The sequence below is a fragment of the Carlito syrichta genome, unplaced genomic scaffold, assembly GCF_000164805.1.
Source record: "Carlito syrichta isolate Samal-C Ts95f unplaced genomic scaffold, Tarsius_syrichta-2.0.1 Scaffold303373, whole genome shotgun sequence".
Taxonomy (NCBI): Eukaryota; Metazoa; Chordata; class Mammalia; order Primates; family Tarsiidae; genus Carlito; species Carlito syrichta.
In genome coordinates this window covers 274,860-346,948 of record NW_007247469.1, presented here as the reverse complement: position 1 = coordinate 346,948, position 72,089 = coordinate 274,860, and positions in this window count along the sequence as shown.

The following is a 72,089-nucleotide window of genomic DNA, read 5'->3' as shown; positions in this document are numbered from 1 at the left end:
GGCACAGAATTTTTTTTAGTGTATCTGTTGACTGCTTGTATATCTTCTTTTGAGAAGTGTCTATTCATATCCTTTGCCCACTTTGTAATATATTTTTTTCTTTCAGCTCATTTGAGCTCCTTGTACATACTGGATTTAGGTCTCTGTCAGATATATAACTAGCAAATATTTTTTTCCCATTCTGTGGGTTGTCTCCCCATTCTCTTTATGGTTTCTTTTGGTGAGTAAAAGCTTTTCAGTTTGATGAGATCTCACTTGTCTATCTTAGCTTTTACGGCATTCACTTTTGATTTGGTCAAGAATTGGTTGCCTACTCCAATGTGCATAAGACTGTTTCCTGTGTTTTCTTCTAGGATTTTTATAGTTTGAGGTTCTGTGTTTAGGTTTTTGATCCATTAAGAACTAATTTTTGTATATGGTGATATGTAGAGGCTCACTTTCTTTCTTCTGCATGTGATCAGCCAGCTTTACCAGCATCCTTTGCTAAATATGGTCTCCTTTCTCCAGTGATTGTTAATGATGACTTTGCCATAGATGAGTTGGTTGAGAGACCAAGTTTTGCTTCTGGAATTTCTAACCTGTTCCATTGGTCTATGTGCCTGTTCTTGGACCAGTACTAAGTAGTTGCGATTACAGTAGACTTGTAGTAAATTTTAAAGTCTGGAAATGTGATACTTTCTGCTTTGAATAAACTGAAGAAAGTAACTTAGAGCTGTATTTCTTTTGACATATTCAAAAGAAGACTTAGGAGAGTTGGAGAACAAATACTTGTCAATGAACTCACTCTGTCATCTGAAACAAATAGTTTCATTTTTCTGTGACTTTGCTTCTTTGTTTATAAAATTAAGGTATTACTAACAAACATTAGTTTTTTGCATATCCAGCATTAATTTGTGGAACTACTTTCTGTTTCTCGGTTATTTTGGCTTTGTTAAGATTAAACCTCCTGCTATCTACTTGATGTTGAAGTAGATATAGATCTGGTCAATAAGAGTTATATCTTTGTAGTCATAATTATTTCTTCATCAGTGATTGTGAATCAAGCCAGTCCAATCCAAATTGATCCTGGAGACTTTGTCAGAACTGTAGAGAGAGAAGTATCTGCTTTCTGCTATGGGTATCAGAGTAATGAGAAGTCAGAGTTAGTGGACATCTTTGTCAAAATAAGTATACTCAAGAAATAAATAAAGAAATAAAAAGCAATATAGAGAAATACGAAGGACAGGTTGAAAATAATCTCATGACACCTTTAGAATTCTGAATTTAGCAGAACTGGCAGCTGGTTCTTACTCTGGAATCTTCATATGCTAATATCTTCCCCCCTGTATAAACTAATTTGTGATAAGTGCATGTCACATCACATAGAACACAGTGTTCTGATACAAAATATGGTCTTGAAACAGATAAACTTCAGAATTTAGTATTCCAATAATGTTTTTAGATTCTAAAGTCATTTAGTGACAACAAAATAGAACAAGGTTCAAAACTTTTTCACTTATAAAATTTACTTCTCTGAAAGCTAGCATTTCTTTGGACAAATAAATTTTGAATATTTGCTTTACAAAATAAATGACCAAAATTATCTAACTGACATATATAAAATCTTGATTCTGAGGGTCAAAATAAAAATAATATAGCTAAAATTATTTTTTAAAAGACTAATAAAGGACTGACTTATTTGCTTAGTTCAATTATCTGTCCTATTTTACCTGGATTATTATAACAGTTTTCTAACTGGTCTTTCCATTTTCATGTTCGCTAGCAATCCTTTTTTCAATGCATGATATGAAGTCTCTGCTTTAGAATATAAATTACATCACTCTATGTTCAGTACATTCTAATGGATCATTCAAAGGGTCCTTCAAAGGCTCATTTAAAGAAGCTCTAATGGCCTGGGATTATACCTCTCCCAGGTACTTTCATATTTTTTCTGCAAATATATATAAGGCTTCTTTTTTCATCTCCTTTAGCATTTTGCACAAACGTCACTTTCTCAGTGAGGACTTCCCTGAGTACTGACTTTAAAATGGCAAAATCCCAGGATATTTTTGTTCCCTTTCTCTGCTTAATTTTTCTCTGTACCACATAGCTTCAATCAACGTATTTTAAATATATATTTATAGTCTCTCTTTTATCTCCTCCTCTAACCTCTACCAGAATGACACTCTTTGTAACAAGAAGGCTATATTTTTAAAATAATTATTTTATTCATCATTGAACACTCAGTGCTCAGAGGAATGTCTTGGAAATATTTGGAGTTGAAATTTTTGTTGAATTAAAAAAAATTAATATGCTGGTTTATGAACAACTTAATAAATACCATATATTCATTGAGTAATGGCAATTCGTGGAGCTGAAGGATACCTACATTATTAAATAAGCATAAAACAATAAATAAATTTCTGATATACTCTACTATGTTGAACAAAAAGCAGTACATTGGTATGCTACAAAGACTTTATAGTTGAAAAGCAGTATGATAATGCTATCTTCACATAATAACATTTTTTGTAATCTTCAAGGAGAGATGGTTTGCCAGTTTTTAATTTACTCTTCAGTCCAAATTTAATAATCTTTGCACAGCTTTGTGGCACCAGACTTGGATCCTATAGACATTTCTCTCTTGCCAGATGGCATGAGAGTGTGCTTCGCCATTAAAGGGTAGAGAAGGAACATGGAAGGAGAAGAGAGCTTTTCTTACTATTGCAAGTGTGCTCCTCTCTTCCAGCTCCTGCATAATTCAGCAGGCAGGGTGTATGAAGCAACTAGTAGTACCCTTTTCCAGCAGGCAGCATCTCAGACAGTTCCTCTGGCATCACAAGGAGCAGTTTCCTCCTTGCCAGTCTCCGTTTTCAGTACCTCCATAAACTTCTCCACTATTCAGTAGGCATGTTCTCTCCAACAAGTTCTTTAATTTTTGTGTGTTGAGGGTGATCCTTTTCCAAGTTTTTTTCCTTATGCTCCCTGCATTGGCTGTCCTTGTCATTGTTTAAGTTATTTTTACCTCTTATGAATTAATTACTCGCTACTATTTAGAACAGCTTTATATCAATTTTCTCACTTATATTATAGACTGGTTATATTTTCTGACTGTACCCTGACTGATATGAACAGATATCAGAAGTCCCATTTTACCAGTGAAGGGAGTTTAAACTAACATGAGTCTTAAGTTTCTCATCTTAAAAATAAAGTGGAATCATAATCTCTTCTTCTTTTTCAAATTTACTTTGGACACTAAATTATATTCTATTTGTTACAGGCATCTGTAATTGTAATGATTTTTCAATGATATCCTTTAAATATATCACCAATAAACTGTACCCTATTTTAATATTTGGAACATGTGTTTATCTCTGAAATTATCACAGAATTCCATAGACAATTTTACAAATATTTCTTTGGTAATAAAGTGTAGAATTTTAAAAATGTCAGGTCCACCAAAGAGAACATCCTAGCAGGATGGAACTTTTTTCCCTAACAAAGAGGACAATCGTATTTTAGGCTAGCATTCATTTTATCTGGTTTAAAACCACTACAGTTTACTCATCCTTAAATAATTCATACCAGGTAAGGTTTGTTCCTTCATATTTCTCAGGATATACCCTACCTTATTTAATTTTCTATAGTTTATTCTATTCCATAATCTATAGTCTTTAACAACTAGGATTATAAACCTACGACTGTAAATTTTACATTCTAATATTATTCAACATAATGTGTATGCTAATCAAGGCCAAATAATCAAAATATGTAAACTAAAATAATTTCTAAACAGTGTTCTATGATTAACAAGTAGAGATTTGATGTGCTCTATTTATAATAAAAATTCAGCCACAGCACTTGATTCTAGAGAAGTTCTCTGTGCAGCTCAGCAATCACTCAATATCTGTAAATTAAAAAGACTCCTCCTCCCACTTCTGGCTGAAGTACCCTGTGAGGGGTTCAGGGCCACTCTCGCCACTCACAGTCTGCCCTTTGGAGCATTGGAGCTCTGGAGCTCTGGGCCCACCCTGGCTGAGGCACACAGCGTGTGAACCCATGCTTGTGTAAGGGAACAGTATATCTTAAGGAGGTGCTGATTGGAAGCTCTCAGCTCCAGAGGAGGGAACTCCTGACCCCCTCCTCCACCCCAACCTGCTGGTGACACCCCGGATCCAGCACCCAGCTGTGCAGCTGATCCCCAGTGCCTCCCACCACCATAGTCCATCATAGTGGATCACCTAGGGACCCAGACAAACAGAGAGAAAAGATCCATGAAAGTGAAGCTGCCACCTTGGACATTCTACAGGCAGAGATTTGCATTGCCCCACCCACCTATCAGCAGCCTACACCTCAGTTCCTAAGGTAACATAGCTAAATAGGAGACAAAGCCCCTCCCCCATGCCAAATCAGACAAAGGCAACTAAACATCACAGACCTCCCAGGCAGCAGGTTAAAAAAAACAAACCCAAGCTGCCAGTAAATCTAGCTGCCTGCAACAAAAACAAAGGGGAGAGACTGGAGATCAGAGCTGAAGAGACTTTAGACACTCAGGAAAGATTCCAGAGGTAGTCTAATCTCTTATTTTGACTTTTGATTTTATCATTTTGATGGTTTGTTTTGATCACTTTTGTTTGCTTTCTGACTTAAACTATCTGTTTCATGATTTTATTGGTCTGTCTCTGTGTAGTTACCAGTATTCTTTAGGGAATTTTGCTCACGTGTTTTTTTCACTTCTCTCTGGCCTTGTGTCTCTTTTTCACCTGTTAGTTGGTATATATGTCTGTTTTCCCTCTAACTCTCCTCTCTTTCTAACTTCCTATTGTCCCCCCTTCCTCCATTATTTTCCTCTTTTTTACCTCCTTTTGATCCAGGGACCAAACCTACATATCACTGCACAGACAGATTATAAGGCAGTGGGAAATAGGTTCCAGTGTGCTCATACACTGTTGGTGGATGCTGGAATCAGCATATAGATTCTGAATCACAGCATCCCCCTCAATTACACCTCAAAACTGCAAAAAGTACAGTCTGCAGTCCACACACCAACCTCAAAAGTGAACAAAGTCAGAGGACCCCCATAAGGAAGAACAGGATATTGCACAAGCAAAAAAAAGCAACTAAACCTTCCCTAAAAAACAGAATTAAAGAAGGGGAGGGAAAGGGGGAGAGAGAGAAAAATCTACACAAATGCAGAAAATCCAAAAGAAGGATATGGGTCTTCCAGAGCCCTGGAAGGGCAGACACTGAGAAAACTGACTTCAGAATGCAAACAATGAAGAGCCCCCAGAATGACTGGTCCCAAACTACAAACTTAGATATCAAGACATTAATGGAGAGATTAAAAGGATTGAGAAGAGATGAAGAAACTAGGAAGGAACTGATATCTGAGATAACAGTAACAAAGAATACTGTGAATAAAATAAAAAACAAACAGATAAGCATGGAAAGCAGAATTACCCAAGCAGAAGGAAGAATCTCAGAGCTTGAGGACCAAAATATAGATCTAACCAAACTCTTAAAAACACAGAAAACAAGCTAAAAAAGACAGAACAAAACCTTCAAGAGAGCTGGACTCAGTGGCTTAGCCTGTAATCCCATGCCTTTGGGAGGCTGAGGTGAGCAGATTGCCTGAGCCCACGGGTTCGAGACCCACCTGGGCAGCGAGACCTCATCTCTACAATAAATAAAAAAATCAGCCAGGCATGGTAGCGTCTGCCTGTAATTCTGGCTACTTGGAAGGCTGAGGTGGAAGGATTGCCAGAGCCCAGCAGGCGAGGCTGTGGTGGCCGGGAGCGGCCACTGCACTCCAGTCTGGGTGACCGAGTGAGACTCCAACTCAAAAAATAAACAAAAACAACAACAACAAAAAAAAACCTTCAAGAGATGAGTGATTACATCAAGAGACAGAACCTAAGAGTAATTGGCCGTCCTGAGGCAGAAAGAGAGACAGAGACCACACTGGAACAAACTTTCCATGAGATCATTCAAGAATACTTCCCTTATCTTACCAGTGATGCAAAAATTCAAACACAAGAGATTCACAGAACCCCTGCAAGACAACAAATGAGAAGACCAACTCCTAGACACATAATAATTCACCTAAATAAAGTAGGCATAAAAGAAAAAATCCTAAAGTCAGCAAGAGAAAAAGGCCAGATCACCATGTAAGACCAGTCAGAATAGCAGCAGACTTATCTACAGAAACCCTGCAGGCTAGGAGAACTTGGAGCTCTATCTTCAAAGTCCTAAAAGATAAACAATTTCAACTAAGAATAACCTACCCAGCCAAGCTAAACTTCATCAGTGAGAGAGAATTAAAATCTTTGCCAGATATCCAATCCCTAAGAACTTATGCTGGCACCAAATCACTTCTACATGAAACAATTATGAAGTACTAAACACAAAAGAAAAGGAAAAAAGAACAAAGTTCTTCACAAGAGTACAGGAAAAAGAATAAAATACACATGAACCAACCTGAAAACCAAAAGAAGGACAAAAAACCAAGTGGAAGAACAACTCTATAAGAACTATATGATAGGGATGAACTCTCACATTTCAATAATTAGTCTGAATGTGAATGGAGTAAATGCACCACTGAAAAGACATAGAATGGCAAAATGGATAGAATGTCACCAGGAAACAATATATTTCCTTCAAGAGACCCATCTCACTAGAAAGAACATGCACAGACTCAAAGTAAGAGCATGGGAAACAATTTTTCAGACGAATGGAACACAAAAAAAAGGAGGAGTCGTGATCCTAATTTCAGACAAAATACCATTTAAGCTATCAAAAATTTAAAAAGATACAGAGGGCCACTACATAATATTAAAGGTTCACTCCATCAAAAAGAAATATCTATCCTAAACATATATGCACCCAACATAGGTGCGCCAACTTTCATAAAGCAACTTCTAGGAAAACTAAAGAAAGATATTGACTCTAATACCATCATAACTGGGGACTTTATTACCCCACTCACAAACCTAGATAGATCATCAGGACAAAAAATCACCAATGAGATCCAGAACCTCAAAGTGACTCTTGACCAAATAGACTTAATCAATACCTACAGAACACTCCATCCAACAATCACAGAATACACATTCTACTCATCACCACATGGAATATATTCTAAGATCGACCACATATTTGGCCACAAATCAAGCTTAAACAGATTAAAAAGGACTGAAATTTTACCATGGACATTCTCAGACCACAGTGGAATAAAAATAAACATCAACGCCAACAAGGTCCCCCCAAAACCCACAAGGACATGAACACTAAACAACATGATGCTAAACAACACCTGGGTCAATGACAAAATCAAAACAGAGATCAAAAGATACCTGGAAACAAATGAAAATGAAGAAACATCTTACCAAAATATCTGGGATGTCATGAAAGCTGTTGTAAGATGGGAATTCATATCCCTACAAATGCACATGAAGAAAATTGAAGGATCACAAATTAACAGCCTAACAAGCCACCTAAGGAGGCTGGAAAAGCAAGACCACAAAAACCCTAATTTCAGCAGAAGAATCCAGATCAACAAAATAAAAGCCCAAATCCAGGAAACAGAAGACAATAGATAAAACAAAAAAATCAATGAAACAAAAAACTGGTTCTTTGAAAAGATAAACAAGATCGATGGTCCCTAGCTAGACTGACCAAGACAAAGGGAGAAAAAGCCCAAATAAACACAATCAGAAACACAAAAGATGAAGTCACATCTGACCCTGAAGAAATACAAAAGATCATTAGAGACTACTATGTACACTTGTATGGAAACAAACTTGAAAACCTTAAGGAAATGGAGGACTTTCTGTCATCACACAACCTGCCTAGATTGAAAAAAGAAGAAATTGGGACCCTAAATAAACCAATAACAATCAAGGAAATTGTTTATGTAATAAGAAAACTACCTAAAAAAAAAAAAGCCCTGGACCAGATGACATTCCAGGAGAATTCTACAAGACATTTAAGGAGGAGCTGATTCCAATCCTACTGAAGGTATTCCAGGTGATTGAGAAAGATGGAACTCTCCTCAAATCATTTTACGAAGTCAACATCACATTGATACCCAAGCCAGGTAAAGATCCAACAAAGAAAGAGAACTATGGGCCAATATCTTTGATTAACATAGATGCTAAAATTCTCAACAAGATCCTAGCAAACCAGATTTAACAACACATCTCAAAAATCATCCATCATGGCCAAGTAAGCTTCATCCCTGGGATGTAAGGCTGGTTCAGCAATCGTAAAACCATAAATGTAATTAAATACTCAAGAGATGTCAAAACAAAAACCACAAGATTATATCATTAGATGCAGAAAAAGCTTTTGATAAAATCCAACACCCTTTCTTGATAAAAACCCTAGAACATCTACACATACGGGGAACATATCTCAAAATAGTAAAAGCTATCTATGAGAAATCCACAGCCAGCATATCCCTAAATGGACATAAATTTGAACCATTTCCCTTGAAAACTGGAACAAGACAAGGATGCCCACTCTCACCCTTCCTGTTCAATATAGTATTGGAAGTCTTGGCTAGAACAATCAGAGAAGAGAAGACAATCAGGGATATCCAAATAGGAAAAGAGGAAGTCAAGTTATCTCTCTTTGCAGATGACATGATTGTGTACCTTGAAAACCCAAGAGAATCTGTCAAAAACCTCTTTACACTGATAAAGGACTTTGACAATGTCTCAGGATATAAATAAATGTGCAAAAGACAATTGCATTTCTTTACACCAATAATAAACAAACAGAAAGCCACATAAAAAGCACAATTCCATTCACAATAGCCACAAATAAAATGAAATACCTTGGCATCTTCCTAACCAAAAACATGAAATACCTTTACAATGAAAACTACAGAACACTGCTCAAAGAAATCAAAGGTGACACAAAGAAGTGGAAAAATATCCCATGCTCATGGATTGGAAGAATCAACATTGTGAAGATGTCCATCTTATCCAAGGCAATCTACAGATTCGATGCAATATCCATCAAATTACCAGCAACATTCTTCTCAGAGCTAGAAAAAACAACACAGGAATTCATATGGAAACACAAATGACCAAGAATAGCCAGAACAATCCTCAGCAAAAACAAACAAACAACCAAAAAAAAAAAAAACCAAAAAAAACCAAAGCAGGTGGTATCACATTACCAGACTTCAAACTTTACTAAAGGTCAAAATCATCAAAACAGCTCGGCATTGGTATAGGAACAGGCATATAGATCAATGGAATAGAATTCAGATTCCAGAAGAAAAACCTCAATTTCTCAACCAACTAATCTTCAACAAAACCTCCACCACCTACCACTGGGGAGAGGAGAACCTATTCAGTAAATGGTGCTGGGAAAACTGGCTGACCACATGCAGAAGATTGGAACAGGACCCCTATCTATCCCCATACACAAAAATTAACTTCAAATGGATCGGAGGCCTAAATGTAAAACCTCAAACCATAAGAATCTTAGAAAATGAAGGACATACCCTCATGGAAATTGGAACTGGCATTCAATTCCTGAACAAAACTCGAAACCCACAGGCCATAAGAGAGAAGATAGATAAGTGAGGCCTCATTAAGCTGACAAGCTTCTGCAAAGCCAAAGAAACCATCAAGAGAGCAGGGAGACAGCCTACAACTGGGAAAAAGTATTTGCCAACTCCGGATCCAACAAAGGCTTAACATCTTGAATCTACAAGGAACTCAAACGTGCTGAAAAGAAAAAAACAAACAACTCCGTTATAAAATGGGTAAAATATATGAACAGACACTTCCGAAAGGAAGACATCTGAGCAGCCAACAGACACATGAAGAAATGATCAACCTCACTAATCATCAGGGAGATGCAAATAAAACCACATTGAGATACCACCTAACCCCAGTCAGAATGGCAATTATCAATAACTCAAAAAATAACAGTTGCTGGAGAGGGTGTGGTGAAAAGGGAACACTTCTACACTGTTCATGGGAGTGTAAACTAGTGCAACCTCTGTGGAAAGCAGTGTAGCAATTCCTAAAAGCTCTAAATATCAACCTCCCATATGACCCTGCAATCCCCCTACTGGGAATTTACCCTGAAGAACTCAAATCACTCTATCAAAAAGATACCTGCACACGAATGTTTATAGCAGCATTGTTCACTATAGCAAGAACCTGGAACCAACCATGCTGTCCATCAAAAGAGAACTGGATTAAAAAAATGCACTCTAGTCTGGGCGACAGAGTGAGAGTCCAACTCAAAAAAAAAAGTGGTACATATACACGATGGAATACTACGCAGCCATAAAAAAGAAAAAATTCATGAATTTCGCAGCAACCTGGATGGAACTAGAGTCTATAATACTGAGTGACCTCTCACAGAAACAAAGATCTGAGTATCACATGTTCTCACTCATATAGTGGACCTTGATCAACCAAGGTATTACCATAAGAAAATGACTAAGAGTGGTGGGAAATTATGGGGACAGGGAGGGAGATGGGATTAATGGTAGTAAACATCTCTCTGGGGATGGGGAGACACCTCTTATCAAGGGTGCCTGAATGAAGTATATTTGTATACCTAACCCTTAACTGTACCCCACAATATCATAATAAAAAATATTGATTATAAAAAAAGACTTCTCCTCCAAACATGTGCCATCTCAAGAGATAACATTCTCTTTGAAAAAATGAATCAGTTGTTCATAAGGATGGAAGACCTTCTTGAACACATAATGAAATAAATGAACAAATTAAAATTGTGAAAAGTGGGCAACTACATTTTCATGATAGGACAAATATCTTACTTGAGCCACAGTTTCCTTACTTTTAAAATGGGTAGCTATGAGCAACAAATGAGATAATCTGCCATTTTGAAAAGGCTTGTTTGTTACACAAATAAACTTACAAAGTTACTTTACCTCTCAAACCTTTTTTTCCTCATATGTAAATGTGGATAATAAAAGAAATCCTCTTCCTGAGGTTGATATAAGTACTTTGCTGGTGAGTGAGACACAGAAAGCATTCCGTAAAAATTACTATTAGTATTATTAATACTAAAATATTGCTGAGATGGCATTCTCTTCTCCTCAGCATCATGCACAGAAATGTATGAAACAGACTATTTGATGGAAGACACTTTATTCTTCTGCTTTTGTGGGCAGAGTAGAATCTGTCGATAAAAATCAGTCAAAGATTTGTGATAAAAGTCTCCTGGCTGGAAAGTGTCTTCTAGCTGTAAAACTGCATTCAGCTCTGTATAATCTGGGTCAACTGGATATCCCAAACATTTGGGTAAGTGGCAGTACCTTCTGAAAACTTCTTGTCTTTTGCTATCTGTGACTTGGCAATTTATTCTCATTTACCTTCTGAATGATTCTGCCTGTGAGGTAACTAACACAGGTACCTGACTTTTGTAAGCCAAGAAAATAAATGAAGGAACACAACTCACTTAAACAAAATCAATCATTATTATCACTCGTTTGTGAGCACTTTGGCTCAAATAGCATTGGATAATTCCATACAACATGAACAGTGAGTCAAACTGCATATAGGGTACAGATTAGAGATTTGTTTTCAAAGAATGTCTTTTTTTTTCACACTTCAAGTACTGATTTTTACAACTTCTGTTTAAAACTGGAAAAAGTAAGTTCATACCGATCTCATTTTCTCAACTGCAATTTTCAAAACTATTGGTTATATAAAAGTTATTTCAAACAAGTGGCTGTAAATCTTAACACATTTCCCTAAATACAGTTTTTAAAATACAGCTTTAAATCATTGCCTGTCTCTTTATTGACTCACCTCTGAATTGCCATTTATAGCTCTATCTTTTTTATAGCACATCACCAAATTATAAAGTTTCTCCTCTTAAGCAATTTCAGCCTCCTTTGTGTGGAATGAAAGTGATTAAAGACCCTCAATTTGACACGATACTCAAGTTCATTAGTCCCAAGTTCTCTTTCTCAATTTCCAAATCGCTTGGCAAGTAAAATTAAATTAACTTTTAAATAAAATTCCCTCTGATGTATAAAGTTTTATTATGTGCAGGGCTTAAAGAAACAACAGCGGTCATTGCTGCTGATAGGAAACTTTGTATTGTTTCATAACATAATTTGAAATAAGATGTTCAACCTTCAAGTAACTCTTCTGTTATTTGCAAGTGCTATAACTGTTAGGGCCATGAGAAGTTGTTTGCTGTTTCTGCGTTTCAGTTTCATTAATCAACAAAAAGATATCAACATTATAATATATATTATGCAAGGGAATAATTGAACAAATGAAACAGTTTTAGTTAAAAGATATAATGTGTTCCTGGCACATAAATATTTTATATCTATAACATTCATTCATTTATCATGTACTAATAATTTGACTGTCCACTATGAGGCAAATATTTTCTTTAATGTATAAAATATTTTTGATAAATTATTGACATTGCACACTAAGATAATGCCTTACATGCTATCAAAAGTCTTATATGACATAAATCCTAAATTTCTGTTGAAAATAAGGCAAGGGAAGAAACTCTAGTGTCGAGTAGAAATACCTTGCAGAGCAGATACAGATATTTGGCATTCAAGATATAGAAATAATATGAATTTCATGCAAAAAGAAATTTTAAGCTTTGAATGGACTCACTGTGTGGGGTGGAATGTAAGCTACTATTGTTCTTTTGTTGAGTTGAAGGGATTATTGTACTCACTGGAACAATTGATTTTCATTACCTATGAGAAATTGAGTCATGGCATGATATCAGAAAGTGGAGAGAGACAAAGATTGGGGTAATCACTGCTATGTCCTGTCCCTGCCATTTCCTTCTTGATTTACTGTGGGTCTAATAGTATGTGTATATCTAACAAGGGATGGCTTATTTTCCATTATTATTCCTTTTAGCTGAGTTATCTCTAGAACAGTAACTCATGACTTTTTGTCCTATAGGTCTAGAGATGTAGTAATGATGTCTTGATGATGCCTGCTCCATCATTACTTCTCTTGCCCTTAACTACACATAGCACGAGTGTCTGACTTTATCACTTAAGTATTGTTTACACCTCTGAGATCAGTCCTTTCATTAAACTCTCTTCAGAGAACATTGTGTACATGCCGGGTTGTCCACTGGGTACTTGACTACTACGCCAATCAATGAAGTTCCTCCTTGAAAAACATCTTCTTCCTACTAATATTCTCTCCTTTAGCCTTTGTCCTTTTCTATCTTTTCTACCTAAACACACATATTTTTTAAAGGAGAGTTTTGGTTTATAATGTTGATAAGTATTCATCAACACATTTTATTTAAATAATGTCCTGAGTTAATAAAGGATTTACTGAAAATATATGGTTAGATACTTTAGTTTTGAGAAAATGAATCCAATATTTCTGGCAACAGAGACAATAAAGTATAGACAATAGCATGGTTTCAGTATTTCATACTTTTTCTTTCTCAGATAGATTCTTTTTAAAATATTGTTTTTTTAAAAAAATATTTTAAAAAAAAGTTTGCTGAATAGGATTATTAAGTAGCTATGGTCTATCTAAATGCAAAGACTAATGATTAGAGTAGCAAAGAATCTTGGGGATCACTCAAGTCCAGTTGCCTCATTTGGCTGACCCGAAGCCAGGACCGAGAGTGGAGAAGAGATGTGACCAAAATCCCACAGTTTATGAGCTGCAAATCCCGGTGTGGACTTTTTCCTTTAATGAAACGAGGACATCTATTGGAGGCATGGAGTTTTGTCATTATATTGCCATTATAATAATAGTATTTTACAAACTTGAATACATATATTAAATTATATATTTATTATATACTATATGTTAATATATAATGATAAAAAATTCTATATTAGATGCTGATATATTATGAATATTTTATAATTATAATTGTGTATAATAAATAAATGGTTATAAATATACTTATATATAGTATTACTGAATAATGAGAACTATTAATATAATATATAATATTTATTATATATTAATCATATATATATATATATATATACACACACACACATATATACATACATGTGAACATTTAAATTGGGAGCCCATTAGACTGAGACAACTCATTAAGCAGAACAAAGCTAGAGGTAAACAGTAAAACAAAATGTAAGATTAACAGTTATAAACTGCTAAACACCCACTAACTACAGACTTTCCACTCTAGCCAGTCAAGTATATTTTATTTTATTTGTTTGCATAAATACCTTATGAAGGTTTTCTTTCTTGCCTCCCCGTCTCCAGTGTAGCGTTAATCCACTTGCTGTCTCATATTCATGAGTCTTAGAATACTCTATAAAATGTTCAAAATTTTAATTTGCCTAAATTTATCTTTTAGCTATCTATTTTTGTATTAAAAATGTATGTGGTAAGTGGCAATGTTTTTGGATAGATTAATCAGTATAGAGGTAGGAATAGGGATATGCATAAAAAATAGAACCAGAGGTAGGAAGATACACACAGAGGTAGTCCTCTAGAATTAAGAAATGTGCTAGAAAGGGAGGAGTTTATTAAGTTGTATGACTTCTGAAAAGGAAAAAAGATTAGGAGGTCAGGGACAAGTGCTTGTTTCAAATATGTTTAACACATACATGTTATGATTAATATATAGGTAGGCATGAGTCTTTGGATCATAAAATAACCTTTTTCAAAAAAAAAATTATTTTTTGAGTTGGAGTCTCAATATGTCACTCAGGCTGGAGTGCAGTGGCATGCTCACGGCCGCCCCAGCATCGACCTGCTGGGCTCCTGCGATTCTTCCACCTCAGCCTTCCAAGTAGCTGGAGCTACAGGCGCTGGCTAATTTTTTATTTTTTATAGAGATGAGGTCTCGCTGAGTTGCCTGGACTGGTCTCGAACTGACAGGATCAGGCAATCCACTGGCCTCGGCCTCCCAAAGTGCTGGGATTACAGGCTGAGCACAAGGCCTGGTGGCTAAAATAGCTATTTTTTAAAGAAAGAAAAAATTTTTAAAATAGCAATAATGTTATTTACAATAAATGAGATGGATATAGATTAAACTGATATGCTGAATTTCATTCTTAATTGGGGCTTCAAATTTGACTCAGTAGTTCACGATAGTGCTCAAAATCAAGACATATTAGACTTTTTCAAAATAAGCTAATGGTTAAGAGCTTGGTTTCTCAGGTCTGGTGGCCTGTGTTTGAATATTGACTCCATCCAATTTGTATTAACTTTTAGATCTTGGACAAATCATTGCCTGCTGGTGACAGATTGGTACTTAAGTCTCCTTGGGCCACAGTTTCAGCTACTGTAACATGTGACCATAGAACATATATAATTGGACCAATGTGAGGATTAAGTAACTTGATATATGAAAATCACTTAGAACAATACCCGGCTCTTACTGAGTGTTGCATGAGGGTTTGTCCTATAAACTAAAAGCTGATATTTGGTATGCTCATCTCATTAGTTCTCTACGGATAAGATGGTTTTGTCTGAATCTGGCTCTTCAACTTACTAAATTACAAGAGTAAATAAAGAACACTAAATGATTTAATGAGACCAACATGTAGCTGACTTTCTTTTACATAAAACTTATGCTTTCATAAGGTTATAATTAATACTGACTTGAATAAAGTGAGGAAGAATGTTGTGAGAGTCTTCTGAGGAGTGGTAGGAAGATTTGAAGTGCAAAGGCCCTAGACAGAAGAAACTTGAAGCAGACACTAGGTCTGAAGCCAAGTGACTAGAGAGTAGTGTCTGGTAATGACCAAGAAAGACAGGAACTCTTCTCAGTAGTTTGAAAGACTGTATTGTGTTCTAAATTAGATGACAACCCACTGTTTATTATTAGTTACTTTGTTTTTTGCAAACAAAAACAGTGTTCTGGATTTTAGAGAGACACAGTGGTTAAGGGCTCTGAACTGGGAAAGCTTGTGTTCATGTGGATTTACTACTTATTTTTTGTGTCACTTTAAGCAGATTACTTCATTTCTCTGTTTGCTTCCTCTTCTGTAAAAAAGGGCAGTGATATGTCTTATTCTATAGTGTGATTGTAAATTTGAATATATTTTTATACAAATAGAGAAAAAAATCTTAAAATCCAAGTGAAATCACAGAGGACCTCACATAGCGAAAACAATTTTGAGAAAGAAAAACAAAGCTGAAATCTTCACATTTTCTGATTTGAAAATATATTACAAAGTTACAGTAAATATATCAGTACAGCATTAGGATACTTACAAATATACAGTATTGACCAATGAAACAGAATAGAGAGCCAAGAAATAAGCCCACGTATATACAATCAGATGATCTTCAACAAGGGTGTCAATGGGAAAAGAATCGTCACTTAAACAAATGGTGCTGGAAAATTGAATAGACACATGCAAAATAATAACATTGGATTTTTGTTTTACACTATGTACAAATATGAGCTCAAAATGAGTTAAACATTCATATATAAGGCTTGAAACTATAACACTTTTAGAGGAAGACAGAGTGGAAGTACTTTATAACATTGGTCTTGGCAATTATTTTTTGGATATGACAACTTGTAAGTAAAAAAAAAATGTCAAAAATAGACAAGCGGGACTACATGAAAAAGTAAAAGGTAACCATGGAATGAAATAAACTATTTGCAAATCATATATCTAGCAATGTGTTAATATTCAAAATATATAAGAAACTTATAGAAGTTAATAACAATAATAAAGTGAAATAAAATAAAAACAGGTAAAGAAATTGAATAGTCATTTCCTTAAATAAGTCAAAAAAATTGCCAACAGGTATATGAAAACATGCTCAACATCAGTAATCATCATGGAAGTGCAAATCAAAATTTCAACAAGATACTGCTTCATACTTGTTAGAATGACTGTTCTCCCAAAACCCCAGAAAATAATAACTGTTAGAAAGGATATAAGAAATTGGAACTCATGTACAGTGTTCATGGGAATACAACATAATGCAGCTGCTATAGAAAACAGTATGACAGTTTTCTAGAACTACCATATTATTTGACCACCTTACTTCTGGCTATTTATCCATAGAATTAAAATCAGGATCTTATCAAGATATCTTCAGTCCTGTATTCATTGTAGCATTCTGCATGATAGTCAAGGTATGGAACCAACTTAAATATCTATTAATGGAAGAAAATGCAACACATACATATAAGTTGGAAATCTCGCCCCAAAAAACCAGAATTATTTGTAGGAGAGTGGGCTCCTTGTAGTAGCACAGACTTCTTCTGCTAAGTAAGCGTTCTAGGAACCCACCAACATCAGTGTACTAGTCAGTGTTGTAAGAGTCTGTGTTAGGCTTCAGTGCATTGTGTGTGTGTGTGTGTGTGCGTGTGTGTGTGTGTGTGTGTGTGTGTGTGTGCAAATTCTTTCAATAAGTTTGTTCATTTCATAATGGGTAATTTACAAGCACATTTGCCCACACCACCAAAAACAGCATGTCCCCTATGTCCCACCCTCCCTATTCAACTTATCTCTCCCTGAGAGGTTTTTTGTTTGTTTCCCTGGGTGAAGCAGTCTTCAAAGGGAAACATTTTGCCAGTGTGAAAGAGATGAAACTAAAAATGACAGAAGCACTAAAAGATTTCAAAACCCGTGACTTCAATAACTGTTCTGAGTGGTAAAAAAAAAAGCATCTCAATAGGCTAATTGTATCAGATGAGGAGTACTTTGAAGACGACTGAAGTTTAAACATGTAAGAATAAATACACAATTTTTAATAAATAAATTCCAAGTTTTGAGGAATCACCTCTCATATCAGGGAATATCCCTTAGCAACAAAAAGAGGGAAAGAGAATTCTTCTATTTGTGACAACATGGATAAAACTTGAACATTACGTTAAATGAAGTAAGCCAGTTATAGAAAGACACATGCTTCATGGTTTCAACGATATGAAGTGACATAAGCAATGAAGCTCATAGAAACAGAAAGTAGGATGGTGATTTCCAGAAGATGGGGGGTAGGCCATGGAAGGAGCTGCTGTTCAATGGATATTGAGTATCAGTGATGAAAGATGAAAAAAGTTCTTGATTTCTAGAACTTATTATTTTGTACAACTGAAATTGGGTACCCTTTGACTAATATATTGCCTATAGTTAACAATACTGTAGACTTAAACTTTTGAGAAGATGATGGATCTTGTGTTAACCATACCTGTCACAAACAATAATGCTAATAATGAATAGGACAGGAAGAAGCTTTTGGAGGTGACAGATAGGTTTATGGCGTACATTGTGGTCATAGTTCTACAGATATAGACCTATCTTTAAGCTCATCAAGTTTTATCCTTAAATATGTACAGTATTTATAAATTGAATATTGACAAATTATAATTGTATATATTTATGGGGAACAAAGTGATGCATAAGATGTATATGTATAAAATGAAGACTGATTGAGTTAAGCTAAACAACATTTCCATGAACTCAAATGCTTACTACACAGGGGGACCAAATTCCAAAATACCTGGAATTTAGTTATAAAAATTGTGCATTCATTCTTACATCTTTAAACTTCAGTCACCTTCAAAGGAGTCTCCATTTGATGCAATACAGCCACTGAGACATTGTGTCCACTGCTGATAAATTTTGATGCCTGTTAGTGCTTCTGTTGTTTTTTGTTTCACAAATTTCACATTGGAAAAATATTTCCTTTTGAGGACTTTTTAAATCCTGGGAAATAAAAAACACATCTTATGGCAAGATGGGGTGAATAGGGAGGGTGGGGCATGGGATAGTGCCATTTTTGGTCAAAAACTGCTGAACACTCAGTGTGGTGTGGGCAGGTGACCTCGTAAATCACCCACCATGAAATGGACAAACGTTGAAAGAATCTCTAACAAAAAATCACTGAAGCTGAAGGCAGCCTGTCACAATGACAATATTTATACTGATGCTGATGGTTTCCTAAAACACTCACCTCATCTGGGAAACCTGTACTAAGAGGGACTGGCCCTCCCAAAAATGTTTCTAGTTTTTTGAGTTACTCTCTCGTATTTATTCTTCCTGTTTAACTGAAACATTTTACCCTTTGACTTTTTTACTTCAAACATACTTCAATATATTAATTTTAAAAAAGAAAAAACTCCAGAAATGGGTCATAGAACATTGCTCTTATAGTTAAGAATACAGTATTGTATAATTAAAAATTGAAGAGTGTTAAGTATCATGTGTTTTTTTACCACATTAAAAATAAATAAATATGTGGTTCATAGTGGAACTGCTTCATGTAACTAAAAATTCTAAAGAGTAGTTGTGGTAATATTTTAAAAACATGTGACCAGTCACTGTGATAGAAGACTAGTGAGATGAGTGGCAGGAGATGAGATCAGAGAAAAGTCCAGAAGTTAGGTACTGCAGGATGTTATGTAGGCCTTAGGGAGGAGTTTGGATGTTAAGTAGTGGGGAGCTTCTAACAGTTCTAATAACAACAACAAAAAGGATCGTATTTTTCAAATAATTCTATTTAGTTCTACATTGTTTTAATAAAGATTTAAGTCACTGTTGTAAATCAGAGTTGCCCATATAACCGTTCTCTCAGAAAGTAGTCTCTAATGTCCAAATAAGAATCACTTGTGGAAGCTGGATTTTTCTTAAAGAATACAAAATCATTTCTCTTCTGAGTTTTAGCCCAGTTGTACTTAATAATCTATGTAGACACTGAAGAGCTTAAAGCAAACACTATGGTGTACTTAAGAAATCATCCAAATCCAGGTCCCTTAATGATGTAACAAACAGCTGGCTCACTGCAAATTGTCTCTGTATCATCTCTTTTACAACAATCAATACTGGCTCAATTGTTACTTCACAATTCACTCTGAATTAGATGAAGATAAACTTTCTAATCCTGATATCTATTTACTCCTGTCAGGAAAATTATTGTAACTTGAAAATAGAGATTACTGTTGTTTTTTGTTTGTTGGTTGGTTGGTTGCTTTTTCAGTGAGATTCCAGGCTTCCAACTTTGATGGAATTTATATTGATTGGGTTATTTTAAAATTGTATACAACAAACAAAGAGCAATTTAGAGTTTTTTTGATAGGTACAGAATAATTTTTTTTTCTTGTAGAACAGATAACCTCTGAGGTTATAGTTTTTAACCCTGAAGGACATTAACTAGATTTATAAATAAACCATCACTCTTATCCTAACAGTTCTTTGTTAAATTTGGTATATACAATCAGCTTCTTAAGTGCTTGTTGAAATGATAATAACATATTACTGATTATTACTTAAATTGACAATTTTAATAAAATTTTTGACCCACATACATTCTATACTTGTATGGAGTTGTAATCTTACCTTTTGACTATTATACTTTGCCATCTCACAGACCCCCTTTTACATGATCAAATCCTTAGTTTCTTCTCACCTCTTCCAACTACATCCTCAGGTGCCTGAAATTTATCATTATAATACATTTTCAAATTCACAACCCTTTATGTTTAAGTAAAAATGAAATCAAAGCTTGCTATAATCTATAAGAACACAGGAAAAAAAAACAATGAAACCAGTAGACATCAAAAGGGTTGTTGCTATGGAGATCATATCACAGACACCCTGCATGGTGGCTGATTGGTTATGATCATTAGAAGATTATTAGAGTGATTATTATTATTTTCAGTCATCACTTACTATTGTCAATATTATTGTACATTCAGACAAGAAAAGGACATAAAACCCATCAAGTTGCCAATATGAAGACTTGGTGACACAGTCTGGCATACTGTTTGCTACACAAGAACACAAGGGGAAGAATACAGAAGTGAGAAAAGAAGCAGATTTTCTTGAACACAAGCTGATAAAACTATGACAACTTGGGAGTGAATAGACCTTTATTAGGAGCTTGTAATTAATTGCTTTTTCCTTGAAGCAGGAAAAAATTGGATAACAAGGTACAATTCATATAAAGGAAACGTACCTAAAAGAAAATTGATTACACACAGGGAGTATTGCATATATATGGCAGTGAAACTTAAACTTGAGTGTGCATGGGCTCATTGTGAGTATATAATTTAAAAGCAGCTTCCTAGGACTTAGTTCAATGAAATGTCTTATAGAAATTTTAGGATGGGACCCAGAAATCTGTATTTGTATTATTAACTTTTAATTAGTCAGATGCAGGTGTGAGAGTATATTTCAATTTAGACTAGAGAAAGTCGTCTAAATTCTTTGTGTGGATAACAAAATTATGTAGCAATCTTAAATGTGTCTAATATGTCCATATCCATATCCGTCTATTTATATACCTATATATTTACTGACCTATCCCTATTTTAAATCCTTGAATCACTCTGATTAGGGTAATTTTGGCTTCTCTTTCTTTGATTTGAAATGTAGTCAGACTACTTAATCTTGTCCACTTTTATTAATACTTTTGTCTGATATGTTCTGGTGATTTGGAAGGGAACAACAAAGTGTCGAAACTCATGTTCATATAATGTTAATTATCTAATTCAAAATATCACTGGTTTCTGAACACTCCTTCATGCAATGAAACTTAACCATTATTGCTATTGGCATATAACCTTGAGTCTTTAAATATATCTTTAATGGATGTATGATGCAGCTAATCTTTTTTAAAATTTAAAACAAAGTTGTTGGATTAAGCACATACATACGCAAACACAGTAAAGTTTGTCAAGTATAAAACATGATAACATCAACTGTGTCAAAATACATTGTTGATTATACTAGAAAAAAATTCTTGTCCAATTAGACTTAGAAAATTTGGGTTAAAAGAAAAGCCAAAGATGAGTTGTTGATAAATCTCTACCCTGTTTCCTTGGTCTGTATGCCTGTTCTTGTACCAATACCAGGCCATTTTGATGATTGCAGGCTTATAGTAAAGTTTAAAGTCAGGGAATGTGATACCTCCAGCTTTGTTTTTTGCTTTGTTTTGTTTTGTTTCATTTTTGCTGAGGATTGTTTTGGTTATTCGTGGTTGTTTATGTTTTCATATGAATTCCTGTATTATCATTTTCAGTTCTGAAAAGAATGATGTTGGTAATTTAATGGGTATTGCGTAAAATCTGTAGATTGCCTTGGGTAGGCTGGACATCTTAACAATGTTGTTTCTTCCAATGCATGAGCATAGAATATTTTTCCATTTGTTTGTGTCTTCTTTGATTTCTTTGAGCAGCTTTATGTAGTTTTCATTGTAAAGATCTTTCACTTCCCTGATTAGGAAGATGACAAGATATTTCATTTTTTTGGTGGCTACTGTGAATGAGATTCTGCTTTTTATTTGCGTTGCTTGTTTATTGTTGGTGTATAGGAATGCAAATGTCTTTTGCACATTTAATTTATACTCTGAGACTTTGCCAAAGTCCTTTATCAGTCAAAGGAGGTTTTGAAAGATTCTCTTGGGTTTTTAAGGTGTGGAATCATGTCGTCTTCAAAGAGAGATAATTTAACTTCTTCTTTTTCTATTTGGACTCCTCTGATTTTCTTCTCTATCAACCACTGGGGAGAGGAGAACCTATTCAGTAAATGGTGCTGGGAAAACAGGATGACCACATGTGGAAAATTAAAACAAGACCCCTATCTATCACCATACACAAAAATCAACTCTAAATGGCTCACAGACTTAAACATAAAACCTCAAACTATAAGAACCTTAGAAAATGGAGGAGACTCCCTTCTGGAAATTGTAACTGGCAACCAATTCCTGATCAAAACCCAAAGTGCCCATGCCATAAATGAAAGACAAGTGGGGACCTCATCAAACTGATAAGCTTCTACAGAGCCAAAGAAAACAGCAAGAGAGCAAAGAGACACCCCACAGACTGGCAAAAAATATTTGACAACTGTATGTCTAACAAAGACCTAACGTATAGGTTCTACAAGGAACTCAAATGTGCCAAAAAGAAAAATAAAAAGAATAGCTCTATAACAAAGTGGGTAAAAGATGAATAGACACTTCTCAAAAGATATTTGAGCAATCAGCAGATACATGAAATAATGCTCAGCCTCACTAGTCAACAAAGAAATGCAAACTAAAACCACACTGAGATACTACCTAAATCCAGTCAAGATGGTCATCATCAATAACTCAAATGCTGGAGAAGATGTGGGGAAAAGAGAACACTTCTATATACTTCTATATGGTTGGTGGGAGTGTAAACTAGTATTGCCTCTGTTGAAAACGGTTTGGTGAGTCAAAGAAGATCTAAAAATTGACTTCTATACAACCCTGTGATCCCCCTTCTGGGAATATACCCAGAGAAACTCAAGTCAGTCAATGAAAAATATTCCTACACACTCATGTTTATTGCAGCATTATTCACAATAGCAAAAATATGGAATCCACTGTGCAACCCATCGAAAGAGGACTAGATTAAAAGAAAGGCAGTATATATATATGTGATGAAATATCACGCAGCCATTAAAAAGGATAAAATTATGGACTTTACAACAACTTGGATGTACTTAGAGTCTATTATACTGAGTGATCTATCACAGAAACAAAGAACTGAGTACAACATGTTCTCACTAAAAGCGAACCTTGAACAATTAGCATAATATTATAAGAAAGGGATTGGCAGTAGTGGGAAACTGCCAGGGGAAGGGGAGCATGCCTCATTAACAAAGGTACCTGCATAATGAATATTTGCATACGTAACCCTGAATTGTATACGTAACTCATATCTTTAAAATAAAATATTTAAAAATACGAATAAACCAAAAGAAAAAGAAAAAGAAAAGCCATACTCCTAAGAAAATTGTTCAGTGTGTCAATCAACATATCCAAATGAATAAAATGGTAAACTAAATCTAGAACTAAACTAGATTATATATATGCCACAGCTGTATCTATTGTGCCATCAGCCAACTCTTTCAATTTTATCTTTTTAGAACTGTGCTTAGATATTTATAATACATTTTTACCTTTATCTCATTTGGCCCTCATGGCAGTCTTGAGGAAAGGACAACTGATGCTTTTCTCCTTAGTTTACAGACAAAGCTAATTTAATTTCTGAATACTTACCTCAGTTCACAAGGCTAATTAGCCTGCAAAGGGCAGAGATAGGGCTTTGACTGAAAACATTTTAAGCCAATTTCAGAGTGATTCTCACTACAAGGCCAAGACAAAAGAGAAAGTAAACCAGCGAGAAAGTGAGATTTTCATTTATTCATTTCATCATTTTGTACTGAGCCGTTACTTTGTGCCAAAGCCTTAGGGATGTGACCAGGAACAACAGAGATAATGCTTCTGATTTCAAGAAGATTCTATTTTGGACAACCAACAAATCAATATAAAATTTAGTGTCAAGAAGTCATAAATGTTATGAAAACAAAGAATAAATGGCGATAATGATAGAATTGTTTCTACCATTAAATTTGAAGTGTGGTTCTTTTGATCATTTCATTAGTGTTTTAAGAATTTCTTATGTTTTCTATAAAATGACAAAAAAATCTTGTACACTTAAAAATTTTATACCAATATCTAATTAAGAAGTCCTTTCCATTGCTCTCTGAAATTTTATGATAATATACACAAAATAAAATTCAAGAAAATAATGAATAGTTTTATTATTGTTGACTTTGAAGTTTCACATTAAAACTATAAGCATATTAGTACCTTTGGATATCTTTTTTATTTTTAATCAGAATTCCAAAAACGAAAAGTAAAGGATATCTTAACCTTCAAAACATAGAAAGAGAAGTCGCTATTATCGTTATGTTTCTTATTTTTCTGTATAATTTTTTGCTACATTTTACCACAAGTAACACTTACTTGTGGACTTGTGCTTGAGAAACAGACTTCACCTTTTCCTCATTGGGGTAAGTGACACCTATTTTTAATGTTGTTATAACAGCAAAACGTGATGATGTACACAACATAACACAATGGAACAAATGGAATTTGTTCAACAATAAGAATTGATTTCTCACCCCTTTAGAGGTGACACAGAGTAATGGAAAGAGTTATTTTAGTCTAAAATTCCTTTAACACTTGGTTGTACAAACTTCTGAAAGTTATATTATCTTGTTGGAAATCTGATTCCTCAACTACAAAGAAAGAAAAATAAAATTCATTTAAGGTATTGTTAAAATATTTAGATTCATTTAAAAAATGTTGTTTTCTTACATAAAGCATTTTGCATGTAGTAGGTGCTCAATTAAGTCTAGTCTCTTTCCTCCTATCTCTTCCCAGAATTTATTCTTTTACCATCCAAAAAATCTCTTTTTAAATAGTAAATGAATGAATGTGAAGATAGCAGCATTATATTATTTTAAATTGGCAGGGTGCAGCAGCTCAGCCTGTATCCAAGCACTTTGGGAGGCCTAGGCGAGAGGATTGCCTGTGTCCATGGGTTCAAGACCAGTCTAGGCAACTTGGTGAGACCTCATTTCTACAATAAATCAGAAAATTAGCTAGGCAAGTGGCGCATACCTGTAGTTCCAGCTACTTGGAAGACTGAGGTGGAAGGATAGTTGGAGCCCAGCAGGTCGTGGCTGCAGTTGCTGTGTGTGTGCCACTGCACTCCAGCCGGGACAACAGAGTGAGATTCCAATTCAAAAAATATATATATTTTAAATTTCCAATTCCTGATGTCAAAATGAAAATTTGTAATATCTTGATATTACTGAAGTATTTTCCATTCAAATCTATGGCATTTCAATGTTTTTTTTTGTTTTCTTTTTATAATTCAGGACAAAAAAAAGTTTCCTCATTCAAGCACCTTGCCTTTTTGGATCCCTCAGTAGATGATTTTTTTGTTCCAATTCCCCCCTCCTGTTTCTTAGAGTGGTTTTTAACAAGTAAGTATTAACCATTTTGTTTTGTTTAACTATTAATTTTCTATCTCAAAGTAAAAACTAATCATTTTATTTGTTTGTTTGTTTGACTCTCTTTTGGTGTTACCTGTTTTTCTTTTTTTTCATTTATTTATTTATTTAAAAGATGTGGAGTATGATTCAGGGTTAGGTACATAAGTGATCACTGTGCAGGTTAAGTTTGGGCCTCCCTTCGGTCCCCAGTTCTTCTGGTTTGAGATCAGGTACCCCCATTGATATTATGTGCCCACTCCTCCCTCTGTTGGAAGTGTCCTGACACTGCCAATCCCTTTCTTATAATCTTATGAAAATGTTCAGGGTCCGGTCCTCTTATGAGTGAGAACATATGGTACCCAGTTCTTTGTTTCTGTGAAAGATCCCTGAGTATGATAGACTCTATAGTCATCCAAATTGTTGCAAAGTCCATTAATGCATCCTTCTTAATGGCTGCACGATATTACAGATATTTGTTTAGTTTTAATACAAGATGGAGTGATTTATCTTTTTTTGTGTGTGTCAAGGCTTGTTTAAATTTGATTCTATACTCTCCTTCCTTTGCTCTTTTTATGTTTTTGCATTTATTACTTTGCTCTACATTGTAAAAGAGACCAGTATAATTTCCTATGGCATCTATCAAACACATTTAAATAACTCATGATAATCAAGTCAAATATATGATCAAGCAACCAGAAGTTCTAGTATACAGGCAATATATAAGATAGGGAATAATAAAACAAAGCAATTCAGTAACTCCAGTTTTCCTCACTCATTTAACTAGGGATAAGAAAGATGGGAGACAAGAACCACGTTTAGAATTTTCCAAAGGGAAATTAGTAGAAGAGCGGAATATAATACTTGGAAACATGTTTGCATTTTGAGCAAGTTTTTCATTGATACTGCCACCTGTACCAGATGGAATTTGTACATTTAAAGAAGATTATTGGTTTAAGTATTACTCTTCAGGAAAAGTAGAAAATTGGCACACACACACACACACACACACACACACACACAAAAGAGAGAGAGAGAACGAGAAAAAGAAAAAGTACAAACCATAAAATCGAACTAGATGCTTAACTAAACAATGACTGAATCCAGTTGTGAAGCCTATAGCACAAGTGTTAGACTCATGGGCAGTGCAAGACGTGTGGGTTCTGATATAGATTAATCACTCGCCGTCTAGGGAAGCTTATGCAAATCACACACCTTTGAATCTTTATTTCTCATTTTTAAAGGGAGAGAGATAAATGTTTCACAATATACATTGCCATCTGACTTAAAATGATGTAATTATAGTCTACAAATATTATTAAATATATGTTAAAAACAAACATTTATCTCAAACCAGGTGAAGTGAGGGTCAATGTCAGGTCCAAACTTCACCTGTTCTATGACCATTTGCATACCTAATCCTGAATTGTACCCATCTTCAAAATGAATGAATACTTTTTTAAAAGCATTAAAAAAAACTGAGAGATGTTGCATCCAGTTAAAAATAAATAAATAAAAGCAAACATCTTGGTAGGTGAAGAAATTAATACACCAAGGGCATACTAATTAATTATGAACTGGCGATAATCTAATGCAAAAAGATAAGCATTAGAAATGTTTCAAAATGAACCTTATACAAATAGCACATGGACCATAATCCTGGCTCTAATATCAGCATAAATCATGTACTCCCGAGCCACAGAGAAGGGAGCCACCATGATTCTGGTGGTGGGTTTTAGGGCATGAGTAGTCAAAAAGCTAGAGATTAAATTGAGCTTGGTGCTTGAGTTGTGCACAATGGATTTGGCCATCTCCCTACTATAAGTCTTCATATAGTATATATTTTCAATTTTATTTCCACAAATTAATAAATTAACCATCATTGTCTCATTACAATTAGAGTAATATTGTGACACATTCCAGAGTCAGCTGTTATGTGGCAGAGGCCTGATCAGGAAGCAACCAACTGATGTGTAGAACTTGGGTGCTACACAGCAGCGTTGCAGAATCTGAAGGTCAGACTGCTTCCTGAAAAATGCCCATTTTGAGAATGCTGTGTATGAAGCCAACTTGTTCAGATGGCTCCATGAATCGTTGCTCAAAGCAACAATGGTGTGTGATGTATCCAGTTCCCCAAGATGTGAAAAGTCTAGGGAATTTTTTCAATTTAGTTTTTAACCAAATATCTGCCAACAATTCATCCAAGCCTGCACATATCACACAATAAACACAGGGGGGAAAAAAAGCAAGGATTTCACAAATATGCCAAAATTCAGTAAAAAGCTGGTATAAGTTTCTCTGCTCTGAGACTTTTTACTTTCTACACATTCTTTCCTCTCATTGTCCCCAGACAATGTCATTCTTTTGAATCAACTTCCCCTTGTCAGGGATGAGCAAGCAAATGTAACAACAGAAAACTGAGCATGGCTGCCTGTGCTAGGGAAAGCACACGTCATTGTTGCTTTTCATTTTCTTGGTGCATTAAGAATAATTAAGTGATTTTACCTCTGTGAATTGGAGACATTGCAAAAAACCATTTAAACTGAGCATTAAGTCTTAATCTTTAAACTAAAATAAAATGCACAATTTGTTTAATTGTAGATATGCTATTAAACAATATGAGGTACATTTACAAGCTGGAGTAAATGGGACGGGTGGAAGTATATTCTTTTTTTTCTTTCATTTGACTTCAGTGTTATCATTTAAGCAAGACTGAGGAGAATAACAAGTCATTCGAAAGTAATTTAAACACACTTTGAAATGAAAATTTAATATTCCCCCAAGCTCTCGATGATCCATTTCAAATTTCTATGTCTATTAAAAAGAATCAAAGTACCAAGGTTAATTCCTATATTCCTTGAAGAGGGTACAGGCAGCAAGTGAAATCTAGGATGGTGTCTGTGAATGAGACTGTTACCTGACACCAACCTAGAAACTGTGTCCATGGTTAACAAATCTGTCATATTACCATTCTAGACTTTGATTTTGTGATAAACATTTTTAATAATGATAACTGTGATGTGTACAATTATAATAATAAACTTGAAGGATATGAATATCAATCTTTTAAACAGTGGGAATGTAAAACTTTTTAGAAGAATAATCTGAAGCTGTTTTAGATTCATGGACCCTGCTTGAGTCCTGCCCACATCCTGAAAGAAAAAAAATGGAATCTGCATACATACATGATTTTTGAAATAGGCTAATCAGAGGAATTTTAGTACCAAAATTTTTGAGAACCATGCTTTTATATTCTCTAGATGAAAATAAATTCAGAATATTAAAGTCACTTGTCCAAGATAACACAATGAGGAATGAGCAAAAGCAGAAGTAAAATGTATATCCTATTGAGTACGGGGCTAATGTGTTTTCCCTTTATAAAATCAAGTCTCAGAGGTCATCAACAGTGGTCATATGACTTTCTTTACTCTCTGTTCACTGACAATTCAAGTGAACTATCAGTATATTCAACTATCCATAAAAAAGAGTTGCTTTGTTTAGTTTTGTTCTTAGTCAATAAGATTTTTCTCACATTACACTTCTGTAAATATATTTATTTTCTTGTTTATTCTCCCCGAAAATAGTGAATAGGATAGATGAATAACCTTGAAGGAAAACAACCAAGATAGTTGTAAATTGAAACAAGGACCAGATGTGGCCTGTACTCCTGTTCAGAATCAGAAACGACAATTTTTCCACTAAGAGTGTGTTTTTATTGACTTTCAAGGAGGTTTCTGATGGTCATAGGATCCTAGAGTTGAAACGTGCTCTCTAAAATCATCTAGTTGCTTTCTCCATCATTGCTTTGGTAACTGAAAGCTGTTTTTTATTATTTGGTGCTACATTCTCTAATTACAGCCCCTCCAATTACCACTCCCATTCTAAAAGCAATGTAAAAAAAAAGAAAAGAAAAAAAAATAGCAATCACATCCTTTCAAAACAATAACTTAAGATCATATTATAAAATATTGACTGTAACAAAAACATAAAAGCTAGTATTTACTAAGTACCTACCATGTGACAGGGATTAAACACAATGACTTCACTAAACCTCCCATTCTCCATTGTCCAATTGGAAACTATCCCCTCCCCTCAATTAAATGCTAAAAAAAAAAAAAAAGTTGAAGCTTTGTTACTCAGATAAAAAGTGGCATATGAACTGTTTTTAAGACTTTTTTGTTTTTGCCTTCCAAATCCTTGTTTTTCCACAATATGTATACCACTGAGGATTTTTATAGTTTAACTGCAAGTTAGCACGGAGCAAGTGGAAATACAAGAACACTTCCTTCTTTTATTCATGAACTCTATGTCTCCCTGCCTGGAATCTCTGTGGTTCCTTTAAGTTGTCATAAATAGAGCTTTGGTTTCCTTGCCTTGTAGGGAAATGCAAACCCTGCTTTGTGATTACTGTAGGGTAGTGGTAAAAAGGCTCTGGAGACAGACTCCCTTATGCAACTCCCAGTGCCGTCATTTCTAATATGAGTCTTTAGGCACATTTCTTAATCGCTTTATGTATCTATTTTTTTATACGACACCCTGGGTTGTCATGAGGCACAGAGGAAACAGTTTGTATAAAACTAAATGCTGAATAGAATAATGCCTCAGCATGTGAGGGTTTTAGTGTTATTAGTACTGTTATTATTACAGCTAGCATCAAACTTGTGACCTTGAGCCCATTGCTTAAGGAAGCTCTGAGGTGCAGTTTCTTTATATCTTAGAAAAATAAAATAGTAATTATTTTATGCTTGTGTGAAGATACATGGAAATTAAATGGGATGACCTATGTAAGATGTCTGGCAACATACCTGGGAAAAAACAAACACCTAAATGCTACAATTTTCTATGTTTCAGAAGACTTTTTTTTCTTACCATATTATGCTTTGTATTAACATAAGAGCCAATTTGAAGAGGCTGCTCTGTTGTACTCAATGCAAAACAAGCGGGCCACTCAGTGACCCTACTGGCCGTTGTTTCTTTGAATGTTATTTTGTTTCTTAGTGCATTAGTTAATTGATAAAAGGTAATTCTCCTATTAAGGTATAAAAAGTTTGTTTTTAATACCAGTTTTTGATCAATCTTACAACCTCACAACAGAACATGCCATGCACGTAGCTACTATAGACAAAAGATGACAAACTTTGTAAAATATTTAAGATGAGTTATTCTGAACCAAATGTGAATGATTTCAGGCCTGTGGCACTCATCCACAGAAGGTTCTGAGAAAGTGTGCAGCCCCTATGCTTGAAATGTAACTGGTTGTATACATGTCAGGAGAATAGGAGTTACAGGAAACCACAAGTTAATATACATAAGATTTACATTGATTCAGCTCCACAAAAGCAGAATGTCTTCATTTGCTATTAGCTAGCAAGTATTATCTAAGAAATTTTGAAGGAAGTAAAGGAAATGAGTGAGTTGAGGAATGAGAATAATAACACAATATACACTTAATAAAAATCTTGTCTCTTCAGGGCCTTAATTTAGGAATATGTCAAGATTTTTAAAAAGTCAGTGTTTAGTCCTTATTACATTCCAAAGAAAGGACTAAGATCAATCCATATACTCACCATTATACTCATACCACAGTTTATCATCTCTACCTACACATCTACATACTCCTAAATAGGAGTCTTATTAGAGCTTTAACCTCATTAAAATGTAAATATATCAAAGTAGGATAATGAAGGACACAACTTATTGAATATTATGATGATAGGAATGATTTGTTTATCTAAAACAATGCATCTGAAATATTAATTGCCAGACTCTTTGTATCAGAATGATCTGAGCTATGTGATAATGGGGAGGGGTTATTAAACTGAAGATTTCTGAGTATTGCACATTTCTTTCATTTAGATTTTCTAATAATTTTCCTGGGCAACCTTCATCTTTGAAACATTTTCAGGTGATTCCTTTGCTCATTTTCATTTAAGAACAATTTATTATGATTTTTAATCTCATGTGCCATCCATTATTTTGGATTTAAAAAAAATTACTTTCTGACTCCAACTACAGAGTTCTAATTTAATTGTTCTTGGATATCAGTATATTGTAGAAACCTTCCAGGTGATATTACTATACAGTTAGAGAGAAATAAGGACTGCTGACCTCAGTCTTGCAAGCAGATGCAACACAATCCCCATTGATACTTTTCTCTTATACATGACTCATTGCAAACATTTCAATTGCTCATTTACCCTTTAAACATATTTGATCTTTCAAACTTTGAATTTTGAACATTTCCTACATGTCAAAGTATAGATTCCTGGAAGGGGAGACACAAAACACAGGCAACTTACTGGGGCATGGTTAGAGAGATCTTCCAGACGATACTGGTGAAAGACTCAAGAGTGGGATCGTGGAAACCGGTGATGAGAAAGGAAACAAGACATGAGAAAGACATATGATGGAAATGAAAGTGAATGAATTGGGGAAAATATTGCAGTTTAGAACAGGGCCAGCCATAGCAGGCAGCAAATAGCTTCTACGGTGTGACTTCTTTCCAGAATTACAATTAATAGTCGTACATAATTTTTTGGAAGTTTCAGAAAAATAAGAGGATACACAAACAGATATTTCATAAATAGTAACAGCTACATAATTTATGAATCTCAACACAAAACTAAAATATGAGAACTCTTTGTCTAAAAAGCAGGAAAATAATTCTGTTAAAGGTATTGTTATAGCTGGATTGCAAGAAATGACGCCAATACTCAGAGAAGGTCAGATTGTGAGTACTTTATTGATGCCAGTGACCGAGAAAAGACTAGTGTCCCAAATGGCTCTCAGTGGAGAATAGAGTGAGTAGTGGGTGTTTTAAAGGTACACATTAGGTAAGCTGTACAGTTTGATTGTTATTTCTTGGCAAACCATATGATTAGTAAGGGATAATAAGGGGTATGGATGGTTATAGAATTTACACAACTAGGGAGTTTCCAATCACCAAGGGGCACAGGAATGTGGGTATGTGGTGTGATTACCAGAAGGTTACATGAGGGGGTCATCTCTAGGCCAAGACGGAAGATCTGTTACAAAATGGAGTTACTTATGTCAAGCAAGCTATTTCAGCAGGCTATTATAGGTTTTGAAGATAGATATTTCAGTATTATATATAAAGCTTTTACTCTATGACCTCTCTCAACTTGACATGCTGAGTTTTGTTGTTTTTCTTATTTTGTTTGCTGTTTTAAAATTAAATTATTAAATTTTAAGATAATTGTAGATCCACATGCAGATATAAGAGATAATACAAAGATCTCATGTATACTTTATCCAATAGCCTCCAATTGTAACATTTTGCAAAACCACAGTACACTAACAAAACAAAGATATGAAACTGACATAAAGTAAAGAATATTGCCATCATCATAAGGCTTTCTCATATTGGACTTAAACAGTCATATGCACTTTCTTTCCAAACTTACCCTTCTCAGTACTTAGCCCTTGGCAACCACTAATTGGAATCCCATTCCTATAATCGTATCATTTCATGAATGCTTATGTAAATGGAAACATACAGTATTAGCTATTTGAGATTGGATGGTTTTTATTCAACATAATTCTCTGGATGTCCCTCCAAAGTGCGTATTAGTAGTTCACTTCTGTTTAGAGCTGAGTGGTATTCCATGGGATGAATGTACCACAGCTTATTTTAACAATTTATCCATTGAAAGACGTCTGGGCTGTTGACAGTATTTAACAATTATATATAAAGTTGCTATGATCATTCATGTACAGGATTTTGTACAAATTTTTATTTCTCTGAGATAAATGCCAAGGAGTATGATTGACTGGTCACATGGAAATTTTGAGTATAGGTTTTTAAGAAACTACCAAATAGTTTTCCAAAGTGGCTTTCATTTTACATTACCACAAACATTGTGTGTGCAATCAAATTTCTCCATGTTCTTGTCTGAATTTGCTTTATTTTTTTAAAATTTATTTTTAATGTTTTTGCTATCATAACCACTGTGATAGGTGTACAGTCATATATCTTTATGATTTCATTTTGCATTTCATGGATGGCTAAAGATGTTTAGCATTTTTTTCATGTGCTTATTTGTCATCTCTATATCCTCTTTCATGAAAGGTCTGTTCTTGTCTTTTGTCCATCTTTAAATTGCATGCTTTGGTTTTCTACTGATTAGCTCCAAGTGTCCTGTATTCTACATAACAGTTTTCACTCAAATAGATGACTTGCAAACATTTTATAATAGATATTAGCTTTTCTTTTCATCTTCTCTTAGCTAGATCTTTTATAAAGCACACATTTAAAATTTTGATGAAGTTCAACTTATCAATCTTTCATTTTAAAGATTGTACATTTGGTGTTAAGCATATGAACTCTGTAAAATGTAGATCCCAAAGATATTGTTCTGGTCTTTGTTATAATGATTGATGTTTTTATTGCACTGTGGTTACTTTGGTTATGTGCGATGAGACTCTGCAACTTATTGAGATCTTCTGTTTTTACTGAAAGGAGTGGAGACTGACACTTCAAGACTTGTATGTAAGGATCCCCACAAGGTCTTTGTTGACATTTGAGGTGGTAAGGGATTCTTTGTTACTTCTGGGTGAAAGTGTAAGTTCAGGCTTTCTGTTAGGTCTCTGCTGATGTGCCCTGACTGAGAGGTGTGAGGATATTTCCATCATGAAGTTGTGAAAATTCAGAATCTGCTGTAGGCCACCTCTGGCATTACCATAGTTCCTGGGTGGGAGAAACATTCATCATTCTCAGGTGGGCAGGAAGCCTAGGGTCTCCATTAAGCTTTGACTGACATAGGTAAGGTGGGAATTCAGTTATTTTTCTGAAGTGTTTTCCTGAAAAGGAGAGAGATTATTGTATAAAATCTTCCATCTTGCTAACATGCCTGTTTTCTGATATTTTAAATAGAGAACTGAACTGCCTATGGTTTTTGTTTTTTATTTTATTTTTTTCACTCTTTGGCATTCTTTGGTTGCTGGCATTTTCAGTTCCATGTCTGGAATACACAAGGCGAAAGAAAAAAGAAACAAACACGCCAAAAACCTAGGGAACTCCCCACCATGTCATTTCTTGTGTCCTGAAGTCTCTAGATATTCTGCTTTTTATCTCCAGACTTAAGAGTCTTTTTATTTTTGTTTTACACATAATGTTTAGGAATTTTAACTGCTCTCGTTAATATAGGCTTCCACCACTAATTAAGTGTTCTAGAAACCCATGGAGATCAGTGTACCACCTAGCATTGTTGTGAGAGGCTGCTTTAGGCTTTAGTGGATTCTTTTTTTTTTTTTAAAGATTCTTTCAACATGTTTGCCATTTCCTGATGGGTGATTTACACAAACAACCTGCCCGCTCCACACTGAGTGATCAGCACTTTTTTCTTTTGATTTAAAAACAGCATGACCCTCATTCCCCACCCTCCCTCTTCACCCAATCTCACCCTGAGTGACTTTTTTTTTGTTTCCCCAAATGAAAAAAGTTCTCAAAGCAAAAAGTTTTGCCCATGTAGAAAAAGTGAAACAAAAATCAATAGAAACTTAAAAAGCATCAAAATTGACGAGTTCAAAAACTGTTTTGAGCAGTGGAAAAAGCATCTATTATGGATAGATGTATTCCATAAAATGAAGAGTATATCGGAGGTAACTTAAGTTTAAACATGTAAGAAAAAATACAAAAATTTTTATAAATAAATAATGTTGTGAGGTGGTCCCCCTCCTATGTGTGTTAGACTTGTACACCTTGTCACAGTCAATTGGTATTTTCCAAATTTGCTTGCTCTCATATCATGGACATAAAATAAACCTTTGTATATAATAGCAATTAAAAATGATGCATTAGGTACATGAATAATTTGCATTTATATACAGTTATATCAACAAGCATAAACTAATAATATGCTATTTTTCCATAAGTTGTCTACTGTTTGAAAATTTTTTATTTTTATTTTTGCTAAGTGAAACAATTTATTAATTAAAGTTTCACAAAATCTATTAAATTGTATAGGCAACTATAAAAAGAGTGGTAGATGACAGTCAGACAAAGAAAAGAAAGATGATGGGTTTCAAATTATTAGAAAAATTGTGGCTGAGGTGAGTGGATTGCCTGAGCTCGCGGGTTCGAGACCCGCCTGGGCAGGCGAGACTTCATCTCTACAATAAATCAAAAAAAAATTAGCCGGGCATGGTAGCGTGCGCCTATACTTCCAGCTACTTGGAAGGCTGAGGCGGAAGGATTGCCGGAGCCCAGCAGGTCGAGGCTGCGGTGGCTGGGAGCGGCCACTGCACTCCAGTCTGGGTGACAGCGAGACTCCAACTCAAAAAAAAAAAAAAAAAAAGAAAAAATTGTGATCCATATGCCTAGCAAATATATGTATGCACAAATATACAATTAGAAGAAACTTATGAACTCCCTGAAGAGTCTTCTTTCCTGTCCCACCAAAGAAATATGATAACATTTTAATTCTATAGTCTTGGCTTTAACAAGCATATAGATCTATCCTTCCTAGAACTGTGAAACAACAAATAACATTGATTATTAATGTAGATTAATTAGAAACAAATGAATCTTCTTCAAAAGAGAATCTTGAATTTTATCTTGATGCATTTTTTTTAATTTAGTGAAAATAATATATTTAAATTGCTCAGACCCTTGTTATCCTTGTCTAATCCTAACATTCGGGATTAAAAAAAATTAATTTCTAGATTGACAAATAAAAAAGCATAGCTTTATTGTGAACAATATAATGTTTTGAAATCTAAATATTTTATGGATTGGATTAATAAAGCTAATATATGCGTTACTTTACATAATTTTGAAAATATTCATTTAGATCTTTAAATAGAAGTTAGAAGGTAGAATGTGGGTGTCATGATAGTTGTTTTCTTTGAGGTTTTGTTTCGGCATTTTTGTCATCATTCTGGGAATAGGAGAAAAGTCTATTGTCTTGAATACTCTAATAGCACTTTTATTCAAGCCTTGGAGATCAGATCAAGAGTTGTACTGGTGCTGCAAAGCTAGATTGTTTTTTGTAATTTTGCCTCTTTTATTTTTATTTATCTCTCCCTCTCTCATTCCCTCTCTCTCTGTCTCACCAGTGACAGGACTGATGGAATATTAGCCCACCCCCAGATGTTTACTCCGACACAGAGGACAGAGAGATTTTCCTATGAAACTTAATCTTGTAACTTTAGTTCACCTAAGTGCTTTAAAATGCCTTTTTCACTAGCACTTTGTTTTGCCTGAGGCTACTCTTTAAAAGCAGTTAGTAGGACTGAGTTCTGCAGGTGATGATTTGGAGCTCAAGGCTCTTGGTTGCACTATTAGACCTGCCAGTCATTCAGTATGTGCCTCAAGCAAGTCGCTCTTTTTGCCTGTTGTCTATTTCTTCAATTATAAAATAAGGTGTTTGTACTAAATGTAGTCCACGATTCCCTCAAGCAGCATGCAGGTGGTTTCGGTTTCTCCCCCATTTCTCCCTGATTGGAAAGTCCAAGACTACTTAATATACAGATTCGGCTTTTGTCTCTGTTATTTTCCCATCTACACAGACTGAAACATCTCAAAACCAGGTGGCAGTAGGGATGACAACAAGCAACTCAAAAGTTTTAGTGTTCTGCTGTACAATTTTGTGGCCCCTAAGCATGTGCAACCACTTGGAAATTTAACTATTGCTAATGAAGAACTGAATTATTTATTTATGCATTCATTTATTTTCAAACAGGGTCTCATCTTGTGGCACAACTGGAATGCAGCTCACTGCAGCCTTGACTTCCTGGGCTCAAATGATGCTCCCACCTCAGCCTTCCCTGTAGCAGAGAATACAGGTGTGCACCACCAGGCTGAGATAATTCTTTGCAAATTTTGTAAAGACGATATCTCACTATGTTACCCAGGCCGGCCTTGAACTCCTAGGCTCAAACGATTCTCCCAATGTGCTGGGATTACAGGTGTGAGCCACTGTGCCCAGCCTATCATTTAATTTTAATAAACTTAAATATAAGAACTGTTACTTGGTTTATTTGTTGAAAAACTTAAGCTACTTTGGAGCACCTTGTGTATCAGAATTAAAATGTTCACTGTAAATTTTATAAAATTTAAATACAAATCAAATATATAGATAAAAATTTAACATTCAAATTGAAATGTTCTGTTAGTTTAAATTAAATACCAAATATTTTTGACTTAGAACACAAAACAACGTCAGATCTCGTTAACTTTTTTATATTGACTAACATGTAGAAATAATAATAAATGCTACTGTTGATGTGACCTAAATAAAGTATAGCATTCAAATTCATTTCGGCTATTGAGTTGTTTTTTTTTTTTATAAAACACACACAATTAGTAAATTTAAAGTGACAGATGTGACCCTCATCATATTTCTCTTGGATAATGCTTTTCCAAAAAGAGATAAATGGTAGATGATATTTGTTTATCTGGCCCTAGGTTTGAACCTAAACCTGACCCATGAACCCAGAATTCATGTTTAGATTTGATCACTAAAGCTGGAGATTTGCCTTTTGTTTTCCTCTGTTTTTTAATTGTTTCCATGTGGTTGGGGGTTGCACTATCATGGAAGAGATGTTGGGATAAACAGGGACCTGATAATTCACACTTATAGTACTTATTAGTATTCATAAAGTTTAGAAATAATTTCATTTGGAGGATCTAATCTTACAGTAATACAACACTGTGTGGAAGAAATATTGTATATATATGAGAAGAATGAGCCTCAGAAAAATTAATGATACATCCAAGGACAGACAGTAATTAAGTGATATTGTAGACTACAATCCAGAGATACTCATGGATCCCTTACATATTGATTGCTAAAGAATGTGAGGGGCCATATTTTCCAACCCCAATCACCTATTCTAAGTACCCCATAGTTCCCAAATGTACTGGAGGGCAAGAAAACCTGACAGTTAAGTGTTCAGGCTTTGGTATTGTACATTGTGGTTTAAAACTGGGTTTATGACTTACTATATAATTGCCACTGCAACTATCCATATTTAAACTAGTTTTTGAGTTGATTTCTTTTCATTTTCTTTTAATTGTGGTAAAAATACATTGCGAGTGAAGATCTTCAGAAACTGGCTAGGCAGATAGAAAAAGAGGGTCTCAAGGAAAAGTAACACTTGCAGGAATATTCCTATACCAACCCAGTTTTGTAATTAGCAATTGAAAATGTGGTTAATGTGGTCAAGAACATCCTCTTAAGCCGAGATGCTTTGCTGATGCTTTGTTCAAAGGGACTTTTTTGCCATTCACATGCAGATGCAATAGCTCAACTAAATGTCTTAACTTGAACTAAACTCATTGTAATGTCATTAACATACTATTTGCATTGTGGTTTTACTCCCCACCCCCACAGCGGGCATTTCTGTGGAATTTACGGGTATATAATCAAAATGGAATAACTTTAGATAAGGGTATATATGTGTAGTAAAGGCTGGAACCAAAAAACGGCTAGGAAGTTGAGAGGTCAGTAAGATGCAAATGAGAAGAATGCCCCTAGAAAATAGAGGGAAAACTGCAGAGTATTCTCCCACTGTGAGTAACCCATTTGGGGGCCCTTGTCTTTTCTTGAGAGCTTTCTGTTGCTTAATAAACTCCTTCACTCACTCGTCCTTTGTTGTCCATGGTTCTTAATTTTGTTGGTGGTGAGACAAGATCTTGGGGATCTAAGCTGATAGCACATTTGAAAATTCCTGCAACAACTTAACATGAAATCTACCCTTGTAACAAAGTTTTAAGTGTACAATAAATACTGTGCTGTTACTTGTATTGTCGTACTATTAAACCCATGATTTAAATCCGAGAGACTACAAAGAGCCAGCTCCAATGCAAACACACGAGGGTCTTTATTCAGACTCGAGTCTGAATATATGAAGCCAGCACAGTGTATGAAGCCAGCACAGCGACTTCAGGGACGGGAGCCTCGATCCAGTATGGCAAGCAGTTTTTATGTACAATTACAGAGGGAGGGGAAAGAACTTTAAACTTGATTTTACACGATTGGGTAATTTCTCTAATGGGTATGGGAACACTTGGGATTGGTAGGTGCCTTGTGTGGGCTTTAACCTGACTGCCTGTGATTGACAGAAACCCACTAAACGGGCAGAGTGGAATGTCAGATAAGTTAGGTTTATACAGTCACTGCGTGTAAATTAACTTGAGCAAACAGGCAGGAGGTTGCTAGCGCCACCAAGTCTGCCGATCTAAACAGAGGAATTCTTAGGAGGGCTTGTTTGCTTAACATTTACATAACATAACATGGTCATTATGGGACAACAAAAACTAAACTTAACAAAGTTTTAAATACAAATGCTACAAACACATACAGTGAATGTGAGGTAGGAATTCATATAGTACTAGTTCTAGGGATTTATAAAATACCGTAAACGTCTTCTCATAGCAAGGTGGTTTTTCTAAAAGTCTTTTGATTCTCTCAGGTTTACACAGCCACTACGTGTAAATTAACTTTGGCATGGGAGCCGGAGGTTTAAACCAACATAGAGCCCACCTGGAGAGCAGCTAGCCCTCAGAGTCTACTGCAATAGCAAAGGAATGTCTGAAAGGGTCTTATCGCTTTAACATTTACATCCCGTTGTAAAAGCAGAAGTCAGCATGGCAATTGGGACAAACAATGCTTAACCTAAGAGTTCTAAATACAAACACTACTTAAGACATTGCATAACTACACAATCAGTCACTACCCAGCACCCGACATGTGCCTAATTCTATGGGGTCTGAGGTAGGATTTAAAGTACTAAGAATTCATAAAGTACAATGAATGTGAGGTAGGAATACACAAAATATATAGTGAACGTGAGGTAGGGATATATAAAATATAGTGAACTAAACACTACTTTTACAGCAAGTATGGCTTTTTAAGTTTCTTGGTTTCTTGGGTCCCTCAGTACATTCGATCTCTAGAATTTTTCATTTTGCCTAAGTGAATCCCTGTAACCATTAAACAGCAACTTCTTAGTTACCTATTCCTCTGGCCATTGGCAACCACCATTCCATTTCCTGTTTCTGTGCATCTAGCTACTGTAGAGACTTCATATAACTGAAATCAGAATATATGTCCTTCTGTTACAGGCTTATGCATATTTCACTTAGCATAGTTTCCTCGAGACTCACTCATGTTGTAGCCTTAAAAGGACAAGATTCCTTGTAAAAGTTGGGATAGTGGTAGTATATATATTCTAAATTAATTGTGGAGACCAAATGAAGAAAACACAAACCCTAAAATCTATTAAGAGATAATTTTATGTTAGCTTTTAATAATTTTAAAAATAAAGTCTATTAAATTTGAAAACACAGCCAGGCTCAGTGACTCAGCCTGTAATCCCGCGCCTTTGGGAGGCTGAGGTAAGTGGATTGCCTGAGCCCGTGGGTTCAAGACCCGCATGGGCAGTGAGATCTCATCTCTACAATAAAAAAAAAAAAAAATCAGCCGGGCGTGGTAGCGCATGCCTGTAATTCCGGCTACTCGGAAGGCTGAGGCAGAAGGATCGCTGGAGCCCAGTAGGCGAGGCTGTGGTGGCCGGGAGTGGCCACTGCACTCCAATCTGGGTGACCAAGTGAGACTCCATTGCAAAAAAAAAAAAAATTGAAAACACACTACTCAACAGCTTTGCATGTGACAGAAAGTAGAAAGTATGTTCAAAAAAATCAGATGGTGTATCCTCCATCTTTGAACGAACAAAGTGAAATTAATGTCCCTCTCAGTTTGAATACATGTATACAAGCTTCATTCTAACTCTAGGTCTTTAACTTCTTTTTCTTTTTCTTAGAGCATTTACTTTAGAAGACGTGTAAATATTAATTATTTTCCAGGCCTTCTGAGACGTATGTAAAAATTTTTAAATGCCTTTTGACAGTTTTAAGATTCACAAAGGACTTTTTTAAGAGTTGACAGTCATGTCTTTGATATGTAATCATCAAGGAAGATAACTCCCCTATCTCCCAGTCTCTGTTGGAGGATGGGAGTCTAACTTTGATGAGCACCAATTAGCAAACAGAGATGGCTTTATCATAAAGAGAAACATTTGCAAAATTAGGAATAACTCAAGATGCTTCCCACACATTCCACTAACAGACCTGCCAAACTCTTCCAGGACCTTTTCCACTGGCTCAGCTCTCCCGCCTTTATTTCAGCTGGGTTGAGTTCAGACAGTTCTGCCTTCTGTTCCCACTACATGTAATCATTTAGAATAAAATCTTCCTAGCCAGTTTAAGTTTATTTGGTACAAGTTTTGCTTCATCAAACAAAATGCTTCATTATATAAACCTTTGTATAAACATCATATCTCTGATCAAATTTTAAAAGAACAAGTATTAATATAACTAATAAAGATAAATCAAGCAAAACCTCAGAGAAACAAGAGAAAGGAAGGTATATTACTTAATTTAAAAAAAATCATGAATTAACTTACACAAACTGCTTGGTTTGGGGTTCAAAAAATAACTACATGAAATGTATTTCCCTTCGGCTAGGATTTCCCAAATTTAAGTTAATGATGTACTTTTTTTTTTTTTTTGAGTTGAAGTCCCACTCTGTCGCCCAGACTGGAGTGCAGTGGCCGCTCCCGGCCACAGCAGCCTCGACCTGCTGGGCTCCGGCAATCCTTCCGCCTCCGCCTTCCAAGTAGCTGGAACGACAGGTGGCGCTACCACGCCCAGCTAATTTTTTTGATTGTAGAGATGAGGTCTCACCAAGTTGCCCAGGCGGGTCTCGAACCCCGGGGCTCAAGCAATCCAATCACCTCAGCCTCCCAAGGTGCAGGATTACAGGCTGAGCCACCGAGCCCGGCTAATGATGTCCTCTTCAAAAAGCACTAAAACTTTCCACCACATGTATTCCCCATTCTGCCATTTATTTCTTCTACAGTGCCTTTGCTTCCCCCCCTTTTATCTTCTCTCTAAATATATAGAAAAAAATGTTTTATCTTTAGCCATTGACATTTTCGACATTATTGGAGGAGGACTTTCAAACAATCAACAAATCAAGGTGCTGAAATTGTACTCTAGGAGGATACAAATATGAGCAAGGTTTACCTTTATGCTCAGTATCAACGAATTATTGGCATAAATAATTAAATGACAAAGGAGATTCAGACTGTAAAGTGACAGTAAACAGTGTTGTATTTGGACTGAAAAAGTAGATTGCAAATTCATTTGTGATAACAAAAAAAAGTAAATATATTTGATAAGATTGTTTGATATGTGCCAGACTTAAGGATAATTATGAAAAGAATGAGAAAAAAACATTCCAAGAAAATAAAAGAGCATGCGTAAAAACATCAGGAGAGTGACCTCCTCCAGGAACAAGTCAGTGAGTTTGATTGGCTACCGCGTAGAGTCTGGGAGTCATGGACTATGAGGTTACAAGAGTTGTCAAGAAGTTCAAATATTGAACTGACAGTGTGTGCTTAACTGAAAAATCCATGGAGAGCACTTAGAATTTCAGAACAGGGGTGTGACATAATTAGAGCCCCTGTCAGCATGATATGACAGTGGTGTGTGGCCAGAGTTGGAACAAAATCAATTCAGATTGAAGAAAGTAATAAAGAGAAGGAACACAGAGAATTTTTAGGGCAGTGAAACTATTTTGCATAAACTACCATGGTGAATGTGTGTCGGTCATTTTATTAAACATTTTGCTTTTTTTAATTTTAAAGAAGTGCAGTACAATTCAGGATTAGGTATGCAAGTGGTTACACATTTTACAAAATCCAGAGAACAGACAACACCTCTAGTGAAGAATGAACCTTAATAATATAAGCTGTAGACTTTAGATGACAATGTGTCAATATTGGTTCACCAATTATAAAAAATATACCAAACCACTGTGGTGTAGGATGGTGATGGTGGGGGAGGATTTGAGTACGTGGGGACAAAGGATATTTGGGGACTCTTTTCATACTTTCCAGTCAATTTTATTGTGTAGCTAAGCCGGTCTAAAAGTAAAGACTATTAAAACAAGCAATTAGTCATATTGGAGTAACAAAGGGATGAACTAAAGTGTCAATGGAGATGAGGGGAAATCTAGAGAAAGAGGACACTAATCTTTTGGTTAAAAAAAGGTTAGAAACGGAACAATTTGGAGAATTCAATCAAAATAGATAACTCAGGAGAAAGGGGAGAGAGAGAATAAAAGGGGATGATTTCAGTTTGGGTAAATAGAATTGAAAATTGTAGGATAACTTGATAAAGGTATACCACAAAAGTGCGGGGAAAAAAAAAACTTTATCAAGGGTTCAAAGCAGTCATTTACTCTAGTTAACATTTAATGAGTATCTAATACCTTTTTTTTCATATCTCCCAAACTACAGGTGCTTCCCTTGAACAAGGGAAAGGCTCAGGACAGAAAAGGCTCAGGACAACTAAATAAATACTAGCACTGAACAATAGTCTCTCCAGGCATTCGATCAAAACCTACAGTTCCCAAAGGAGTAAATTAAAGAATATAATTAAATAATAGTAACAGAGAGGAATGGATTTCATTATATTATATTTCTATTGAATAAAAACTGATAAATAAATCATGTCTTAACCACAGATTTTGCTTATTACCTAACAGTATTATAATATTATTAAAGAAACTTAAAAGTTAACCTCATCTATTATTTTAACAATCGTTGTTTTCATTATTTGGTGGTATACAAATTTAATATCTGAATCATTTTCTACATATCCTTGTTTAAAGTATAGGAGGATGCCAAAAAGTATACATACCTTAAGAAAGAAAAAACTGTATTAAAATTGCAACACACAATATATACCAAAAACAAAAGACAAAGTTGCATTTGACTCCTGCAATTGCATCAGCATCCAGATACTTCTGATCATGGTGAACTACAACAGATTTTTAAAGGAATATTGCTTGGATATTATCATCATTCCCTTTAAAAAATGTTTATCTAGTCAATTGTCCATATTACAAGGGAGTATTAGAATTAAATCTAATCATTCTTAGTCAAGAAATAGACATTTAGCGAACATGTCTTTAAACATACAGCCATGGCATGCCATAAAAAGAAAAAAAAACTTTCAAAAATTGTTGTTCTGGCTGGGCATGGTGGCTCAGCCTATGATCCCAACACATTCGGAGGCTGAGAAGAGAGGATTGTCTGAGCCCGGGGGTTTGAGACCAGCCTGGTTAACTTGGTGAGACCTAGTTCCTACAATAAATTAAAAAAAAAAAAATTGCTGAGCATGGTGATGAATGTCTGTAGTTCCAGCTACTTGGAAAGTTGAAGTAGAAGGATTGCCTAAGCTCAGCAGGTCGAGGCTGCAGTAGCTGTGAGTGTGCCACTGCACTCCAGCCTGGGCGACAAGCGTGAGACTCCAACTTAATTAAAAAAGTGTCCTACACTTTATTCTCTACATACCAACGAAGTTACCCATAGCTTTAATTACCTATTTTTTCTCCACCCAAACTTCCAGAAAGCATTTCTCCAAAGGGACTGACACACATCTGATACTACTCACCCAGCTAAATGCAAACACGGAGGGTGCCAAAAACATGTATACACATTTTAAGAAAGGAAAAAATTGTATAAAAATTGTAAATCTCAATATATACAGATAACAACAAAAAAAGAATACATGTCTGGTTTGAATTCTGCAATTACAAGAGGTGCTGAAAGTGTCCTCTTCAGCGTCCAGACACTTCTGATTTTGATGAACTATTGCAGGATTTCTTGCTGCATGAGGCCTCCTGGATCTTCCCTTATACACAGCACACACAGGACCATGTGTCTCAAACTCACCATGAACGCATGTTCTTGTTAGGTGTGTTGGAGGTTCTATTGCATATTCAGTCCCATTGTCACTGTACTTCCACAGCATTCTCAAATTTCAAATACCACTCCAAAATGGGTTTGCACTCCTTGAAGGATGTGTGCTTCTGCCATTTTTCTTTTGCTGTCTTGCCTGTCCTGCAGTGATGCTAGCATTCATTTGATTAATGCCATCATTTGAGTGAATGTCATACTAAACATTGACACAGTAATTCAATTCAACTTCAAAAGTAATACATAGATAACATCTCTTAAAATGTGTATGCATCTTTTTGGCACCCTGCTGTGTGTGTGTGTGTGTGTGTGTGTGTGTGTGTGTGTGTGAGAGAGAGAGAGAGAGAGAGAGAGAGAGAGAGAGAGAGAGAGATTATAAAGCAATAGCCAATATCAATATATCATGATTTTTCTACATGATATTTTTCTTTTTTATTTTAAAGATATGGGGTACAATTCAGGGTTAGGTATACAAATGTTCATTAAGCAGGTACCCTTGTTATTAAAGTGTACACATTATTGATATATGCTTAGTTTTCAACTGTCATCCTTTTTTTCCTTTTCTGGTATCACACTCAGGCTACCACATTACATTCAGTAATCATGTCTCCTTAGGCTTTTGACAAACTTATATGTCATTGAGGACCTTGTTAATTTTGAGGGATACTGACCAGTAATTTTGTAGACTGTCCCTCAAATGAAATTTGACTTTTTCCTCCATCTTGAGACTGAAGTTATGGGCTTTTAGAAGGAAGAACACAGAAGTAAAGTGCCACTGTGATTATATCATATCATACCATACCATATTATATCATATCAAATTAAAGTAACATACTATCAACATGACTAGACACTGTGAATGTTAATCTTGATTACTTGGATAAGAGGGCATTTGCCATGCTTCTCCATGACAAATGTTTCTTCCAATTTCTACTCTTTGCTCTTTTGAAGGAAGTTATTATGTGTATCCCACATTGAAAGAATACCGAATTGAGCTCCTGATTTTTCTTGAGTGTGAAAGAAAGTATATTTATATATAATATATTTATAATATAAATATGCTTATTTTCATATAGTTTTGAATTTATATATGTAATTTATATAGAAGAGAGATTGACTTTTTACCACTTACACATTCATTAAATTGTAGTTTTAATCAGCATTAACTCATAAATTTAGTATATACATTGAATTATAATTCAATTCTGGATTATTTCTCTTATTGCTTAAATTATGTCAGCTTTGGTCAGTGAGAACTCTTTCAGGTGATTCCTGTGTACCTTTGATATATCCTAATAATTTTCTTTTAGCACTTCTTTACTTTGTGGCCCTATAAGATGTTCTTATGCATTTCCTACTTCAGTTCTAAAATCAGCATATATTCAAGGAACTCTGTTCCCTTTTGTTAGAGAATAACATTAGAAATAAAGTTCTGAGTGCTAGGTTTGCTCATTTTAGTCCTCTGGAGTATAGTTATTTCTAAGTACTCTCACTGACAGAACAAGAGAATATATATGTGCCTAGTGACATATGTTCATAAACATCACTGTAAGTATGTTCTGCATGTATCTATATGAAGGTAAACATAAGTTCATAGTGTTGTCTTCTACTCTAATCTAATTATCACATAGATCCTTCTAGATTTCTCTTGTTAATCTCTAACTTCTCACTCCGACAGTAAAAAACCTGGCCCCAATAATCCATCATCTATTTACTTAATTGTTTTATTCCATTATGTAAGTAAAATGGTTTTAGAAGTGTTAAATCTCTATACTTTAAAAATACTTTAAATAGTACAGTACAGTATTAATATATGATCATTTTTCTTTTTATGCCTAAAGATTGTATTTATTTTTAAATGTACTTCAATGTTTTTTTTTTTTCTACTTCCATAATTAAGGGTTTTTTTGGGATACATTTTTAAATACAATTGGATTGTACTGTTACACTCTGCATTCCATTCTGGGATCATTCAATCTTCTAAATTATTTTTTAAATTAGCATGCACCAAGATTGATTCTTTGGGCAAAGTCTTGTGAGTTTCAAATCCCTTATGCTTTACCTAGTCAACATCTTTCCACCTCCCGCCAAAAAAACCCCTAGCAACCATTGATCTGTTTACTTTATCTATAGTTTTGCCATTTTTGTAATACCATACACCTTTGTGGTAGGAATAATGTCAGATCTTAATGCAGAATTAGAAGCAAGAGATATGTTCAACACAATAGTTAGAAGTCTAACAATACCAATGAAGTAAATATTTTCATACCAATTCTACATATGATAATGAGGTTCATGGGCAGAAAATAAATTATAGGATTTCTCATAATGTTACACAATAGACTATGTAAAATGGATTGTGCAAGAGGTATTAATATATATACAATATACTCAGAAAGAATTTTATTATACAAAGAATAAAACTTCTATATTTTATTCGGTGTAGGAGTTAAACATAGACAATAGCATTTTTTGAGAAGCTATTAAATAAATCCCAAAGGGAATTGTCTAGCAGAGGCAGTCATACATTAGAAAATTAAAAAGTCCTTCAAAAATACATACATGCATATAAATTTTTGAAAAGATAATGTTCATTAAAGAGGGATAGAAGAAAATACTATTTTTTTTTTTTTTTTTTTTTTTAGTTGGAGTAAGTCTCTGTCGTCTAGGCTGGAGTACAGTGGCACACTCATGGCCACCCCAGCAGCGAATTGCTGGACTCTACCGATCTTTCCACCTCTGCCTTCCAAGGAGCCAGAACTACAGGTGCTTGCTACCATACCTGGCTAATTTTTTTTTTAATTTATTGTAGAGATCAGGTCTCGCCCAAGTTTCTTGAGCTAGTATCAAATCTGTGGGCTCAGGCAATCCGCTCATCTCAGCCTCCCAAAGTGCTGGGATTACAGGTTGAGCTACTGAGCCCAGCCAAAAATACGTTTCTATTGGAGGGACGCTGAATGTTGAAAAAAAGCTGAGGTTTTTGGCAACTGTACAGACCATTTATTGCCACATTCGGTAACATTGTGAATATTACACTTGGCATATAACAAGAGAAGAGTTCACCCTGCACAACATTAGAGCAACAAGCAGTGCAATAAAGCATTTCTGGTTAAGAAGAATAGAACTGTCTGAATAAATTTATTCTTCTGAAATCTTTACATTTAGCTTTACAAATGTGGTGGTTGAATAGAGTTTGGAAAACTGAAGGACAAAATGATGAGACAGAAATGGGAAGGTTGAGTGAGCATTACTGTTGGTAATTGACCACTGGAACTATGTTATATTTTTCTGAAAAATTATTTCCCCTAAATATCATGTTCAGAAAATGGCCTTAGCAATATTGAACAATGTAGTGATGAGTGGTATGTTAATTTCTTCAAATAGAGGTTCTTTAATTATCCACTTTGTTTTCATGTACAGTTTTTAAAACTTTGTAAAATACTTTGCATTCTCAAAAGGACCTGAAGTTTTACTGTTTCACTGCTAAGGTACACATTAGCTAGCATATCTCATCCAATAATATTTAGCCATTAAAATGGGACTTTAAACAAATGGTAAGCCACATTTCAATACATAAGAAAGTGCTATATATCATGGTGGGCCCCAGTCACTGTAATTCTTCCCTGCTTCTGACTGTAAAATGACATCAAGAAACCGCAATATCAGTTCCTATGATACTAATTTCAAAAGTGTCTGTGAAAAATCCCAACTTTGAGAACATATTAGGAAGTAAATTATACAGCAAACAATTATTAATCAGTTACTATGGGTAAGGTACCTTATTAAATATGACCTGAGGAAAGAGAAAATTTATGAGGGAATTATGAACATTGAAATGATAAACTGGAGGTCTCTGCATTTAAGAGACATTGTTTTGTAATGGTGGAAGATAGAATTGGAAATAAAAAAGTGGAATATTTATTTTATTTTATTATTCCATAGTAAAAAGAAAATAAAACATATCTTAGATATATGAAAGATCTTAAATTACATTATTGTTATACAATTAGATCATGTGCAATAATTTATATTTACAATTTTAATAAAATATGAGATACCTTTTAGTAAGATGTAACCTAATTATGTGAACTTAGTCAAATAACTTTATCACTTTGCTGCTCCAGTTTTGTCATTAGTGAAATAAAAAATAACACAATCTTTTAATAGTATTATTTTTGTCCCATAATTTCTATGATAAATACATAATATTATTTTAATCATAAAATAATAAAAATATTAAAAAATTACTGTTGTTTACAAAAATGGTTATATTAGGATATCACTATGGTTTTGAACATACAACAGACTGCTGCAACAGTAAAGACATTGGGAAATGCTGCTCCTACAAGCTAGATAAGCATTTGGAAAATCCCTGATGTGTAGACACAAGAGCACAAAGTTGGCAGGAGGGAGGCCTCTGTCAGCAACTCAAAGAACTATGAAAGTTTAAAGGAGATGACCAATGGTAAATTTAGCCATGGGGAGCCACGGGAGAGTAAGTGGAAGGAAATTATTCAGAATTTTCAATAATCTCTCTGATCCCACTTGGCATTTTTCAAGACATGGACTACAAGTATATGGTTAAAAAAATGATTGATGATTAACAGACAATTTCAATATAGTAGAGTATAACTGACCATGTGGGAATGTTCACAGTGATCTTTGATTTTTATGTTTGATCATAAAGTAAATGTTAAAAATGTCACATACCCTGTAGCAAAAGCAAATGATCTACATGTCAGTTTATTGTCCTGATGCAGGATTCTAGTCATGAGAGTTGAAAAAAATTCTAAAATGTATGTGGATTTCAAAAGAAAATATCCTCAGTTATGATTAATTATTGTGGAGCAACCATTACATATGGAACTAAAGACATTTTTGTCATAGTGTGTGTATAAAAATTACAACCCATTGTATTTCCATAGCATAATTAAAAAATCCATAGCATTAGTATATCTAGATCTCATTTAGACTCTTTAAGGAAAAATACAAAATGACAATCATTTCTCTCTTACTAAATGAAGCAACATGGATGTGTGTAAATATTAGTTTATCACAGTGGTAAAGCACATATTCTGGAAACAAGGAATCTGTGTTCTAATTCTAACTTCACCCCTTATCAGTCTTGTAATAATGGAATAATCTAATTTTTTTATCTGAAAAGCAGAAGTGATAATAGGATGCATTTCATAAGGTAAGTGTGAGTGCTAAATAGCTTCACTCAATTAATACACTTAGAATAGAATCTTTTACATTGTAAGTGCCCAATAAATGTAAGACCTTAGTTGTGGTAGTAGTCATGAGGGAAAAAGTTTTCAAGACAAAATATTAAAAACATATCTGCTGTGATATCCTATGGAATATCTAGACACTTATCAACATTATAAAGAGATTTTTAAAAAGAAAACCAATAAGCAATTAATAAAATAATCCACAGAAAGACATATTAATGTTAACTGTTAGCTTATAAGTATTAAAAATAGATATATGCTGAAGAAGAAATACATCTTTGGAAAAAAAGTAAAAATATGAATAAAGCATGGACTCTAGTTAAAAATAATATATCAATATTGATTTTATAATAATAATAAATGCACTACACCAATATATGATGTTAATATTAAAAGGATTCACATATGGTGTCTTTGCAAATCTCTGTAGTTCATTTTCAACAATTATATAAATCTGAACTGTGTTAAAATTAAAAAAAATTTTTAACTCAAAGAAGGAAGAAGTACAAACTGTGTAACCTAAAATTTAGAAAGATTCTGCTTAGCTAATTAAGAGAATATCAGAAGAAGATAGTAAACATTAAACATGATGTCCCAACAGAAAGGGACATTCCCTATGAAAACAGGTTTTTTTCTGATTCTTTTTTTAACAATATGTGTCTGATCAATTTATTGTCTGTCTTTTAGAACATTTCAAGCTAAAAGATCAACATAAATTAAAGATCTCTGTGGCATAAGAATCATGAAAAGCATTATCTCTTTGTTACATATGGATGGAGAAGGCAACTTTATGACACTAAAAATAGGAATTAACACACTTTAACAAGTAAGCACACTATGACCCAAGGGCTAAATTTAGAGACTGAGCAAAGGTGGCCCACAAAGCTTAAAATGTTTCTTCTTTCATTCTTTCCAGGAAGTGTTTATCAACCTCTGGGCCAAAATAAATTGGAAAAATATTTCAATATTTTTAAAAGCCCTCCCTCCCTCCTTCCTTCCTTCCTTCCTTCCTTCCTTCCTTCCTTCCTTCCTTCCTTCCTTCCTTCCTTCCTTCCCTCCCTCCCTTCTTTCTTTCTTTCTTTCTTTCTTTCTTAACCTTTAGTTGGTCAGGAGTTAGTCAAGGCCTCCAAATTGAGAAATTAAATCATTCTGATTAGTGACATAAAAAGGCAGTTACTTCGTGGGAGGAGAATTGGGTGAAGATAAAGTGCAGAAGGAGAGATCACATGGGGGACAGACCTAGGCACTAAGCCTAAAGATGAAAGATCAGGGACTCCTTTAAGGCTGTGGCAACTGGAATGGCAAAGCAAAGATAAATGTTTATCAGAACATGCTTTATCAGACTTAAGGACAACATTTTTTACCTTTTACTTTAAGCACAAGAAATTTCCAAAAGAATTATTCTTAATCACAGTGGAGTTACACTCTTTTACAAAACTTAAATTCAGTTAATGTGAGTTTGTTTTTAAATATAATGAGGTAGATAGGTTTCTGAAGTAGGGACAGGTAAAATATAGGATTTCTTTACTTAGTTTGACTGCTCTATTGAAGTGCAAATTAAATACAAAAAAAGTTCATGCATTTAATGTATACTATTTGATGGATTTGAACAAATGCATATACCCTTGAAACCATTACCACAATCAGGATAAACATATCCATCACCTCCAAAAGTTTTCTCCTAGTCATTTTTATGTATGTAGTAAGAACATGAAATTTGAGATCTACCTTCTTAACAAAGTCTTCAGTACAATAGAGAATTGTTGACAGTAAGCACTACATTGTATAGCAAATATCTATAATTTATTCATTTTTTAAAACTAAAGCTTGTACTAATTGAACCATTCCCCATTTTCCCCTATCCCAAGCCCCTAGTAACTGCTATTTAACTCTTTGCTTCCACAACTTTGACAATTTTATATATCTCAGATAAGTGGGATAATGCAATATTTGTCCTTCAGAGATTGTCTTGTTTCACTTACTATAATGTCCTCCTATTTCATTAATGTTGTAGTAAAAGGCAAGATTTCCTTATTTTTAAGGGTTGAATAATATCCTGTTGAATGTATATACCATATTTGCTTCATTCATTCATCGATGGGCTTTTAAGTTATTTTTATATCTTAGCTGTTGTGACTAAAGCTGCCATGAGCACTGGAGTGTAGGATCTCTTGAGATTTCAATTATTTTGCATATAGACTCTAAAGTGGAATTGCTAGATTATATGGTAGTTCTATTTTTAATTTTTTGAGAATCCTATATACAGTTTGGCATACAGTTACATCATTTTACATTCTCACCAAATGTACAAAGGTTTTGATTTCATTGCTTTCTATCTAACACACACCACACATGCACACACATTTGTAATAGCTATCCTTTGCACTTCTCTGATGACTAGTGGCATTTCCATACCCTTTCAATACCTGTTGGTCATGTGTACGCTTTCTTTGTGGAAATATCAGTTAAGTCTTTTGGCAATTTTTAATTGGATTGTATAAAAATGTAAATTTTTATATCAATAACATAAAGTGTGTTGAAGGGGGAATTGGAGATTTTTTTTATATGGGATTAAAGTAACCCATATAAAGTAACTCATCAGCTTACTGTAGACTGTTATGAATATAAAATGTTTTATGTAAGAATCATGATAATCACAAAGAAAATATTTATAGATGATATTTAAATGAAAAAGTGAATAGAATCAAAACATAGCATTACAAAAAATAAACAAAACACCGTGTTTAGATTTTAAAGTGTTTACTATCCATTCATGCAAATAGTTTATCCTGCCCTCACTGTTGCTAAAACCCTAATGCCTCCCAGAGTCCAGTGTGCTCATGGAATGGCTGATTTTCTCTCATCGCAGTGAAAGTCCAGGCTAGTTAGCATGAGACTCTGTGGGTTTAACACCCATCTTCCAGAAAAGCAGGGAATATTCCTTTGGAGGGCACATTGCCATTTAGAGTGACCATTATTACTTTAAAAATTAACAATAAATAAGTGGTTATTTGCACATTTCTGAATCTCAGGATACAAGAGGAACTGTGTTTGGAAGAAAATCTTCATTTTCTGAAACAAGATAGAGGAGATTTTCTTGTCCTTTTTACTTTGCGACGTCTCAGGCTCTGTTTAAGGTTACTATGACTCTAGATGCCAACACAATTTCTGAATCACTGTCTCCAAGTTGGAGGCCCAAGTATAATACAAGAGTATGTAAAATGAAAATAGGTGGAAATAATTCTGCCTATTTTCATAATATTGGAAATAAAAAGGCTCAATTAAATAATGTGTCATTAATTGTGATTCTCAATGAAATGGTAGTTCTGGAGTTTGTAAACATTTTTGGTGGGGAAAAAAGTATTTTCAAAATTAGGATAAGAACAATTAAATTCCTTTTTGACCTAGACAATATCAGGAGAAAAATGGTGGCAATGATTTAGGGCATAATGGAATTGATTATATATAGAATACTTAATAAAAGAGTGTATGTACATTAAAAACATTGGCAGAGCACAGTGGTTTACGCATGCAATTCCAGCACTTTGAGAGGCTGAGGTACAACACTTGTACTTGCCTGTTAATCCCAGCTACTCAGAAGACTGAGGCAGAGGATTGTTTAAGTTCAGGAAGTCAAGGCTGGGGTGAGCTAAGTTCACACCCCTGCACTCAGCGACAGAGTGAGCCCCCGACTCACTTTTTCATATTTGATCTTTTGCTGAATATTCAATATAAAGAACTGAAAAGAGATAAAATAATGCTAAAGGGATCTAAAGTTCACCCTTCCATTTTCAGTGATGACTTATTTCAGTCCTTATAACAGAATGGTCCTATATACTCTTACAAAGTTGAGGATTAAAAGTTATGTCAGGGAAAATATCTGCTTATTATAGTATTTACCTGCTATAATTTGAGTTGCTATGTTTCCAATTCTAATACAGAGATAATAACACTTGACAATAGCAGAGGATTAATGAAAAACAAAGAAAAAATCTAAATAAGATTTGAACAAATTGTCTCTCTTATTGTTACTAACTTTAGTCTTATTTTCACAGAAAAACATTCTCTTTTTATCTATATCTATCTTGGCAGAAACTATTATTCTTTTATTCATTAGGCCATATTACAATTTATTTGATTTTTTTTCTGGTGGGTTTAACTGTTTTCCATCCAAGAGAAATAATTAAATATTTTTTATTAATTTATAAAGAACCTTATAGCTTGGCTCCTTCTAGAGGTTAAATACATAATTGTTGAAGAGGATTAGCCTAAGTCTGAAAAAAATTAATCAAGTCATGGCTTTATTTGTTTGTAATGAGTAAATGAGGGCCATGGAAGATAAAAGTGCATGACATTATTTTTATTAATGGTACTCATGAAGAAATATAAATATTGTAATGTAACTCAATAACATTTTAAGGAACTAAATTTTGACATCAGTTTTCAAAAAATCATTAACTCTTTTTAGCTTAGACCATTCTTCTGGCACCTTAAGTACATTTCAATATTTTGTCTTCAGTCAAGAGCATAAATAATTCTATCTTAACAACACACATAAATATTTGTTTTGGACAGAACAAAACTTTGCAAAACACTTTAATTTCTTACAAATTCTACATATAACTGAATGATGCATAGATAGATTTTTAGAGGTATTAACCAACAGTATGTGAACTTCTTTATTTATACCTAAGGTTTCAGACTGAGGAATCAGAAGAGTTAATGGGGTAAAAGAGCTTGATTTTTGGTAAAGACAATCTCCTTGATGTACTACCTGAAGATTTAGTCTAGAAGTAGGCTGCAAATAACCAAAATCATTATTCCATTATGATCTTTTTATATTAACCTTGAAATTTTGGCCTTTGAGCTCAGCTATTCTCTACTCAATAGTTGTATATTCCATTGTAATTGGAAGCCAGGTGACACAGATGATTTTGCCATCACTGATATTTCTTCTATTTTTATGTTACTTTGGTGTTGCTATAGATGTAACAACACAATGAAACAACACAATGAAGAAACTTAAGTACAGAAAATAACTCATGCTATTTGGACATGTAGACCCAAAATCCAATTTCAGTTTTGCCGTTTAATATCTGTATATTCCCTGTCAAGTAATTTAATAGTTCAGAGTCTTACATTTCTTGATAGTTCCTTAACATATCTACTTTAAAAAGTTATTACACAAATTAAAAGAATTATCTATGTCCAGAATAAGCAATGTACCTAAAATTTAGTAGTTAGGCATACATTTTTATTAGTATATGTTAAGAAAAATCTGTCATTTGAGATGTGAAAAGTTTTTCAGGAAAGGAAAGATGAGCTCCAGCAATGTGTACCATCAAGTCTGTGCATATTTAATTAAATACATATAAATTATAATTCATAAAAATACTGCCTTATAGGAATATGAAAAGCAAAAGTACAATAGATAGAAGTATGCAATAGTGTGCTAAAATAACAAACATATCTACAAGTCTTAACATAAGGGGTATGCTATAGATTATATCTAATAAGAAAAGTGAATCTCAGGAAAAAAATGCATGTTCTCTTTTCTTAATTATGAACAATGAGATTAAAGTTCTAGACATTTGGACATGCAGCTAGAATATTTTTGAATTCCTTATAATATATTTGTTAATTTAATATTTATACGATGTGTTCTGTGTGTCAGATTGATCCTTAGTATGTATTTGTGAAATATATTTATGTACACACACACACATACACACACACAAACACACACACACACACACACACACACACACACAGGAATCTCATACTGAGTTTCAAATCAGCTAATTTAATTAATACAGTCTGTGCTCAATGTGACATTTGATAACATGTATAACTTTAAGAAATAAACAATAAAGTAACTAATACTTTACTTGAAACTCAAAGATAAATGATTCAGAACAGATGACTTTGGTTACTCAGCATATTAGTAAGAAGCTACAAATAAAGCTGCCAAAGGCTGGGAATTTGCTATGTGCCAGCAGCAACTGGGAGTTGTTGACTCAAAGGCAAACACATCATGACTCTTGTGTTTCAGATGCTCTCAGTTCAGATAAGGGGCCATATGCAAACTAAAGGGATGAGCCCCAGAATGAGATTATTCATAAGGCACAGAAGAATGTAGACTACTTGTTTCATTTCATTAGTGACTTAAAAACTTGATAAAACAAAAGTTTACATGTGACTTACATCCATAAAGATGGTGCTATGGTCTGAATGTTTGCTTCTCTTCCAAAGTTCATATTGGGATGTAAACCCAAATGTGATAGTTTTGGGGAGGTGATTAACAACCTTCCCCATTTAGGAGATGATTAACAACACATTTAGGAGATGATTAACAACCATTTAAAAGGACTGAAGGGAAATAGGCTCTTTTTTGTTCTTCCACCTTCCAAACATATGAAGACACAGCATTTGTGTTTTCTTTCTGGTGACAATGAAACAAAGAGGCCCTTAGAAGACACCAAATGCTAGCTACTTAATCTTGATCTTCCCAATTTCTAGAACTTTTTTTAACCTGTAAGAAATGAATTTTTGCTGTTTATGAATTGTTCAGTCTCAGTTGTTTTTTTTTTTATATAGCAGCACAAATGTATTTAGACAGGCGGAGCTAAATTCCATCAATTAGATGAGGGTAACAATGAAAATCCATGCATGCTTATTACAGCACTATTCACAATAGCAAAAACATGGAACCAACCATGCTGCCCATCGAATCTGGACTGGATTTTTTAAAATGTGGTACATATACATGATGGAATATTATGTAGCCATAAAGAAGAAGAAAATTGAGGACTTCGCAGCAACTTGGATGTTTTTAGAGTCTATAATACTCAGTGATTTACCACAGAAACAAAGAACTGAGTACCATATGTTCTCACTCATAAGCGGACCCTGAACATTTACCATAATACAATAAGAAAAGGATTTTCAGTATTGGGACACTGCCAGGGGAGGGAGGTAGGGGCACATAACATCAATAAGGGAACCTGATCTCATACCAGGTGAAGTGGGGAACAAAGGGAGACCCAAGCTTTACCCAAGCTTTATGATAACCCCTCGTTTACCTAACTTGAATTGCACCCCACATCTTTAAAATTAAAAAATAAAAAATGAAAACATGAAACTTTTTGTAAAAATATGGAAAAACCTCGACTTGTGGGAAAATCTTGTGGCAATACCACTGGTTCTCATTTGATTTGTCCCTCTCAGTTTCTTCAATGGGATGTTTGAATATTGAGATAAAAATGTCTAATAATAATAAAGCTTTATGTACCAGCTATTAATAAAACATTCTATGTACCAATAATTAATAAAATAATTTCCTATTTTTTTCCTTTACTATTGTCTTGAGACCTTTTATAATCTCTCCTTTGTAGCATTCCAACATATTGATTTCCTCACTTCTCATTCTCATTTTCTACTTCACCATCTACTGACAGGGCAATACTTTGAAAGCTCATCAATTACACTCTCAGTATATGAAATAAGCTGCTGCCAAACAGAGTAGAGACTGACAAATCATATTAAATCAAATTATCTTTTCATGATAAATATTTCATTATACCCCTTTAACTATCCTGAAATAAAATTTTCCTATCAAAATACTACCTATAATTAATGTTTACATTCATACATTGCATTCATACATTGCCCTCATAGTATTAAAAGTTAAGACATAAGAAACTTATGTATAACGCATAATGAGTTAACTTTTTTTTTTAACATGTAGACTGGACTAGAAAGCATAATAAAGTAATTGTTGGTGTTCACCAAAATATTTGAGTTACTGTGAATGCAAAACTTTAATTCATAGGATCCAAATATACTAGATGGGTTATTTAAACATCAAAGGGTTGAGAGTGAAATCAGCAAGATGGTAAATGAGAATTTCCAACTCCACTCCTCTCCACATAAATTCGACAAGCAACTCTCTACAGACATGAGTACTCATAGGAACATCTCAGAACTTGGAAGTGAGGCTAAGTTTGCCCCTTAGATTGAGGAACAGGGAACAGCCACATCCAAAGGGTAAAAGGATCAGTTTCACTTTGATAGTGTCACCCCCTCCCTCAACTCAATATGGCACTCAAGATTATCCAGGACCCATGGTTTTTATAGAGAGAATAGAGTGTTGGCAGTAGTCATTCAGCTTCCCTACTATATGGGACCCTTTGTAGGAGGCATAATCTTGTCTCATTCCACAAAAATATAGCAAAAATCTTCAGGGTTAGACCACCTGGAGTAAATTAGAAACAAAGAGTTGAGGTGTGACTCACAATGACCAGTGTGAAGATCTTGGCAGTGGTTCAGAATTCTGGTCAGTGGAAGTGTGTCACCAGAGACAGTGACCAACAGCATTGCTCTGCAAGAAACAAGGTAAGAAGGTGCCCCGGGTTTGAATCCTTGGCCAGCTGTCCCACCTAGCTCTAGTGCTTCTCAGCAGCATTTTGGGGCAGGTCAGTAATTACCTGCTTGTGAGGCATCTGGACCTGCTTAGATTAAGTAGGTGAGCTGAGACGCAACCAAGCACCTGTGTGCTCCCTACAAGGCCAGAATCACTTTGATTTTAAAGTCAGAGAAGACACTACAAGAAAAGAGAATTGCAGATCAATATCCCTGATGAACAAACATGCAAAAATTCTTTTTAGAAATAGACTAAAATAAAGCCTAAACATAACTTTTTATTTTTTTACTTTTTGGATCAACACCTTTTATTTTTTTAATTTTCATTTTAAATGTGTGGGGTATCATTTAGGGTTAGGTATACAAATGGTCCTTTGTACAAAAATAATTCTACAGCACATAAAAATAATCATTCATCTGATCAAATGAGAATTATTCCTGGGATGCAAAAACTGATTCATCATACAAAAATCAGTTAGAGATATGTCATATTATAAATAAAGAATAAAAATCATGATTTCTATAATAGATGCAGAAATATCACTTGACAAAATTTAACAGTTTCCTCATGACAAAAATAGTTCAGTTAGAGTAGGTATAGGACAAATATATTTCAACACAGTAAAAGCCATGTATGACAAACTTACCATTAACAGCATACATAGTCATTAAAAATTGAAAGCTTTATTTCTAACATAAGAAACAAAAGAAAAATGCCCACTCTCATCACTTCTTTACAACATAGCTCTGGAAGTCCTAGTCAGAGCAATTCAATAACAGAAAGAAAGAAATGTCATCTAAATTGGAAAGGAAAAAAAAGTCAAATTATTCTTGTTCTCAGAAGACATAATCTTGTACTTAGAAAAATGCAATGTCTTCACAAAAACTGTTCGAACTTGTATGACCGAAGTCAGTAGAGTTGCTGAATAAAAAAATAAACACACAAAATTTCATTGCATTTAATATATGTGTCAATAGGAAACAATCCGAAAAAATAAATCAGCAAGGCAATCCCATTCACAATAGCTACAAAAAATGTAAAATACCAAAGAATCCATTTAACGAAAAAGTGAAAATCTTTACAAGTAAAACATTAAAATGCTAATGAAAAAACAGAAGATGCAATTAAATAGAAAAGTTTCCATATTTATGGATTAAAATAATTAATATTGTTTAAATGACCATACTACCCAAAGTGATTTACAGATTCAGTGCAATCTATGACAATATCCTGATGTCATTTTTCACATAAAGAGAAAAAAAAAATCCTTAAGTTCATATGTCATCACCAAAGACCATAAATAGCCCAAACAATCTAGAGCAAAAAGGGCAAAGCTGGAGGTGCCACACTCACTATCTCACTTCAAAATATATTATAAAGCAATTGTAATCAATACAGCATTGTGCTGACATAATACAGACTCATCAACCAAAGAAATATGATAAAAAGTTCCCCTCAAAACCCACCTATTTCCAGTTAATTGATTTATAACAAAGGTACCAAAAACACACAATGGAAAAAGGACAGTTTATTAAATAAATGGTACTGGAAAACTGGTGATCTGCACGAAAATAAAATTAGACTTTTATCTTACTCTATGCACAAATATCAACTCAAAATGAATTAAAGACTTCAATGTACAACCTGAAACTATACTAGAAGAAAACATAGGGGAAGATCTTCACAGCATAGTTCTGAGCAAAGATCTTATGGATATTACCTCAAAAGTTGAGAGACAAAAGTCAAAATCAACAAATGGAATTACACCAAATCGGTAAGCTTCTGCACAGTATTTTCAAATGAATAGACAAACCACAGAGTAGTAAAATATTTTCAAACCATACATCTGATAAGCAGTTAATATGTATACAAAGTATTAAAAATTCAGACAGAATAGCAAGAGAACAAATAACCAAAAAAAGGCAAAGAACTTGCATAAACATTTCCCAAAAAGTCCCACCGATGACCAACAAGTTTATGAAAAAATGCTGTCACTAATAATAAGAGAAATGTAAATTAATAACCACGATGAGATATCTCATGCCTGTTAACATGGCTTTTATTAAGAGATAAAAGTTGGTAAAGAAGCAGTAAAAAAGGAACCATTGTGCAGTGTTGATAAGAATGTATATTAATGGAGCTGCTATGAAAAAAGTTATGGAATCTTCTCAAAAATAAAAATATCATATAATCAAGCAATTCTTATTCTTTCTGAAAACATGCCCAAAGCAATTCAAATCAATATGGAAATATTCATACTTTCATGCTATTGCCTCATTCACATTAACCAAAGTAGAAAGTTAATCTAAGTGTCTATCAACAGATGAATGGACTTTAAAAATGTGGTATATATACACAATGGAATACTACTCAGACTTTAAAAAGTACAAACGCGTGTCATTTAGAGTGACATGGATGAATGTACGTTAAGTAAAGTAAGTGGCCTAGAAAGTAAATGCCACATGATTGTTGCTTATGAAATCTATGAAATATTGAGTTCATAGAAATAGAGCGTAAAACAATTGTCACCAGAATTGGGGGATAGAGTGAGAAAATGGAGAGTTCCTGATCCAAAGGCACAACATTTCAGCTAGAGAGGAGGAATATGCTTTTGAGATCTACTGCACACCAGGGTGAATATAGTCAGTAATAATGCATTGTTTAATTATAATATAATAATAATATATTGTATAACCAAGAGAGTGAATTTCAAATATATCACCTCAAGAAATGCTAAGTGCATGAGGTGATGTATTTATTAATTAGTTTGATGTAACCATTTCACACTGCATACCTATATAAAGACATCAAATTGAACTCCATATGTAATACAGTAATGTCAATTAAAAATAATAATTATTTTTAAAAATTTTGAAAATAAGTTGTGAGCTGAAATAATGACATTTAGCAGGAGCAAAGTGAGGAAACTTCCAAATTGTTAAATACAGTCGAATCCTATGAAAATTCTAATTAAATAAATAAATTTCACACAAAGATCGACTTAAACGGTAGAATTTTGCAAACTAGAAAAGGACTTTTTAAAAAGTTCAGATGAACTTGGTAATGACTTAGAAAGTTGTCCCATTCACAAAAAAAATTCAGTGGGTACTCAATTGTACAAAAATAAACCATGTTTTATTTTTTATTTTTTTGAGTTGGAGTCTCACTCCGTCGCCCAGGCTGGAGTGCAGTAGCATGCTCAAGGCCACCTGAGCGTGACCTGCTGGGCTCTGGCGAACCTTCCCCTCAGTCTTCCAAGTAGCAGGAACTACAGGCGCACGCTAAAACGCCTGGCTAATTTTGTATTTATTGTAGAGAGGCGGTCTCGCCAAGAGTCCCGGGCTGGTCTCGAACCCGCTGGCTCAGACAATCCACTCGCCATTTTTATTTTTAAAACACTTCTAGTTTCTCTATTTTGATCACTAGAAATTATTTTTCAGCTAATGGAGTAACCAGTGGAAGATCCGAAAGTCCTGTTGACTGAGGAACACGTTTTCAGAACTGAACACAGAAGCATAAATTCACCAGGTACCTGTTCCCTACTATACACAAACTATTATTGCAATAAAATTCTGCCATATGCAAGAGTCATGACATTCAATAATTTCCTCAACTTCCCAAGATGTCCTCTTTTCATATTGGTTTATCATTTGTTGACTGGTATTTTGGTGGTGGTGTTTTATATTTCAAAGTTTGGTTTCACTCAACATTTTTATCAGGGCTTGGAGATGTTTTATAGAAGTGAAGGAGGCCAGGCTGTACAATTAACCTTCAATAGAAGACATCTCTACATACCGAGAATGCTGTTAAGAAGACTAACTGCATGATCTGAAGAGATTTCTTTTAATTTCTGTGACATATGATGCCAGTAAGAAAATACTTAAGTTACTAATTAACAATGATTATTCAGTAAATATATAATATCAGAATTAAAACAATTCCATTAAGTCAGAATTTTTTTAGATTCTTGGATGTCGTACTTTATTCAAATTGATGTTTACATTTTCAACATAACTAAATATATTTATTTATTTTACTTTTTGTTTTCTTTTATTTTAAAGATGTGGGGTACAATTCAGGGTTAGGTATACAAGTATTCATTATGCAGATACCATTGTTGATGAGGTGTGCCCTTCCCTCCTCTGGCAGTTTCCTTCAACTGCCAATGCCCCCCTATACCCTGCCAATCCCTTTCCAATAGTACTATGATAATTGTTCAAGGTCCGCTTATAAGTGAGAATATATGGTACTCTATTCTCTGTTTCTGTGATAGATCACTGATTTCTTTGTTCTGTGATAGATCACTGAGTATGATAGAGAATCAAAACTGTTGATATTTAAGCAACTGTTAAGCTTCATTTTCATCCATTTAAATTACATCCATTACATTAAAAAAAGATTGCATTCCTTCAGTGCAAACAGAAAATGCTAAAATATACATTTAATTATAGATATACATATATAATTTATATTTTGGTCTAAATCTAAGGAATAGCAAATGCTTCTTTGAGAATTATTAAAAAATGAAGAATTGTTTTGGTCATTGCTAAAAAGTCAACCTGATTCATTACAGTCAGTTAATTGTTTTCTGGTGGTTATATTCAGAATTGCATTTCACCCAAAGAACAGCTCAAAAACAAGTAAAGATGAAGAAATGTACTTCTAGCTGTTGCATAAACACACACACACACATACACACGCACACATAAAAACACTGAATGAATGCATCTTTTCCTCTACCACTTTTCACTCATTAACTATATGCTATACAATGTTTCATGCTGACAATATTGCTTTGACTTCTCTACCAGAACACAACAGCCTAGATGGCGAATTTGTCTAATGGATTCCACAATCAACCCACAATTGTATGAGTTATGTTTATGAAAATAGTTTTGATCTTTTGTTTCTAATTTTTGACAACAATGGAATGTTGTCCCATTCCTCATTTCTCATTAAATTTTGCTTCTATTAATAAAATTTTATATATTGATCTTATTAAGAGTCTCATTAATGTTTCTTCCAACTCATAAGTTAGCAATTTTTCATTTTTTTTCTACTTATTCCTTCTTTCCTGGGAAATTAGTAGTTGCTTATGTGTCCACAATCAGACAAAAACGTCTTAACTCTGCTGTTTACTAGACCTGTAATTCTGATAAGTTACATAATCTCTTTGAACTTCAAGTTTTGAAAAAGCTTTTTACCCAGTAAATTAGGACAATAACATCACTAAATATGTTTTGAAAACCAACAATTGTAATTTACATTTTTGCATGGCAACTGTTAAATGCTAAGATGTTGCTTTCTATTAGTCTTATTGTTTTTAATTACATTCTTGCTAGTATTTTTTATTATTATAAAGATGTAGGGAACAACTCAGTGTTAGGTATACAAATGGTCATTGTACAAGTAAAGTTTGGATCTCATATTAGTCCTCACTTCACCTGGTTTGAGATCAGGTACCCATATTGATGAAGTGTGGCTCCCACTCCCCTGGCAGTTTCCCACTACAGCTAGTCCCTTTTTTATAGTATTATGATAATTGTTCAGGGTTTTCTTATGAGTGAGAACATGCTGTACTCAGTTCTTTGTTTCTGTGATAGACCACTCAGTATGATGGACTCTAAATCCATCCAAGTTGTTCCGAAGTTCATAATTTTGCCCTTATTTATGGCTGCATAATTTTCCATTGTGTATATGTACCACATTTTAAAAAATCCAGTCTACTTTTGATGGGCAGCAAGATTGGTTCTATGTTTTTGCTATTGTGAATAGTGCTGAAATAAACATGCATGTACAGGTATCTTTTTGTAGAATGATTAATGTTCCTCTGGGTGTAATACCAGAAAACGATTGCTGGGTCATGTGGAAGGTCAATTTTTCGATCTTTTAGGAATCGCCACACTGTTTTCCACAGAGGTTGTACTACTTTACGCTGCCACCAACACTGTAGAAGTGTTCCCTTTTTCCTGCATCCTCTCCAGCATTTGTTGTTTTTTGAGTTATTTATTATTGTCATCCTGACTGGAATTAGGTGGTATCTCAGAGTGGTTTTAATTTGTGTTTCTTTAATTATTAGTGAGGCTGAACATTTTTTCATGTACCTGTTGGGTGCTTGTATGTCTTCTTTTGAGAAGTGTCTATTCATATATTTTTTCTACTTTTAATAGGACCATGTTTTTTCTTTTCTGCATGTTTGAGTTCCTTGTAGATCCTAGATGTTAGGCCTTTGTCAGATGTTCAGTTGTCAAGTATTTTTTCCCAGTCTGTGGGCTGTCTTGCCACTCTCTTGATGGTTTCTTTTGCTTTGCAGAAGTTTTTCAGTTTGATAAGGTTCTACTTGTCCATCTTATCTCTTATGGCATGGGCTTTTGGGGTTTTGATCAGAAATTAGTCTCCAGTTCCAAGTTTCATAAGGGTGTCTCCTACATTTTCTAAGCCTCTTATAATTTGAGGTTTTACATTTAGGTCTTTGATCCATTTAGAGCTGTTTTTTTGTGTGTGGTGATAGGTAGAGACCTTGTTTTAATCTTCTGACTGTTGTCAACTAGTTTTCCCAGCACCCTTTATGAATGAGTTCTCCTCTCCCCAGTTGTTGTTAGTGGAGGCTTTGTTGAAGATGAGTTGGTTGAAAAGTTGAGGATATGCATCTGGAATCTCTATCCTGCTCCATTGGTCTATGTCCCTGTTCTTGTACCAATACGTGGCTGTTTTGATTATTGCAGTCTTATAGAAAAATACTGCTGGTAATTTAATGGGTATTGTGTTAAATCTGTAGATTGCCTTGGGCAGAATGGACATCTTCACAATGTCAATTCTTCCAATACGTGAATATGGAATAGTTTTCTATTTCTTTGTGTCATCTTTGATTTCTTTGAGCAATGTTTCATAGTTGTCCTTGTAAATATCTTTCATTTCTCTGGCTAGGAAGATGCCAGAATACTTCTTTTCTTTTCTTTTTTTTTTTGTAGCTATTGGGATTGTGTTTTTTATTTGATTCTCTGCCTATTTTTTGTTAGTGTATAAGAATGTGATTGTCTTTTGCACAATGATTTTGTACTTTGAGGCTTTGACAAAGTCCTTTATCAGTGCAAGAAGGTTTTTGACAGATTCTCTTGGAATTTTGAGGTATTGAATCATATCATCAGCAAAGAGAGGTAGATTTACTTCTTCTTTTCCTATTTGGGTACCCCTCATTTTTTTCTTTTGTCTGATTACTCTAGCTATGACTTTTAACACTATATTGAACAGGAGGGATGAAAGTGGGCAGTCTTGTCTTGGTGGCTCACACTTATAATCCCAACACTTTGGGAGTCCAAGGCGAGAGGATTGCCTCAGCCCAGGGGTTTGAGTCCAGCCCGGGCAACTTGATGAGATCTTGTTTTTTTTACAATAAATTTATAAAAAATTGGCCAGGTGTGGTAGCACATGCCTGTATTTCCAGGCACTTGGCAGGCTGAGGCAGAAGGATCACCTGAGACCAGCAAGTTGAGGCTGCGGTGGCCATGAACAAACCATTGCACTCCACCCTGCGTGACAAAGTAAGACTTTGATGAAAAAAAGTTATTATTAATTAGACTTTAAGATTCAATGCTATTCATATTTGACTAATTGATTGATTTTTAGTGGACCTTTCATTGCTGCTTGTTCGTGGAAACAGATAAGGGGAAGTGACTTGACTATCCAAGCCACCCTAATATCTTGGTGACATAGCCTTACTTGTTCAATTAAACAATAAGAAAAAAAATACAATGTAGGCTAGTATGTTATCTGCACAGAAAACAATGAACTATGAATTGAAAAAGTTATGTGGAATGGTGAAATAATAAACTATGTGTATAGTTAATATTCTGTGAAAGAAATGTTTGCCTTGAATTATTCGTGCAATATTCTGCTTTCCACTTCACTTAATAAGAATAACTTTAAACATAATGTTTTTCCAATATCTGAATAGACTTGCACCTTATATAAACATTAATTTATAGTCAGAGTCATATTTAACAAAGTCATAGATAAGAAAATGCAACTGATTTCAGAAAATGACAAGTGGTAATAAAATAACAAAAAAACTGAAACTTGAATTTAAATTACAGGCAGTAAGAAATTTTCTATTGTGTTTATGACAACAACAATATTTTACAGATGCAACTATAAACTATACCTGTGTCTAGAAGATAGCATTTGAGAACTCAAGAAACTAGTGAATTTCAGGTGAGTTTAATTTCACAATGTAGTCTGTTGATAATTTTAAGGTGTTCCTACTTTAAGTATTTTTAAATTTGCCTTTAAAATGTAGTACCATTTATTTTTCAGGTGCTTCAATTTCAATTGCATTTAGTAGAAATGAAAATAAACCACATGAAACCATTTTTTATAAGAAATGTGAGAATAATTGCAACTTCTCAAAAAATAAATTTTGGCTTCCAAATGAATGATAATAGATTTAAATATTTTCTACTACCTAATAAGAACATGGCTGTTTATCACAATCAGGAAGAAAGATAAACTGAAATCGCATCAAAGATGCTTTCTGAGATAGAAGTCTTCAAGTACATGAGCAATGTGTCAGGAAAAACAAATTCTGTTAGAACAAGAGGGTTATTAATCAGTGATTTTGAAGAAAGATGGTGTATTCTCTGTCAATGTGAATAAGAGATGCAGGTGATGGAATTGGGAGTCGGGACCGAGCTGCCTTTAGTAGCAAAGAGAATAAAAAATGTTCAATATATTCTTTGACATTATTTCCTCATTTGCTATAAAACCATATATGAAGTCACGTATACTTACCTAACGCAGTACTCTTTTTGTATTTTAAACAATAAATATTTTATGTTATATAATGTGCTTAGACTGATACAATCTGAAAATAAAGCACAGCTGGGCTCGGTGACTCAGCCTCTAATCCCACGCTTTGGGATGCCGAGGTGAGTGGATTGCCTGAGCCTGCAGATTCGAGACCCATCTGGGCAACTTGGTGAGACCTTGTCTCTACAATAAATAAATAAATAATTAACCGAGCTTAGTAGCGCGAGCCTGTAGTTCCAGCTACTTGGAAGGCTGAGGCGGAAGGATCGCCAGAGCCCGGCAAGTTGAAGCTGGGGTGGCCGGGAGCACGCCACTGCACACCAGTCTGGGTGACTGAGTGAGACTCCAACTCAAAAAAAAAAAAAAAAAGAAGAAGAAGAAGAAGAAAAAGCACAGATATATTTAAATGGTAAAATTGCATATAAACCTATAATCAAAAATAGGAAAAACATATTTTTTCATTCTTCCTTAGCAACTGTTTAGCTTATTTGCATATATGATTTGCCATCATCTATAAAATACTTAGAAATAGTCAAAAATTGTAGAGTAATTAGCATTGGAGCATTTGTCCAAGCTTGCCAATATTTAATTAACAAAGATTCTTTTGCATAAATTTATAAAATCCATATTGTATCACCTCTTGGTATTATGCTCATGTTTTAAATGCTACCTGATGTTTAAAGCCCTATTTTATTACCTCTCTTTTTATCTACCCTACCGTTAACTCTCTACACTCTCTTGTGGAACAAGTGTACTTTCTCACACTTTGTTGTAGAACTTGAGACAAAAATAAGTTGAATAGCTATTTGGAAAAAAACATTGTAAAAATGCTATCAGGTGGATTTTAGTTGCAGAGGTAGAGTGTTTGTTATGGGGTAAGGGTCATCATACTGAGATGTTGATTTTTTTCTCAAGGTCAAATGTTTCCTAAATTCACAGAAATGTATTTGTTTATGGTGAAAAATAGAACATCCGTATACATTATTTGCCAAGGTCATTATCATTTCAAGTTTTTGTGCTTGTTGATTGTATTGGTTTTTACAAGATTACAAGATTATGTTTTTTCCTAATCACATTTTTTCTCTTCTCAAGTGCTTGTATGTCTCTTCTTTTATTGTTTAACTGATACACTTTGGTTTATAGTCACATTCTCTGATGCTTTCTCTGGAACTTTGAACTAATTTTTACCTCTCTCTCACTTATACTATCTCGTTCTTCCGGTTACTTTCTTCTTAATTAAAAATATGTTTACTAAAAATGAAACTTTTCTTAATCTCTCTGCCATTCTTTTTATATCACTTTAAAAAAAATGTTTCTGATATTGCATTTGCACGTCTCTATGTGATATATTTAAAATGTAGTTACATATGTAGAATGCGCAATCAAATCAGTGTATTTAGGGAATTTAGCCTCTATTTATCATTTCTGTGTGTTGAGTACGTTTCAGGTTCTCCTAGCTAGTTTGAAAATTACAATACATTATTGTTAACTATAGTCACCCCCCTTTTCTTTCAAATATTAAAAAGGATTCCTTCTATCTAATTGTGTATTTGTACTCATTAATCAACCTCGTTTAACTCTTTTCCACTTACATACCCTTTCCAATCTCTGGTATTTATGACTTCATTCTCTACCTTCATGTGATTAAATTTTTAGTTACACATGTGAGTGAAAAGCCACATTTGCCTTTCTGTGCCTTATTTACCTCAACATAACGACCTCCAGTTTCACCCATGTTGTTGCAAATGACATAAGGTTATTGCTTTTTATGACTAGATACTATTCTATTTACATATATTACATTCTCTTTATTAGTTCCTCCATTGATGGACACTTGCATAGAGTCCACATTTTGTTATTTTGTAGTTTAGATTTGCATTTCCCTGATGACTATTGGTGTTGAGCATTTTGAAAAATGTACCCGCTGGCCATAAATATGTCTTCTTTTGAGATCTATTAAGATATTTTTACCACTTGTAATGGAATTACTATTATTTACTTTTGAATTGTTTGAATTCCTTTTGTATTCTGTTGTCAGATCAATAATTTTTAAATCTTTTCTCCTATTCAAGAAGTTGTCTCTTTATTCTGTTGATAGTTTCTTTTGCTACACAGAAGCTTTTTATTTTAATATAATCCCTTTTGTCTTTTTTTGTTGTCATTGCTTGAGCTTTTGAGGTCTGAATCATAAAATCTTCGTCAATGTTTTGAAGAATTTCCCCCAAGTGTTCGTTTAGTAGTCTTCTTACCATAGCATAACTCGATTCATTTTAAAAGCCCCAGAACCTGTGAAATGGACTCCGGCTTGCAGCTGTGCAGTTTACAAAAAGGAAGGCCTAACTCCAGCCGTCACAAATGAGCCATAAGATGAAGTGAGCTCAGCAGTACTTCCCTGACCTAAATCCTTACTTAATTATCAAAACAATATCCTTGCTTAGGGCTGAGAAATGTACCTTCCTAGGCACCTTTCTTTTGCATCTAGCAAAAGAAAGGACAAGTCTGTATATACTCTAGATCCCATGGAAAATGCTACTTCTTTCCAGGAATCCCCACTCCACTCTTTACCTACATGATCCAAGAGCCCTTAAAAGCCTCCTTACCCTATCTTTGAGAAGAAGATATTTTGAACACAATCTCCCTTCTTCATTTCTTTATCAACAAATAAAGGTTTTGCTTCATTACTGAGCCGGATCTTGTTCTATTGGCATTAATGACACTGGGCAGGGAACACAAAGATTAGAGTCAAGTGAACCCCTTGAGGGTTGGTAATCATTTTACAGTCTTGGGTCTTATATTTAAATCTCTAATCTATCTTAAATTGATTTATTTTTATAGTGAAAAACAGAGGTTAATTTTTTTTTTTTTTGCAACGTATGGTTATCCAATTTTCCCAGCACCATTTATTGAAAAGGGTATTTTTTCTCCAATGTATGTTATTGATAGCTTTATACAAAATAAGTTGGCTGTAAATATGCAGCTATGTTTATGGGTTCTCTTACTGATATACCTATATCATGCTGATTTGGTTACTATACCTTGTAATAAAAATTGAAGGCAGGTCATGTAATGACTCCAACTTTGCTTTTTTTTTGCTTAGGCTTGCTCTGACTATGCAGGTTCTTTTATTCTTTCATACAAATTTTGGATTGCTATTTTCTGTTGCTGTGAAAAATTACATTGATATTTTCAGAGAGTTTACATTGAATTTGTAGATTGTTTTGGACAATATGGTCTTTTTAACAATATTAATTATCCAATCCATAAGCAAGATTTTTTTGTTTGTGTGTTTGTTGTGTGTTTGTGTGTGTGTGTGTGTGTGTCTGCTTCAGTTTACTTCATCAGCATTTAAAAACTACTTGTAGAGTAGTCACTTCTTTGGCTAAATTTATTTCTAGGTATTTTATTTATGTATGTATTTATCTTAACCATTGTGTAACTGAAATTGACTTCTTGATTTCTCTTTCAGCCATTTCATTATTGGTGTATAGAAATGTTACTAATTTTTGTGTGTCAATTTTATATGCTGCAATGTTACTGAACTTATTTATCTGCCCTAAGAGTATTTTTGTAGTCTTTTGGTTTTTCTATATATAGGATCACATCATCTATCGAGAGAGAGTTTGGCTTTCTCTTTTCTCATTTGGATGCCTTTAATGTTTTTCTTTTCTTGGTTGCTCTGGCTTGAATTTTGAGTACTGTGTTGAAACAGGTGTGGTAAAAGTGGGCATTCTTTTTTCTTTCAATTATTAGAGAATGGAGTGTTCTGTAGGTATCAGTTGAGTCCATTTTGTTAAGAATCACATTGAGGTTCCAGATCTCCTTGTTGATTTTTTGTTTTGATGATCTCTCTATGTTTCTTAGTGGAGTATTTAAGTCTCCAGCTACGATAGTGTTAGAGTCAATATCTTTTTAGCTTACCTAGAAGCTGCTTTATGAAAGTTGGTGCTTCTACATTGGCTGCAGATATTTTTAGGACTGATGTTTCTTGTTGATGGATTGAATCTTTTATCATTATGTAGTGACCTTTCACATCTTTTTAAACTTTTGACAGTTTAATGGGTATTTTGTCTGATATTAAGATTGCAACTCCTGC